This window comes from Dama dama, chromosome 5, assembly GCF_033118175.1.
Source record: "Dama dama isolate Ldn47 chromosome 5, ASM3311817v1, whole genome shotgun sequence".
NCBI lineage: Eukaryota > Metazoa > Chordata > Mammalia > Artiodactyla > Cervidae > Dama > Dama dama.
In genome coordinates, this window is record NC_083685.1 from 110,761,574 (window position 1) to 110,833,098 (window position 71,525).

Genomic DNA, 71,525 nt, shown 5'->3' on the forward strand with positions numbered 1-71,525 from the left:
GATACACTGATTTTGTATAAAATTAAAGACAAGTAATTTTGTCAAATAGCTTTACTATGAAAAGGATTGTCAAAGATTTTCATATTTACTTTCTGGGGAATTTGGGACATATTATAAAATGCATCTTCTATGGAGAGCTTTAAAGAAAAAAAAATACTGGTATAATCTTTCTAGATTTTTAACCTGCACTGAAAATTATTCTCAAACTGGATTTCATTCAAATGGAAACAATGTGGTTTTGCCACTTGGTTTACATGATAGGAGAGCATGGCAACCCATTTCAGTATTCTTGTCTGGACAATCCCACGGACAGAGCAGCCTGGCCGGTTACAGTCTGTAGGGTTGCACAGAGCAGGACATGACTAAAGTGACTTACCTCACATGCATATGACCTAAAGGTGGTGGCTCTTCTGCCCTGTCTCACGTGGACACATATGTTCCCATTGCAACATACCAGAGTGACTCTCAGAGAACTCACCCAGAATGGGCCAGCTTCTGTTGGAAGTGTTGCCTATTTTTCTTGGGGATCTTAGGTTTTCAGTTTAATTCTCACGTATTACTGTAAGATATAGAATATGCAGGTTGTAACAGAGAATTGTATGTAGTTAAGTAAAGCCTAAATATATTTGCTAACTAACATTAACTTCGCAGATAGTGGGGTCACAAACAATCAGACACGACTGAGCGACTGAACTGAACTGAACATTAACCTGACTCAATGAAACTTGAATGCCTAATATATGCTGGGAAAATAAAAATATCATGTTACTATGAACAAACTTACTACAACTAACATAACAAAACTACTATAACAAAAATTACTATGTTAAGTCAACTACTGAAATATTTAAACTTATAATCATTCTATGGTAAACCTTAGACCTTTTTTGTCCTTGGAATTATTTGCGAATAACAGTTGTATCTTTTGATTTTATTTTGAATCAGAGATGTTTTTGTTCATTGGTTAGACAAATTTTATTATGGAATTGAAGGAAATAACCTCTGGTTTTCCAAAGAGCTCCTGTATTACTTGAAAAAAATTTTAATTAAGAGAATTAATTATGTATTTAAATATTAGTAGACATTATGACTTTAAAATATATTTTGAATCCTTAGCTTAGTTTGCTAAATATACAACTGGTTTTTATAATATCAGCAAACAGGTAGCATTTATTATATAACAGATACAGTTCTAAGTGCTTTACAAACATTATGTCACTTAATTCTTACGACAACCCTGGAGGTTGGTATTAAAGCTATCCTCTGTTTTATAGATAAGTAAAACAGACAAAGAGAAGGTTGCTGCTGCTGCTGCTAAGTCACTTCAATTGTGTCCGACTCTGTGCAACCCCATAGACGGCAGCCCACCAGGCTCCTTTGTCCCTGGGATTCTCCAGGCAAGAACACTGGAGTGGGTTGCCATTTCCTTCTCCAATGCATGCATGCATGCTAAGTTGCTTTAGTCGTGTCTGACTGTGCGACCCTATGGACAGCAGCCCTCCAGGCTCCTCTGTCTGAAGGATTCTCCAGGCAAGAATACTGGAGTGGGTTGCCATTTCCTTCTCCCAAGAGAAGGTTCAGTTCAGTTCAGTTCAATCCCTCAGTCGTGTCTGACTCTTTGCGACCCCATGAATCGCAGCACGCCAGGTGTCCCTGTCCATCACAAACTCCCGGAGTTTACTCAAACTCATGCCCATCAAGTCGGTGATGCCATCCAGCCATCTCATCCTCTGTCATCCCCTTCTCCTCCTGCCCCCAATCCCTCCCAGCATCAGGGTCTTTTCCAATGAGTCAACTCTTTGCATGAGGTGGCCAAAGTATTGGAGTTTCAGCTTCAGTATCAAGAGGTTAGTAAGTGGTAAATAGTGGAGTTGGGATCTGAACCAAGGCTGTCTGGCTCCAAAGTCTGTTTCTTAATTGCCGTGCACTAATATACAGTCTCTCTATTATTGATTGTTGTATTTTCAAGATGAAATGAATAATTTCATTTATTTCAACCAGTCATTGTTAAGCACCTGTTATTTGCCTTGCACTGTGCTAGGAGATTTGGGGCATTCAAGGTTGAGCAGGAGATAAGTGTACTCTCAGGTAATTTAGATCATATAGGGGTTCATTGGACTCAGGACTTGAACACGAGGCAGAGCAGTTATTCCATCTGTAGTGAACAGCAGCAGTAAATGCACAGAAATGGAAGAGAAAAAACTGACAAGAAGAAGCAGTGAGTAGTGCAGTGCTTCTAGGAAATAATTATGTGAGATAAAAGCTAAACACAGAGAGTCTTGACTCCTGGGATGAGGAGTTTGAACTTAAGTAGGTAGATTATTGAAAGACGCTGGTATTTGTTTTTCTAAAGCAGGGAAGTAATTGTATTAATCACCTCATATGTAAAATATGGCCATCACATTGATGACTCTTTTAAGAATAAATTAAATAATGCATTAAAATATTTAACAATGTCTGGAACATAGTAAGTGCTCCAATGGTTCTTATAGGTGTGGTACTTATTATTAAGTAAGCTGAGGGAAGCTGGAGCTCTTTTCTCATCATTTTAGGTATTCTTTCCATCCACTAGTGAAGTAATCTGGAGGTAAATCTGGAAATATAGCTTTCTAGTCTCTTATGTCTGAAAAGTCTTCTGCCTGTTCATAGTCTTCACTATGATTTTGTAACAAGTAGCGACTCTACCACCGCAAAGGAAGGACTAGTGGCTTGCTTTTATGGGACCGTGAGAGACTCTTGGGAGGCCGTGTCTGCTTCTCAAGTGCCTTCTGCCATGTTGCCCTTTTGTGGATTCAATCATCCCAAATCCTTGGTAAGATTTACTACTTAGAGTGACCAGTGCAAAATCTCTGTTAGCTTGAGTATCGAATTTGTCCCATTCTCTATTTCTCATTAATATCTGTGATTTTTGTGAAGGGATGATACTCATGTTTAAATCTGGTTAGACACTTTAGCTAGGGAAGAAGATGTGTTGGGATAGCTTGTAATCATAGTTGGTCAGTGATCTTCAGTAGAAATCTGGCTTTTTGATCAGTTGGGAAGAAGTGTTTGAAGACAGAGAAGTACAGTTTTTACTTTAGAACAGATATAGTTCTAAGTGGTTTTTATATATTATATCACTTAATTCTTATTACAATGCAGATGAGTTGGATAAAGAAGGACCAACCAACCAATTGGAGTAAAACATCATCCTATAAAGTCGTCTTTGAGTTTTCTCAGCCTTTTCCCCACACATGAGTATTTGGATATTGATGCTACAGACCATGGGATTGTAAAGAGTCCGATGTGACTGAACTGAACTGAATTGATCCTTCCAATAGTCAATAGGAGTTTTTGTTTCTAAGGATGTACACTGAAATCAAGAGGAGATAGAGAGGAAAAAGAAACCTCATTTCTTGAGCACCTGCCATGTGCCAGGCATATTACTATTGATAAACTTATTTGACACTCATAGGGACACTATGAGATATTAGAACCCTCATCTGGAAGACAAGATAAAACAGTACTTCTGAGAAGCTGCAAGATTTGTCTAAGGTCACAGTCAGTCAGTAAGTGGGTAGATTTGGGATTTTCAATTCAACTCTTCTAATTCCTTTTCTCATCTTGCTCTCTGTCCTTTCCTACAGTTAAAAGTATCTTTAGAGTAATCAATAGGTACAAAATACACTTGAATAGAACAAGTTTTTTGTTTGGCTTAGTTCATGTTAACACATAAAACCATATATTGGTTAATATTACTCCTTGTCTCAGCAGCTGATTCACACCAACTTCTGTTCCCAGCTTTGTATGACTCTCTTTCTCCTTTTTGTCTTTTCTGTTCAATAAAACAGTAAGTGGTAGGGTGAAGTTTCAAAATACTAACCTCATAGTTTCCTCATTTCTCTCTTTAGGTGTCTTATATTGTCTCTCTCCTCTCCCCACTCACCTCTCTGGAGGAGAACAATGAATTCTTCCTACTTTTAGCTCTTTTGTGACTAAACTTCTGTCATCTTTGACTCTTCTCACACTTCTTCATGCTTCCTGACCCCAGTTTCTCTGAAAATCCTGAGTTCTTTCACCTTTTCTTCCCACAGTGTCATAAACATAGGAGCCTTTTTTTTTTTCTTTTTCTAGATTTACAGGTCTCATCTTTTGAACAAATGAGTACTATCTTCATGCATGCTCAGTTGCTCAGTTGTGTCTGACTCTTTGTAACCCCAAGACAGTAGCCCACCGGTATCCTCTGTCCATGGGATTTCCCAGCCAATAATACTGGAGTGGGTTGCCATTTCCTCCTCCAGGGGATCTTCCCCACCCAGGGATCAAACCTGTGTCTCCTACGTCTCCTGCATTGGCAGGCAGGTTCTTAACCACTGAGCCACCTGGGGAGTCCGAGTACTATCTTACAGATGACATAATTGCATTACTTTGCTCTGGCCATATCCAGACCAAGAATCCTCTGATCCTTCTGATAAAAGATCTGATTTGTCTCCTTTACCTAAAATAAACACAATATTAAAAAACCAAGAAACCAAAGGTCTTGAAATGTTATGTATTAAATATTAGTCATTTAAAAGCCAGAAATTTTGATTTTTAGGATCAGGTAGTGTATCAATCCTGTTTCTCAGTCTCATATTTATAGTGCAGAAACAAAGAAGGAAATAAAGGAATGTGCTAGAAATGAAAAGATTCAATATGGACTAATACTTGGGGCTTTGAATGAGTCTCTCTCAACCTCACAAAAACAATTTTACTTAGCACTCAAATCCCCAGTCTTATCCAAATCTCATATGGTTCAGTTGATGTGATGATTCAACATTTTCTCCCTTGCAGCTTCTCAAAATCCCTTTGGGTCCTTGAGCTTTTAAAACCAATTTTGCTCATTGTCACTTAATAGAATAATCATGATGGAAAGCAGATTTCATAGGTCAGAGTTACGGTTTTGGAGATAAGTCTGTAATTAACAAAGGGCAAAGTTTATTTTACATGGAGGATTTAGGTGAAACTTACTTATCTACAGAACTAACTGGCACTAAATAATCTTTCTAGTTCCTCCACCAGATTCTCTCAGGCTTGAAATGTTGTAATTCTCTGGCTCTCACCTCCAAATCTCAGAGACTAATTTTTTCCATAAGTGTCTACTATGATTAAACAGAGGAAGTAAGTGAAAAGTCTGAATAAATGGTTCACTAAATGATCTAAAAATTTAAAGGCATTACGAGTATAACAGGGTCCAGTCTGGAGACAAGAACAAGATTTATTATTTGACTTGAGTGGATTTTGTATGAAAAATTTCATTTTATTTTTAAAACTTTTATTGGAGTTTAGTTGATTTATGATGTGTTAGTTTAAGGTGTACAGCAAAGTGAATCAGATATATGTATATCTATATATCCACTCTTTTAAAGATTCTTTTCCCATATAGGTCCTTATTAGTTATCTATTTTATATATAGTAGTGTGTATATGTTAGTCCTAATCTTCCAATTTATCCCTTCTCCTCTTACCCTCTGGTAACCCTAAGTTTTCTTAAACTAAGTTGTTAGGTAAATAAAAGAATAAAACAGATATATTGAGATACTATAAATGTAGGAAGTTCAGAAATCCGTAGGAATGTTTTCTTTGAAAGGAAAAGGGAAGGAATTAAAACTTAGAAATTTAGAGAGGAGATCATCTTGTAGAGCTGAAACAAGGCATTTTAGGGACCTGACTGACTGGTACTGATGATTCTAAACTGCAAACCAAATTTAGGTGCTGCAGTGGAAAACATCTGTTGATACTGGAGTGAAGAAGAGTTACTGGGGTCATAATCCTCAGAACCACTAGCATAGAGGAAGCCCCAGTTAAGTAGAAGAAAGCAAAAAGAAAGGAATCATCCCTTCTTCCTCCAGCTTTGCAGTTTTCCTCTGTCACCCTCTAGTGGCAAAGCCTGACCCAGAGCCGCTGCTGAGGCCAGAATGAAACGGGCAGAGCACTATCACAGCATGACAAATCTGAGTATTGAAGGGAGGGTGTGAAGCTGAGAGATACAACTTCACAACTGGCACAGAGAAATCCACAGCTCCCAAAACAGCCATCTTTAAATCAGCTGAATCTCCCTACACCAGTTTCTTAGTTTCATTGTCTCTTCATGAGCTTTAGAGTCAGAGTTTAGCTCATATTTCAGATTTTATGTATGAGCTGTGTGACTATAAGCAAGCTATTTAAACCTCATTTATTTATTTGATAAAAAACACTTTATTGAGATACAATTAATATATAAAAGCTACATATATCTAATATACATAACAAAGCTATAAATATATCCATTCCAAAAGTTTCCTTCTATTCTCTTTTTTTGTGATAACAAAACTTAATATCTTTCCTTTCACTGAATCTATTAACAGAGTACAGCATTGTTAACTATAGACCCTGTAGTGTACAGTGGGTCTCTAAGAATAAATGAAATTTCGAATAAAGAAGCTTATTCATTTTGCATAAGTGAAACTTTTACCACGTGACCATCATCTCCCCAGTTCACCCACCACCAACCTCTTGTAACCAGCATTCTACTCTCTGCTTCTTTGAGTTTTAGATTCATCATATATGTGCAATCATCTGGTATTTGCTCTTCTATGTCTGGCTTATTTATCATAATGTCCTACAGGTTCATTCATGTTGTTATAATTCACATGATTTCCTTTTTTTTAAAGGCTGGATAATATTCCATTGTATATAAATACCATGTCCTCTTTCTCCATCTGTTGATGGATGTTTAGGTTATGTCCATGTTATGGATACTGTGGAAAATGCTGCAATGAAAGTGGAAGTACAAATCTCTGAGATACTAAACAACATCTTACTAAAATAACCAGTAGGTCTCTGAAGACATCAAAGAGGATGTAAAATTCACCTGGAGAAAAATGAAAATGGAAACACAGTGATCCAAAATCTAAGTCACACAGCAAAAGCAATACTAAAAGTGAAGTTTATAGTGATATAAACTTACATCAGGAAACAAAAAAATTCAAGTAAATAACCTCTCCATATACTTAAAAGAACTAGAAAAAGAAGAACAAACAAAACCCAAAGTTAATAGAAGGAAAGGAAAAATAACTAGAGTGGAAAGAAATGAAATAGTCACTAAAAGAATAGAGAAGATCAATGAAACTAAGAGCTGGTTCTTTGTAAAGATAAACAAAATGAATAAATATTTAGCTAGATTCATTCAGAAAAAAAGAGGACTCTAATAAATAAAATCAGAAGTGAAAGTTATTTCCTTCGCCCTTCTTAATACCAAAGTTGTAAATACAATAAGACAGAGTAGCTTAAGACTCCAACTATCAACCGGACATCAGAAGACTTAGCTAAGGGCTGGTCCAGGTTCCCCCATGGCTGGCTGTATAGCCAAGGAGCTCTCAGGACTGGTGTCAGCCCTTTGGTAGTTAGGTAAGCCCCTGTAGCTAGTGGGCTAGAGGGAGGATGCCAAAATTGCACTTGGTAGTGATCTTGTGGTAGAACCAGTTCTCCAAAATGCTGCTGTCAGAGTCTATGTTTCTAGGGAGAGTCCCAGTTGCCTCCTGCCTCCCTAGGCGGCTCTCTGAGATCAGCAGGTAGATCTGAACCATTCTTCTTTCAACTTAACTGCTTCTGTTCTGGGACTTGGATCATGTGAAGTTTTGTGTTCACCCTTTCAGAGCAGAGTCTCTTGTTTCTGACTGTCCTCTGGCTCTCCTGTTCTTGAGCTCTGTTGGCCTTCAAAGCCAGACTTTCTAGAGGTTCATCTTCCTAGTAGAGGAGCCCCTGGCTGGGGAGCCCAATTTTGGGCTCAGATCCTTTGCTCCTTGGGGAGAATTTCTGAATTGTGATTGTCCTCCCATTTGTGGGTCACTCACCTGGGGGTTTGGATCTTGACCATACTACATCTCTGCCCCTCCTACCCATCTCATTGTGGTTCCTTTTTAGTCTATTTAGTTGTAGCAAATCTTTTTTAGTCTTCAGGTCTTTCTCACCTGAAAGTTATTCTATAAATAGTAGTAATTTTGGTATGGCTATTTGGAAGAGGTGACTTTGGTTTCACTGGTGGATCAGAATGACATTTTGGGTCCCTAGGATTTCGTGTCATCTCAGTGTCTAGTAATCCCTGTGGTAGGCAGAATTTTGATCCCCATGACCTCTGAGCCATTGTTTTAGGCCCATGAATTTGTTACTTTATAGTACAAAAGGGACTTTGCAGATGTAGTTAAGGTGACTAATCAGTTGACTTTAAAATGTGGATAGCATTCTGGATTATCCAGATGGGCTGAGAGACAATAACTTACCAACTGGCTCAAAGAAGGAACATATTCTGAAGCCCAGAGCTTCCAAAATAGCTATCTTAAAAATCTACTGAGCCTCACCACACTTTTATTTACATCTAATTCCTAATTTTAGTCTCTGTGAATTTTGGAGTCAGGCAGAATTTAGTTCCGATTTCAGTTTTCTCTTTTTCTGTTTTGTTTTTACTTATGTGACTTAAGCAAGCTATTTAGCCTTTTTATATGTACTTTTCTCAGCTACAAGACAGAATAACAATATCTACTTCACAGGATTGTAGTAAGTATTAAATGAAATAAAGCTCACATGAAGTACAGTTAGCATGTGGCACCACATGTGGTACTAAATAAGGTCACGTTGGTTCTCATCTTTCTCCTGCATATGTGTCTTCACCATCATTCTTCCTCATCTTTTTCTTGCCCATTGTCCCTGCATTTGTTATCTACCTACTCATATTATGGTCAATGAACATCAATAAAAACAGTCCACACTATTGCTTTAGCATCTACAATTGATGTCCTTTTGGCATCACTCAACTTATGAATCTCAAGTACTCTTAGGTGTCATATATAGGAAGCTGCCATTTTGAAAGCTTACTGCAGTCTATTGCTTAGTGTAACAGTTAGGAATGTTCTAGGTTTCCAGTTTTGGAAAAGCCAACAAATACTGGCTTAATCAAAGGACCTATTCTCACAGGGAGGCATTGGTTCAGAGGTTCAGCTATGTCAGGATCAGTGCTTCTTCCATTCTCCTGGGATTTTGTAGCTTTAGGAATCATTTAAAGTACAAAGATTCAGGGTGAAGAGGAAGTGGGAGCATTATCAATATGTGTCTCTTTTATCAACGAAGAGAAGCTTTCTCAGAAGCTCACTTCTGGCTTATGTTTGGATTTCATGACCATTCCTGTATCTTTTTATTTCTGTAATTTTATTTTTTTAAATCCACAAGCCTATATTTTGGGCTTCCCAGGTGGCTCAGTGGTAAAGAATCTGCCTGACAATGCAGGAGATGCAGGAGACTTGAGTTTGATCCATGGGTCAGCAAGATCCCCTGGAGAAGGAAATGGCAAGCCACTCTGAGTTTTCTTGCTTGAAGAATCCTGTGGACAGAAGAGCCTGGTGGGCTACAGTCCGGGGGGTCACAAAGAGTCAGATACAACTTAGTGACTGAGCTGGCATGCAAACTTGTATTTCAGTGTTGGACTACAGGCATCTGCAAGGCTTGGTAGGCAGGACACTTTGACAGCTTTTTATCATCTCTATAGTTTTGTCTTTTTCAGAATGTCATTTAGCTGGAATCACATAGTATGTAACCTTTTCAAATTGGCTACTCTCATTTAGCAATTTGCATTTAGGATTCTTCCATGTTGTTTTGTGGCTTGATAAGTCATCTTTTAAAGTAAAGAGGTAGTATTTTATTGTATTCATATCAGACAATTTGTTAATCCATTTCTGTCTTGAAGAACATTTTGACTGCTTGTAATTTTTAGAAATTACAAATAAACCTGCTATAAATGTTTATGTGCTAGTTCTATCATGTGCTCAAGTTTTTAGCTTATTTGAGTAAATATTCAGGAGAGAAATTACTTGATGGTATGTCAAGGATATAGTATTTATCTTTTTACCTTTGATTCATTTCACTAAAGCTTAATATTCCCCGGGTCCATCCACTTTGCTGCAAATGGCAGAATTTTGTTCTTTTTTCTGGCTGAATAATATTCTTATATAAATATGTGTGTATATATACATGTATGTACACACACACACACACACACACACACACACACACACGGGCTTCCCTGGGGACTCAGACAGTAAAGAATCCACCTGCAATGCAGGAGACCTAGGTTAGATCCCTGGGTTAGTGAGATCCCCTGGTGAAGGGAATGGCTACCCACTCCAGTATTCTTGCCTGGAAAATCCCATCGACAGAGGAACCTAGTGGACTACAGTCCATGGGGTTGCAAAAAGTCAGACACAACTGAATGACTAAGAATGTGCACACGCATACACACACATAAGTGTGTGTGTGTGTATGTGTGTGTGTGTGTATACATACATACACCCATCTTCTTTATCCATTCATATGTTGATGGACACTTGGATTATTTCCATTTCTTAGCTAGTATAAATAGTGCTGCTATGAACATTGGGGTTCATATATCTTTTCTTTCCAAATTAGTGTTCTCATTCTTTCCAGCATATACCTAGGAGTGAAATTGCTGGATTGTATGATAGTTCTATTTTTAGATATTTGTGGAAACTCCATGCTATTTTTCATAGTGGTTGCACCAATTTACATTCCTACTAACACTGTACAATGATCCCCTCTTTTCCATATCCTTGCCAACATTTGTAATTGGTAGATTTTTTGATGACAGTCATTATAATAGGTGTGAGTGATCATTGTTGATTTGGTTTTTATTTCATTAATAGTTAGCTATATTGATCATGTTTTCATGTGCTCATTGGCAATCTGTATATTTTCTTTGGAAAAATGTCTATTCAAGTCTTTTGCCCATATTTTGTTTGGGTTGCTTGTGTGTGTGTGTGTGTGTGTGTGTGTTTATATTAAGTTGTATATCTCTATAGTCACTCTTGGTAAAAACTCTCATCAAAAAAAGTTTCCACATTTCTCTGATAATGAGTGATGTTGAGCATCTTTTCATGTGTTTATTAGCCAACTGTATGTCTTCTTTGGAGAAATGTCTGTTTAGTTCTTTGACCCACTTTTTGATTGGGTCGTTTATTAAGGTATGGCAAAACCAATACAATATTGTAAAGTAAATAAATAAATAAATAAAACTGAAAAAAAAGTTTCCACAGAGGGAACATATCTTAATATAGTAAAGGCCATTTATGACAAACCCACACCTAACATGATACTCAACAGTAAAATGTTGACTCTATTTCCTCTAAATTCAGGAATAAGACAAGGATGCCTGCTCTCAACATTTGCTATTTAACATAGTTCTGAAAGTCCTAGCCACAGCAATCAGATGAGAAAAATAAACAAAAGGCATCCAAATTGGAAGAAAAGAAGTAAACCTGTCACTATTTGCAGACGACATAATACCTGATACAGAAGACCTGAAAGTCTCCACTGATAAAGTAATAAAACTAATGAATGAATTCGATAAAGTTGCAGAATACAAGATTAATACACAGAAATCTGTTGTTTTTCTATATGCTAATAACAATCTATCAGAAAGAGAAAGTGAAAAAAAACTGATTTAAAATCATACAAATTTAATGTGATCCTTATCGAAATACCCATGACACTTTTCATAGAACTAGAACAAATAATCCTAAAATTTATATGGAACCGAAAAAGACCCAGAATTGCCAAGGCAATCTTGAGAAAAAAGAATAAAGCTGAAAGTGTCACTCTTCCTGACTTCAGACAATACTACAAAGCTATAGAAATCAAAATAGCATGGCTATGGCACAAAAAAACAGATACATAGATCAAAGAAACAAAATAGAGAGCCCAGAAATAAGCCTATGAACCTATGATCAATTAATCTGTCACAAAGGAGGCAAAAATATGCAGTGGAGAAGTACTGTCTCTTCAATAAGCAGTGCTGGTAAAACTGGACAGGTTGGGTGCACATATTATATCATATCATGTAAAATATCATGTATTTTTTCATATCACATAAAAGAAGGATATGAGAACATTTGCTCACACTATATACAAAAATAAACTCAAAATCACCTAAATGTAAGATCAGAAACTTTAAAAATTCCAGAAGAGAATATTGGCAGAACACTTTGACATAAGCCATAGTAATATTTTTTTTGGATCTGTGTTCTAAGGCAAAAGAAATAAACTCAAATATAAACCAATAAATAACTTAAATTTAAAAGATTTTGCACAGCAAAGGAAAACACTGACAAAATGAAAAGACAACCTACCAAATGGAAAAAAATATTTGCTAGTGATACGACTGACAGTGTTTAACTCTTTTCCTTACACTTAGAATGATTTTCAAGGCCCACTTCAAAGATCACCTCCTTGTGAAACCTTGTCTGATGCTTCCCCCAGGACACTCCCTTCTTGTTCCAAAGTGATCACTTCTTTTTGAAATCCTGTTGCTGGTCCTTCTGTTTTCTCTGAAGTCTACATAACTAAGATGTTACTTTCCACAGTAATGCCTATCAAAATCTCCTCTACAATTTCTGAGAGCTCCTGAGGCATTACTTTCTTGTGGTCCCACTTTTCTGCCTGGCTCCTGGGCTGAACTCCATCTTCCCTTGAATCAATCCAGACAGAAAACTCACTTCTTTCACTGGCTTTCATAGGAAAGATGATCTATACATGAGAATTTTGTAAGTTTGGTAATTTAATGGAAAAGGACAAAAAACATAACTTCCTGCCTAGATCTTTCCTCTCTCTTTTTTTCCTCACTCCCTTTATGGAGTAAAAAAAAGTTCCTCTCTTTGATTTATGTGTAATTATTTTCCATTCTTCTCTGGGTTTTTGGGGTTGCCAACACACTTCTTCCCATGTGGACGTACCTGTTCAAAGTTCACTGTCAAGGCATACTGGCCACAAAAGCATCTGCCCCTGAGACAGAGGGAGTTTTCTTCTATCAACTGCTAAGAGAATACAATTTATCTTGTCATATTATAGTAACTACTTTCACGCATATACTTTTTCTTGTTGGATAGTAAAGTCCTCAAGGATAAGAATCAATTTTTCATCTTTCTGATCTTCATAGTTCCTGCTTTAGACATGGTGGTCAATAAATTTTTACTGAAGAAATGAGTAAATGATTACACTGTATATGACTTCAGTCCCTTTCAGAAAGAACCAAATGTATTTCTTTAAAATAAGCATCCTTGAATCAGAAGAAATTAACCCATTTTATGGGTAAGTGGACACAAAGACCATGATTTCTTTGCCCAGTATGTAACATTTATTAACAAATGACAGAAAACACTGAATCACAGATATAATTGAAATAGCCAACAGGCAAAGGGGAGGATGGAATCAGATGCTGAAATATTGAAAAGTCTAGTCTCCTTCTTAGAAGCTGAACATTGGGTGAAGAGCTTCTAATCTCATTGGTGACATCTGAAGATGTCACTTAGCAATACTCTGGTGCCTTTGATGTTGCAAGAATTTGGGGACAAACAGAAGCTAAAAATAGATCATAAAGCAGGAGAAATAGGCTTCTGGACAGTTCATAAGGATAAATTCCACAATATGTCAGCCATATTCAACCTTGCATGAAAATCAGAAATAGTATAACCAAAGCAATTTGATGATGAGCAGGTGGTATGCAGCATCTGCTGTGGAAAGTCAAGATATTCATTGCAGAATGGAATCAGACAGAACTCATATAGTTGGTAGCGCCCATAATAGAAACCCCCATGGGAGTCTAAGAACTTGTTAGTTGTCCATGGGTGGTTGAGGCGATAAATTGTTCAGAGATACTGTATCCTGGGCAATTTTAAATGAGCAACGTGGCTTTTAGCAGGTGGGCTCACAGCAGGTGGGCTCGCAGATGGGCTCAGTGCAGGTGGGCTGGCAGCAGCAGGCTGGGCGGCAGCAGGACTGCCCACAGTAGGATGGGCGGCAGCAGGAGGCCTGGGCATAGTGCAGCTGGCAGCAGGATGGGGATGTGCAGCTCACCACACAGCAGGGAGGCAGGCTGGTGCCCTCCACGCGGCAGTCAGGGCGGCACCATCTGGTGCGGCTGCTCACAGCCCCACTGCTGCCCACCTGGCCATAGCCAATGCTGCCACCAATGCCATAGCCGGACTCACAGCCACTGGTCTGGATGGAGATTGGCTGGCAGCAGCTGGTCTGGATGGAGATTGGCTGGCAGCAGCTGGTCTGGATGGAAGTTGGCTGGCAGCAGCTGGTCTGGCAGCAGGTTGGCTGGCAGGGGCTGGAGCCACAGGTCCCACCAGTGGAGCAAGTGGGAAACCCACAGAAGCTGGTGGAGCAACAGGCCATGGTGTCAGGAGTTGGGCTGAGAAATGCAATGCTTGGAGGATTTTGGGTGGTGACTTCTGTGTCAGGCCTTTTATATATCTGAGCCAGCTGCTATTTATAAAATTCTTAGCATATCTTCCTTGTTTTTGTATAAATTTGTTTTTCAGTGGTCCTCTGATTGGCTTACATTGAAATACCTATGATACATTATGAGCAGCAGTTTAGAAATTACTTCGTTTTATAGTTTCATTTGGACTCCTCGTATTGGTCCTTTGCTCTTTGGAATGAGTTTGTGGTTTTCCATGTTCAAAGAGCCCTCCCATTTTTGTCCACGTCAACACCCTCATTTTGTAGAGGTAGTTATTCCATGTGATTCTCTGTCCAGGTCTCTAAGGCTAAGAGTAATTGTGCTGCTTTTAGCTATTTTTTTCCCCTCCTGAATATATAGACTGAATTCTCTTGAATTTAGAACATCAAGATATCCACTGAAAGGTACCTTTGGTCACACATAATTAAAAGCTTCCAACTCATTTATTCCAACATCAAATAAATTACCATCATTGTTCCTTTGATTTCAAACAATTTGAAATGTGTAAATTATTACTTGTATTTCAGGCCAGAAATATTTCCTTGTGAACCAAATGATATGGCATATAGAAAGATAACCAACACAGTGCTTTGCTTCTGGTAGAACCTTAATAAATGTTTATTGAATCTGATTTTCAATGGGTGGAGTAAAAGGCATGATTCATGGGTGTCTATACCACTTATAAATGATTAAATAGAACTTTCAAGCTGTAGTGCCTCTCATGAAGCAGTCCTTATTATTGTCAAAAGAGAACAGGAAAAGCTGACATCTTTTTATATTTAATAGTTGAACTAAGTCTTAAGAAAAAGCATCGATAAGCTCTGACATTTTGAAGGGTGCACTGTATCTACTTTCCTCTTCTCTGAAATAAGTAATCTTGTGTGTGACCTATCACTGCCACCAACTGAATGATAGAGGTGAGTGCTGGGAGCTTGTAATTGTCTCAGAAATATTGTTCTCAAAGTGTTCTATGTTTTGTCCTGTTGTATTTTGTATGTTGTGCTCACATACTTAAGAACTGAAAAAATCAAATGGTAAGAGGTATTTTTTGTTCCAGATGTGTGTGCATTTATTGAGAACATTTTCCAGATTGGGTTGCAAAGTATAAAGTACATAGTTGTTTCAGATTTCTAATGAATGTGTCTGACACATCCATTAGAATGGTGATGGGAGAACTCACTGGTTATCTCTTCAGCTGTTTGTTCTATTCTCACTGAGACCATAGATACACCATAAAAATACAGTTAATGGTGGTTAGTGTTGGATTTGAAACTTAGAGAGCAATTTGGGAATCAGTGGGAAGAATATAATAGGCTAAGGTTTAGGAACTGAACATAAATGATCTTGGAAAATAGATAGTATCTGATAGTATCTGGTTGATATTTTGAAATCTAGTTAATAGGTAATATAATTTATTTAGATATGGGGCCTGCATGAAGGAGAACATCTAGTGTATTAAGTAGAAGGAGATGAAAATATGGTAGGATTACATCTATAGCTTTGATCAATCTGAAAATGTTAAGTAAAAATGGCATGGTGGCTCAGAGGGTAAAGAGTCTGCCTGCAATGTGGGAGACTCGGGTTTGATCGCTGGATTGGCAAGATACCCTGGAAAAGGAAATGGCAACCCACTCCAGTATTCTTGCCTGGAGAATCCCCATGGATAGAGGACTCTGGTGGGCTACAGTCCATAGGGCTGCAAAGAGTTGGACATGACTGAGCGACTTCACTTTCTTTCTTTTCACAACAGATTAGATCAGGTAAGTATTTGAGCAACTACGAAGATTACTTGAAGCATGGAGCATTTTGCTAAGCAATAGATTTAAGTATAATGTAATTTGTATTTAATCTCTCTGGCTTAGACTTTAAGTTCATGCCTTAGCATTACTGTCAAATTCACTCTTCTTGAACTCCAGCTAAAGGTGGATAAACTTCAAGGTAGAAGGAAGAAAATGACTCAGTTTGCTTTGCAAGTTTAAGTATTTTATTTGAAATTAACAAGGGACATTGAAGGAGAAAGCAGGTCTGAAAATATGTGGGACTCAAGAAAGGAAAGAGATCAGAGATGTCACTGAAATGAAGAGCTACTCGAGTCTGGTACTCTGCTCAAGCAAGGCAGGAAATTCAGACACCATGGTTGAGGCTTGTTTTCAATGTGCTATTTCAGAACATTCAAAAGTGTCCTAAGACTTTCATTTCTGAGCAGCTTAGAAACTTCACGATACTTAGCATCCAAGGAAAAGCGAACGGTTCTTCAGAGACCAGCACAGGTTTGTTCTGCTTCCCCTTTCATTCTTAAGTAATCAGCACCCTTGCTTTAGCAGGTGGGCTCACAGATGGGCTCAATGCAGGTGGGCTGGCAGCAGCAGGCTGGGCGGCAGCAGGACTGCCCACAGTAGGATGGGCGGCAGCAGGAGGCCTGGGCATAGTGCAGCTGGCAGCAGGATGGGGATGTGCAGCTCACCACACAGCAGGGAGGCAGGCTGGTGCCCTCCACGCGGCAGTCAGGGCGGCACCATCTGGTGCGGCTGCTCACAGCCCCACTGCTGCCCACCTGGCCATAGCCAATGCTGCCACCAATGCCATAGCCAGTCTCACAGCCACTGGTCTGGAGGCAGGTTGGCTGGCAGCAGCTGGTCTGGATGGAGGTTGGCTGGCAGCAGCTGGTCTGGCAGGAGCTGGAGCCACAGGTTCCCCCAGTGGAACAGATGGGAAATCCACAGAAGCTGGTGGAGCAACAGGCCATGGTGTCAGGAGGTGGGTTGAGAGGAGTGCTCTTAAGAGAAGTTTTTGAGTTTTGGCTGCACCGTCTACATCTGCCCTTTTATATATCCTGTAGAGCCATGGTATTTCCCTAACATTTAGCATTTTTCCTGGATACCATTGCAGAGTCAGTCTCTGATTGGCTAATATTTGAGTTGTTAAGAAGGTTATAAATAGCATTTTGAATAGCCTGCTTTTGTCATTGTTCAATTAAATCTCATTATGTTTCTTCTTTGCCCTTTGGGTCAAGCCAAGGCTCATTATGGAAATTGCATGATAGATTAGACTTTGGCTAACTGTTGCCCTGGCTTGTTTTGTCATAAATATCCTTCGATAACCTTTAGGCAAAGTTTGTCTAAACTGAACATTCCCTTCCTAAGTGGTCATTCAATTAAGGATCATGATTTAGTAAACAATTTGTCTAGACTTGGAATGGCTACCACTAGTGTCATCAAAACATGAACTATCACCTGAGTCATCAACATCAAAAGAAGTATGCCCTTCTGTGCTCCATTTGTGTAAGCTACAGGATCCTCAGCACTCTAACTAGTATTTTTATTAATGTACATATTCTCAACTGAAACCCTTAGTGACTTTTCCTGTAGATTGTTTTCTGACTCTGCTAATTTAAACATAATAAGATAGTAATGAATACACATTTTAATAAGTCAAACAGTATGCAGACATATAAAGAAAAGTTAATGTTATTCTCCCTTTTCCCGAAACATACATATCCCTCCCCAAACTAGTACTTCAGAGATAGTCAATATTAACAGTTTTGGGGCATGTTCTGTCACATTTCTCCCTGCTTCTGCAAACATAAACCAGAGTATGCACATATATATCATTTAGCTTAGTAGAGCTGGAATCTCCCATACCTATTTATGCAATGCAAGAGACCTGCTTTTGATCCCTGGGCTGGGAAGATACCCACTCCAGTAATCTTGCCTGGAGAACTCCATGGACAGAGCAGCCTGGCAGGCTACAGTCCATGGGGTTGCAAAGAGTTGACACGACTGAGCAACTAACACACTGTACCTATTTATTATTAAAACATTTTAATAAAATACATATAATGTAAAATTTATCATCTTAACAATTTTTAAGAGTTCATTCTACTAGTGTTAAGCATGCTCAGGTTGTTGTGCAATCAATCTCTAGAACTCTTTTTGTCTTACAAAACTGAAACTCTGTATCCATTAAACACCACTTCCCCATCCTCCCCTCCCCAAACTCTTGACAATCATGATCCAACTCTGTGTCTTGATGAATCTAACCACTCTTTGTACCTCATTTACATTGAATCATACAGTATTTGTCCTTTTGTGGCTAGCTTATTTCACTAAGCATAATGTCCTCAAAATTCATCCACCTTGAAGAGTATGACAGAATTTCCTTCTTTTTTTAAGGCTGAATAAGATTCCATTATATGCATATTCCACAATTTGTTTATCCATTCATCCATCAATGACACTTTGGCTGCTTCCATCTTTTAATTATTATAATTAATCATGCAGGAACATGAGTGTACAAATATCTCTTCAAGACCATGCTCTCAATTTTTTGGGGTGTATACTTAGGAGTACAACTGCTAGATCATATGGTAATTCTATTTTTTATTTTTTGAGTAACTGTCATATTGCTTCCCATAGTGGGTATATCATTTACATTCCCACCAGCAGTGCACAAGGGTTCCAATTTTTCCATGTCCTTGCCAATACTTTTTGAGTGTTTTGAGAATAGCCGTTCAAATGGATGTGAGGTGGTATGTCATTGTGGTTTTGGTTTGCATTTTTCTAATTATCAGTGATACTGAGCATCTTTTCATGTCGTTTTTTTTTTCCACTTGTATATCTTCTTTGGAGATATGTGGATTCATGTCCTTTGCCCAAATTTTGTTGTTGTTGGTTTAGAGTTGGCGTTCCTTTTGTTGAGTTGTAGGGATTCTTTCTTTATTTTGGAATCTATGATTTGCAAATATCTTCTCCCATTCTGTAGACTGCCCTTTCATTTTGTTAATTGCTATTGTTGTTCAGTCAGTTAAGTTGTATCTGACTCTTTGCGTGTCCTTTGATGCAGAGAAGTTTTTAATTTTGATGTAATTCAGTTTATTTTTAACTTCTGTTGCCTATTCTTTTGGGGTTATATGCAAGAAATCATCATCATCAAATCCAGTATCATGAAGATTTTCCTCTATGTTTTCTTTAGATAATTTTATAGTTTTAACTCTATTTAAGTTTTTGATCCATTTTGAGTTAATTTTTGTAGAAGTTTTAAGATAAGGGTCAAACTTCATTCTTTTGCATGTTGACATCCAGTTTTCCCAACACCATTTGTGGAAAAGATTGTCTGTTCCTACTGAATGGTCTTGGGACCTCTCTTGAAAATCTTTTGACAGTAAGGATGAGGGTTATTTCTGGGCTCTCTGTTCTATTTCATGTTTGTCTCTATGCCTGCTTTTGTGTCAGTGCCATGCTATTTTGACTACTCTAGCTTTGTAGTGTAGTTTGAAATCAGGGAGTAAGATGCCTCCAGCTTTGTTCTTCTTTCTCAAGATAGCTTTGGATATTCAGGGCTTTTTGTTTGTTCCACACAAATTTTAGGATAGTTTGTTCTATCTCTGAGAAAAATGCCATTGACATTCTAATAAGGATTGCGTTGATCTATAGATTGCTTTGGGTAGTATGGACATTTAAGCAATATTAATTCTTCCAGCCACGAGCATGGACTACCTTTAATTTATTTGTGTCTTCTTTAGATCCTTTCATTCATGTCTTACACTTTTCAGTGTTCAGACCTATCACCTCCTTGGATAACTTTATTCATAAGTATTTTATTCTTTTTGATGCTATTGTAAATGGGATTGTTTCTTGAATTTTTCTTTCTGACAGAATGTTGTTAGTGTATAGAAGTGCAAGAAACTTTATGTATTGATTTTATATCCAAAAACTTAACTAAATTTATAACAGATTTTTTTGGTAGAATGTAAAATTTTCTGTTTATAATATCACATCATTTGCAAATAGAGACAATTGTAAATCTTATGACTTTTATTTCTTTTTCTTGCCTAATTGCTCTGGCTATGCCTTCTAGTAGTATGATTAAATAGAATAGGTAAAAGTGGACATCCTTCTCTTGTTCCTGGTCTAGAAGAAAGGTTTCAGTTTTTCACTGTTGAGTATGATATTCATGTAGGATTCTCATGTGTGGCTTTTGTTATGCTGATGCAGTTTCCTTCTAGTTCTAGTTTGTTGAGTGTGGTTTTTTTTTTTTTAATTACAAAAGGGTATTGAATTATCTCAAATACTTTTTCTGCATCTATTGAGATAACCAAATGTTCCCTCACTTCATTCTGTTATGTGATGTATTACATTGATTGATTTTCATATATTAAACCATATTTGTATCCTAGGACAAAATCTCATTTGGTCATGGTGCATAGTCTTTTTAAACGTGCTGTTGAATCCTATTTGACAGTATTTCATTGAGGATTTTTGTGTCAGTATTCATCAGGGATATTGGTCTGTAATTTTCCTTTCTTGTATTTTCTTTGTCTGGCTTTGGTATTAGAGTAAAGCTGGCCTTGTAGAATGAATTTAGAAGAGTTCCTTTATCTTCAATTTTTTGGAAGAATCTGAGGACTAGTGCTTAATTTTTCCTTAAATGTTTTATAGAATTCACCAGTGAAGACTTCTAGTACCAGAATTTTCTTTGTTGAGAAGTTTTAGTATTGATTCCATCTCCTTATTAATTATACATCTGTTAAGATTTTCTATTTATTCATGATTCAATTTCAGTGGGTTGTATGTTTCTAGAAATCTATCCATTTCATCTTGATTGTGCATATTATTCTTTCAAGTAGCTATGTAATATTCCAGAGTATGATCATACAACACTTTATTCAATCATCCCCCTATTGATAAACCCTCAATTTTTTTTAGTTTGCGCTTTTTATGGGGATTAACTTCTCCTGGATTTGATCATATTTCCTAACATGATATAAGAAGAATAGCATGGAATATCACAGTCAGATTAGAACCTTTTATGCAACACTCAATGAAGAAAAAGAGATATGTTTGCTGTTATCAAATGTATATATTTTATTAGATCTTGGTATATTATTCCCTTTTCATAAGAAATGCAATTTGCAAAATGGTAGAGTTTAGGAAGTGAATGTATCTGAGAAGGAGAGATGGTTCTTCCTCAGCTTTGGCAGCAATGAGCTGTGAAGAGGAGGCTTGCTGAAGGTCAATCCCGACTCAAACTGGTTTTTCCCATTTATTGGGTCATATTTGTATTTCGGTCAACTTAGTGGAGAAATCAACATTTTGTTAGTATTGAATGGAATCAGATAAGTCTATTAAGTCCAAATATTTGGTAACCCTTCATAAAATTTTGATTAAAGTTCAAGAACTTGTAAATGGTCCAAGGATGGTAGAAGAGATAATTAGTTCATGGACTGAGTTGGAAGTTGAAATTTCAAGTTGAAAATCAGCATCCTGGCTTTTAGCAGGTGGGCTCACAGCAGATGGGCTCAGTGCAGGTGGGCTGGCAGCAGCAGGCTGGGCGGCAGCAGGACTGCCCACAGTAGGATGGGCGGCAGCAGGAGGCCTGGGCATAGTGCAGCTGGCAGCAGGATGGGGATGTGCAGCTCACCACACAGCAGGGAGGCAGGCTGGTGCCCTCCACGCGGCAGTCAGGGCGGCACCATCTGGTGCGGCTGCTCACAGCCCCACTGCTGCCCACCTGGCCATAGCCAATGCTGCCACCAATGCCATAGCCAGTCTCACAGCCACTGGTCTGGAGGCAGGTTGGCTGGCAGCAGCTGGTCTGGATGGAGATTGGCTGGCAGCAGCTGGTCTGGATGGAAGTTGGCTGGCAGCAGCTGGTCTGGCAGCTGGTTGGCTGGCAGGGGCTGGAGCCACAGGTCCCAGCAGAGGAACAGATGGGAAATCCACAGAAACTGGTGGAACAGCAAGCCATGGTGTCAGGGGTTAGGTTGAGAGGAGGGTTGTTAAGACAAGTTGTTGAGTTCTGATGGACACTTCCACAGGGGGTATTTTATAAGCCCTGACTAGCTGCTATTTGCATAATCCTTAAAGTCCCTTCCTTGTTTGTTTTAAAACAACTTGTCTCTGAATGGTAATTGGCCTGTCCCTGAGTTATTTGTTCTTCTCTGAAAGCTTTGAAAGTTAATTTTATTTGGTCTTCAATTAGAATTTTTCACCATGGTCAAGTAGTCATTAGCATTCACTGCGTACATAACCCCTAATTCCACATATTTGTTGAAATATGCTCATTGCCCAAAGAATAACTGAGTGATGCTTCACCTTTAAAGGGAGTGTCAATATTACTCAGTGTTGATCCTTATAATTGAGCTCTTGGGTCTCATGTGACAGTTTAATTCCCAGCCAAGTGGCCTCCAATGTTGACGGATGCCCATTCTCTGCTTTTCTCATCTTCACCTTGACAGTGAAGCTGGTCAGAAAGAAAAAGATTATGTCTTTAAGGCTAGGAAATGTGGATGATTTACCACTGATAATATTTTTGGAGCACTTATTATATGCCCAAGTGGTTCTGAAACTGTGCATGTATCTGTTCATTTATTCTTCACAGCAATTCTATAGGGGAGGTACCATTGCTATTCCCATCATCCATGTGATAAAACCAAGTCACAGATTAAGTAATTTGTCCAAGTTCACACTAACAAGTGCTTAATCTTAGATTTGAATCCACACCATGGGCTTCCAGACTAAACTAATTTTTAAACATATTTTGGCCATACCATGCAGCAAGTAGGATCTTAGTTCCCCAACCCAGGGATCAAACCCATTCTCCCTGTAATGGAAGCACAGTCTTAACCAGTGGACTGCCAGGGAAGTCCCCGAACTAAACTCTTTTAACCACTGTAGTCAATTTGTTCTTTCCTAGGTAAGCCATTGTTCTGGGGAAAATAAAAGAGTGAGTGACAAGATGTGGCAATTTGACCACTCTCTGCGACCTTTTTAGGGTGAAGGGAAGAAAGGTAAACCTTAGGGTAAGTAGTAATGCTCTTCAGTAGAGACTTTTCTGTAGATTTTATTTCTTTTAATTATACAAAAGCACACTCCAAGGAAATAGCAAGTGCTAAAAAATTAACTTACTGGTTTGTGACTTTAATCTTTGATCTTAGGATTTTCTATAGATTTCAATGTTCTCAACTGCATAAAAATACACTCTTTAAAAATTTTTTTTTAAATTTAAATTTTGTATCAGAGTATAGTTGACTTACAATGTTGTATTGGGTTCAGGTGCATCTTTATATGATTGAACATATAAAGATGTATATATATACATATAAAGATTCTTTTCCCATTTAGGTTATTATTGAGTATTGAGCAGAGTTCCCTGTGCTATACAGTAGGTCCTTGGTTTTCTTAAATAAACTTTCTATTTTGTATTGGAGTATAGCTGTTTAACAATGCTGTGATAGTTGCAGATGGACAGCAAAGGGACTCGACCGTATATATACATGTATATGTTCTCCCACAAACTCCTTCCCATCCAGGCTTCTACAAAACGTTGAGCAGTTCTCTCTTCTGTACAGCAGGTCCTTGTTGATCATTTTGTAGTGTGTATATATGTTAATCCCAAACTAATTTATATATCCCCCCCACCTTTCCCCTTTGGTAACCGTAAGAAAAACCACACTCAATGTATTAATCCTAGAGTATGTAGCATACTATAATGCATTAGAGCTTCAGTGTGTAGTTTATTTCAGATGTTAGAGAGTAATCCAGTTAGCTATAAAGTTTGTATAACTGTATCATTTGAATCAGGCAACTAATAAGGTGAAGATAAAGGTTTTGTTTAGGGACAGTGAAAGGTAATCTGGACTGATGAGGCTTCAGTACAGTTCAGTCCAGTCGCTCAGTCGTGTCTGACTCTTTGCGACCCCATGAACCACAGCACGCCAGGCTTCCCTGTCCATCACCAACTCCCGGATTTATCCAAATTCATGTCCATTGAGTTGGTGATGCCATCTAACCATCTCATCCTCTGTCGTCCACTTCTCCTCCTGCCTTCAATCTTTCCCAACATCAGGGTCTTTTCAAATGAGTCAGCTCTTTGCATCAGGTGGCCAAAATATTGGAGTTTCAGCTTCAGCATCAGTCCTTCCAATAAATATTCAGGACTGATTTCCTTTAGGATGGACTGGTTGGATCTCCTTGCAGTCCAAGGGACTCTCAAGAGTCTTCTCCAACACCACAGTTCAAAAGCATCAATTCTTTGGCACTTAGCTTTCTTTACAGTCCAACTCTCACATCCGTACATGACCACTAGAAAAACCATAGCCTTGACTAGACAGAACTTTGTTGGCAATGTAATGTCTCTTTTTTAACATGCTGTCTAAGTTGGTCATAACTTTCCTTCCAAGGAGTAAGCGTCTTTTAATTTCATGGCTGCAATCACCATCTGCAGTGATTTTGGAGCCCAGAAAAAGAAATTCAGCCACTGTTTCCACTGTCTCTCCATCTGTTTGCCATGAAGTGATGGGACCAGACGCCATGATCTTAGTTTTCTGAATGTTGAATTTTAAGCCAACTTTTTCACCCTCCTCGTTCACTTTCATCAAGAGGCTCTTTAGTTATTCACTCTCTGCCATAAGGGTGGTGTCATCTGCATATCTGAGGTTATTGATATTCCTCCCGGCAAACTTGATTCCAGCTTGTGCTTCCTCCAGCCCAGTGTTTTTCATGATGTACTCTGCATATAAGTTAAATAAGCCAGATGACAATATACAGCCTTGATGTACTCTTTTTCCTATTTGGAACCAGTCTGTTGTTCCATGTCCAGTTCTAACTGTTGCTTCCTGACCTGCATACAGGTTTCTCAAGAGGCAGGTCAGGTGGTCTGGTATTCCCATCTCTCTAAGAATTTTCCACAGTTTTTTGTGATCCACACAGTCAAAGGCTTTGGTATAGTCAATAAAACAGAAATAGGTGTTTTTCTGAAACTCTTGATTTTTCCACGATCCAGCAAAGGTTGGCAATTTGATCTCTGGTTCCTCTGCCTTTTCTAAAACCAGCTAGAACATCTGGAAGTTCATGGTTCACGTATTGCTGAAGCCTGGCTTGGAGAATTTTGAGCATTACTTTTACTAGTGTGTGAGATGAGTGCAATTGTGTGGTAGTTTGAGCATTCTTTGGCATTGCCTTTCTTTGGGATTGGAATTAAAACTGACCTTTTCCAGTCCTGTGGCCGCTGCTGAGTCTTCCAAATTTGCTGGCATATTGAGAGCAGCACTTTCACAGCATCATCTTTCAGGATTTGAAATAGCTCAACTGGAATTCCATCACCTCCACTAGCTTTGTTTGTAGTGATACTTCCTAAGGCCCACTTGACTTCACATTCCAGGATGTCTGGCTCTAGGTGAGTGATCACACCATCGTAATTATCTGGGTCATGAAGATCTTTTTTGTATAGTTCTTCTGTGTATTCTTGCCACCTCTTCTTAATATCTTCTGCTTCTGTTAGATCCCTACCATTTCTGTCCTTTATTGAGCCCATCTTTGCATGGAGTGTTCCCTTGGTATCTCTAATTTTCTTGAAGAGATCTCTAGTCTTTCCCATTCTATTGCTTTCCTCTATTTCTTTGCATTGATCGCTGAGGAAGGCTTTCTTACCTCTCCTTGCTATTCTTTGGAACTCTGCATTCAAATGGGTATATCTTTCCTTTTCTCCTTTGCCCTTCACTTCTCTTCTTTTCACAGCTATTTGTAAGGCATCCTCAGATAGCCAATTTGTTGTTTTTTTTTTTTTGCCTTTCTTTTTCTTGGGGATGGCCTTGATCCCTGTCTCCTATACAATGTCATGAACCTCCATCTGGTTTATGAATCTTAATCCAGAACAATAAATGTTTGTTGTGCCTCTCTAAGAATGACAACTTTGAGTTTATGCCGTAACTCTTCCTTAGTCTGAGTTAAGCATTTTCAAATCCCACATTGAATTTGGTATGTTTCTTTGTGACTATTTTGCTTTTTCTACTTAAGCAAATCTATATAACATAGAGTCTTTGATTAGCTATTTTTTTTTACCTTGGTTGTTTGTAATATTCTAACTGTAATAATTGTCATTATTATGATCTCACCAGATATTTAATTCATAGTGAAACTCAGCAGAATCTTTGATACTAAAAGTATTTTTCTTCCCTTGCAAAAAGTTTAGATGTTTGAAGAGCTGAAATGCAGGGCACTAGGGCAGTAGCATTGCATATCAGCCTTCCATTTCTGTACTTTTCTACTGTGGCACTATTTGCAACATCTCTCCCAGTGCAAAATTTAGCTCAATTTTCATGTTTCTGTCTTTAGTTATCCTTATAGAATTAAGAGTAAGATGTATTAGTCTGTGTTTTCTAGAGAAATAGAAGTGTTAAGATAGATATAAATATGTAGAAAGGGATTTATTAGGCAATTTTGGAAGCTGAGCAGTCTTATGATCTGCTGACTACAAGCTGAAGACCCAGGAAAGTCAGTATTATAATTTCAGTTCAAACTTGAAGGCCTGAGAACCAGGGGAGCCAATGGTGTAAGTTCCAGTTCAAGTCCAAAGCCTGCAGAGCCAGGGCACCATGCCCAAGGGCTGAAGAAGATGAATGTGTGCAAGCAAGAGAGAGCTCCCTTCTTGTTCTATTCAGGCCCTCAATGAACGGGACAGTGCCTACTGATATTGGTGATAGGCAATCTTTACTCAGTCCATCAATTCAAATGCCAGTCTCTTCAGAAATACCCCCCACAGACATACCCAGAAATGTTTTACCAGCTATTTAGGGATTCCTTAGCTGTCAAAGTTGCTACATAAGATTAAACATTGCAAGATATGACACTTAAATTTGAGAATTCTACTGTTCTGCTACAGAATGAAAACTAATTTGAACATTTCTTCACCCCCTCTAAATAAATCAAGAAAATAAAGTTTAATCAGAATCTTTCTTCCTACCACTTAAACCTATTTCTTCCTGATTAGTTTCCATAGAAATAGAATAAGAAGTTGTAAGCATTTGTGATGCTTCCCTGTGTAAATTTTCTATCCTGGGTACCCCTATCTGTAGTCTTCTTTGGGGAAAAAAATGCCAGATCCTTTATCATTAACACTTTTTTATTGCTGTGCTTATTCTCTTTGATTCTAATTACTTCACTGAAGCTATGGGGCCCAGACAATACCAGAGTCATAAATGTGTGTTTGCCTGTTATGCATAAAATATGTTTGTTATCCTTCAGTGTTTGCCTTTGTTCACAGAGATTAAAGTTTTGAGTTATTATTCTTTAAGATGTTAGGGTTCCAGTTTTCTAGTTAAAGTTTAAGGGGTTGTTTCCAATTTCTTAAACTCTATTTTACCATTTTTTAAATTCAGTTGCATCTACCTATCTTAGATTCCTCAGACATAAGACATGGTTAAAGTACCAACCAAATGAATAGTCAGTCCTGCCTGGGATTCTGTGTTTCTGGGCTCCCATTCCAGTGACCAAGACTAGATAACACATAAACTTCAAGGACCTCATCTTATCCCCAACTTGTGGCTCAGACAGTAAAGAATCTGCCTGCAATGTGGTAGATCTGGGTTCAACCATGGCATTGGGAAGATCCCCTGGAGAAGGGAATGGCTATCCAAGCCAGTATTCTTCCCTGGAGAATTCCAAGGACAGAGGGTCATGAAGGGCTGTAGTCTATGATGTTGCAAAGAGTAGGACAAGACTGAGTGACTAACACACACAAACAAGACCCTTCTCTTCTCTCCTCAGTGCCCACAAGCTCTTTTTTGTGCTTTGAAGCTGAGGTCCTTCTAAATGAAAGGTGCATCTAACCTAAATCTTACCAACCTGATGGGAGATAAGAGAGTGGTATTTGAGTGGGTAGAGTGATGACCACATTTTGGAGCTACGGTGTTTCAGTTTTTAGGTTGTGTCCCAATGAGGAACTTTGCCTACTCAGAGGAAGTAGATTCTTTCTTTACACAAAGAGCTATGTCTAAACAAGATGTGTATTCCTCATTGTGTCTTCCTCAAGGTGGTGCCTTTTTCTAATCCTTGAAATTTGTGCTAATGGAGACCCCATCCCTTTGATTAATTGAGGTGAAATTCACATAATATACAACGAACTGTTTTAAAGTGTACAATTGACTGGTATTCGGTGCATTCATAATGTTGTGTAACCACCACACCTCTCTCCAGTTTCAAAACTTCTTCATCCCCAAGAAGGACATGTAATAACCCTTAGGTAAACATTCCTAAAGGTTGGTGCTGGGGAAGACTCTTGAGAGTCCCTTGGACTACAAGGATATCAAACCAATCAATCCTAAAGGAAATCAACCCTGAATATTCATTGGAAGGACTGATGCTGAAGCTGAAGCTCCAGTACTTTGGCCGCCTGATGCAAAGAGCTGACTCATTAGAAAAGACCCTGATGCTGGGAAAGTTTGAGGGCAAGAGGAGAAGTGGGCAACAGAGGAGGAAATGTGGGATTGCATCACTGACTCAGTGGACATGAGTTTGAACAAACTCAGGGAGATAGTGAAGGACAGAGAAGCCTGGCCTGCTTCAGTTTATGGGTCACAAAGAGTCAGACATGACTTAGTGACTGACCAACAACAACAACAACAACAAATCATCCCCATTCTCCTCTTCCTCCTGTGATTGACTCACCACTTTGATTTTATGACCAAAGATTTCATCCTTTAGCACAGAAGTTCCATTAAGTGTCTTTTATTTCATCTTTGCTTTATTCTGGAACGCTCCTTGGAGGTTAAAATGAGGACAGTGAATACCAACTTCGTGTTCATATAAACCCAGCCCTTCAATGGATATTTATTTTCCGCTTCACAATACAGGAGGGAATTGTGTAGGTATTAAAAAAATACATCAGTTGTAATTCCCTTTCCTCACTTTCCAAAGAATATTTTGAGGAGTACTAGAATTAATTGCTAACAGGATGTTCAGAGTCAGTCAGTTTAGTCGCTCAGTTGTGTCCGACTCTTCTCGACCCTATGGATGGCAGCACACCAGGTTTTCCTGTCCATCATCAACTCCTGGAGCTTGCCTAAACTCATGTCTATCAAGTTGGAGATTCCATCCAACCATCTCATGCTCTATTGTCCCCTTCTTCTCCTGCCTTCAATCTTTTCCAGCATCAGGGTCTTTTCCAGTGAGTCAGTTCTTTGCATCAGGTGGCCCAAGTATTGGAGCTTTAGCTTCAATAGTTGGTAATAAATGACTCAAGTATTCTCTGGGAACCACTGAGTGATGGTTTAGAGATTCCTCTATTATAGGACATCTCAGTCCTTTTAATTTTCTAAGGTGCTGTATATACCTTCCATATGTTGATAACACATGCAACACTATTTGACCATTGAATATTTTTTCCCCTTTGGGCATCTGAAGGGACTCATTATTAATGTGTCACCTATTTAGGAAATGATCTAATATCCTATGCCTGTAAGGGACATTGCAAGAAATAAAACTCAATTATATCATTCTCCAGGTTAGAAACAGGGTCCCAGGCAAGCAAAGGGACTTGTTCAAGAACTCATGGATTGTGGGTTACAAAGTGGGGACTGGAGTTCAGGATGCCTTACACCTTATGATGTGCTGTGCTGTGCTAGGTCACTCAGTCATGTCCAACTCTTTGCAACCCCATGGACTGTAGCACACCAGGCTCCTCTGTCCATGGGGATTCTCCAGGTAAGAATACTGGAGTGGGTTGCCATTCTCTTTTCCAGGGGATCTTCCCAACCCAGGGATCAAACCCAGGTCTTCCACAGTGCAGGCAGATTCGTTATCATCTGAGCCATCCGGGAAGCTTAATAATACCGGAGTGGATAACCTGTCCCTTCTCCAGGGGATCTTCCTGACCCAGGAATCAGACCCAGGGGTCTTCTGCATTGCAAGCAGATTCTTTAGCAGCTGAGCTACCAGGGAAGCCCACACCTTATGCTAATAACTGTCTATCCAATTATGTATTACTTTTGTATCCTTGATGATTTAAAAAATTGTCCACAGAATCATATGTGAATGAACTGAATATATTTGGCGACACCTCAAGAAGCCAAATGACATAAAATTGGTATTCTGGGACACCTAAACCATTAATTTGCATGCTTGAGGACTTCAGGGAATAGTGTCTAAATACTGATGTATTCTTTTAATCATATATTTTGACTGCAGATAGACAAGGAAAACCACCTTTTTATATATATATATATATTTTTTTTTTTCCATTTATTTTTATTAGTTGGAGGCTAATTACTTTACAATATTGTAGTGGTTTTTGTCATACGTTGACATGAATCAGCCATGGATTTACATGTATTCCGCATCCAGATCCCCCCTCCCACCTCTCTCTCCACCCGATCCCTCTGGGTCTTCCCAGTGCACCAGGCCCGAGCACTTGTCTCATGCATCCAGCCTGGGCTGGTGATCTGTTTCACCCTAGATAATATACATGTTTTGATGCTGTTCTCTCGAAACATCCCACCCTCGCCTTCTCCCACAGAGTTCAAAATTCTGTTCTGTACATCTGTGTCTCTTTTTCTGTTTTGCATGTAGGGTTATCATTACCATCTTTCTAAATTCCATATATATGCGTTAGTATACTGTAATGGTCTTTATCTTTCTGGCTTACTTCACTCTGTATGATGGGCTCCAGTTTCATCCATCTCATTAGAACTGATTCAAATGAATTCTTTTTAATGGCTGAGTAATATTCCATTGTGTATATGTACCACAGCTTCCTTATCCATTCATCTGCTGATGGGCATCTAGGTTGCTTCCATGTCCTGGCAATTATAAACAGTGCTGCGATGAACATTGGGGTGCACGTGTCTCTTTCAGATCTGGGAAAACCACCTTTTAAAGGCCACTGCTAAAAGCACAATAATAAAGAAAAACTGCAGCACTATGCCACATTTATTGACATTTTGAAAAATCCCAGTACCCCAATATCAATAACAGATACCAAAGAAAAGAAAGCTCCAACAATGACTTCATCACTGAAGAATGAAAATTTTTATTAAATCCAAAAGCCGATGAGTTGTTGAAACATTTCAGAAGATATTTATAGCAAAGTATTACACATTTCTTTTCACACTGTAGGACTTCTATTGATATCCAGATTTATGAAATATTTTTGGTTTTTTATTATAAATCAATTTCCATGTTAGGGAAATTATGTAGCCCTTGTGGCATGAGGTGGGCTGGGTTATGGGTATTAGTGCTTAGAAGTTTGTTGGGACTCTACATTTGCTAATTTTGAAGTGCCATGGTCTTAGGATTTCTATCAGAAGGTTTTTAACAGATGGGTTGGCAGCAGGTGGGCTCGCAGATGGGCTCAGTGCAGGTGGGCTGGCAGCAGCAGGCTGGGCGGCAGCAGGACTGCCCACAGTAGGATGGGCGGCAGCAGGAGGCCTGGGCATAGTGCAGCTGGCAGCAGGATGGGGATGTGCAGCTCACCACACAGCAGGGAGGCAGGCTGGTGCCCTCCACGCGGCAGTCAGGGCGGCACCATCTGGTGCGGCTGCTCACAGCCCCACTGCTGCCCACCTGGCCATAGCCAACGCTGCCACCAATGCCATAGCTGGTCCCACAGCTACTGGTCTGGAGGCAGGTTGGCTGGCAGCAGCTGGTCTGGATGGAGGTTGGCTGGCAGCAGCTGGTCTGACTGCAGGTTGATTGGCAGCGGCTGGAGCCACAGGTCCCAGCAGTGGAACAGATGGGAAATCCACAGAAGCTGGTAGAACAGCAGGCCATGGTGTCAGGGGTTAGGCTGAGAGCTGGGATGCTTGGAGAAGTTTCTGAGTTAGGTCTGCTTGTTCCACTCAGGCCTTTTATAGACTTAGGCCACTTCCTGTTTTTGTGATGGACAGCATTTTTCTCTTATTACTCTTTTAAACAATCTTTTCCAGAGCCCTCTGATTGTTGAAACAATGAGTTATTTTAAATATACCTCCAAATTGGATTTTCCTTATTGCTCAGCTACTACTCACCAAATGTGTTTGTCTTTGGTAGAAATACTGATGTTTTGTTTTCACATAATGCTGTAATTTCTCTTCAAGTCTCAGCCTTTGTTTTGCACTTATGATCACATCACTGTCACTCATAAGACAATGTGACTATGGGATCATATTCTCCAAACCTTCAGTCTCCAGAATAAAATTATTAGCCATTGATTGTCCTTCATCTAGGCCTTCCTACTTTTTTTAGGTAATTGAAATTACAGTTTCTACAAGCAGTCAGATAGAAACTGATAAACTCCACATTCATAGGAATTCATAGATCTTTCCAGGATCTCTCCAATTTCTATGATTTCTCTTGAACTTCACACATTCAGACATGATGAAACACTTATCACTGAGGAGAGTATGAAATCTCCATCCTAATTTACTGTATTTTGTTATTAATATTAATAGCACAAATTTAAAAGAAGGACTAAAATTCATACCCAGTAATTAGGAAAAAAGTCACAAAAATTTTATGTGTAATTGACATTTCTCTCTGAAGGATAAGAATCACTTCTCTATGGATTATCTGAACAGTATTTATTTCTCAAAGGTGGGATTCATTTTCAATTTATGTCATTTTTTATGTAACTACAACTTGTTTCCTATGAAAGGATGATATTAGACCAAAGAACATGACAATTGAATTTATGAAAGAGAACCAATAAAAGAAGAAGCAGAAGCTAGGAAACATTTTTTTTGGATCACAGTCTTATAATGCAGATTAGAGTTGGACACTACTTAATGACTGAACAACAACAGTGAAGGTAATGGATGATCAAATGTCATTCAGTAGATACAAGTGAAAAGAGATTAAGATAAATTTCAGCAAAACATAGGTCAAAACAATTCTTGGTGGTTTCCAAATGTATGCAATTTTCCATCACAAGTTTGGAGTTATACAGGAGGAAATGAAAAAAGTGGTGGCCAAAAGCATACATTATTGCTACTTGTGGTAGGTTTGTTCTTGCCTTCCAACCCTGAGTAGAAGCACATAGTTAGCTTTTATGAGGTGGAGGTTTGGTTTGTACAGTGATAGAATTACAGTAAAGAGTGATTCATGGCAGTGTCAATAAAGATGTCCATGTCATGGTAACCATGACTGCAGGTATGAAGTTAAAGGACGGTTAGGGGAATCACTGAATGTTAGAGATCAAAAACTTAATATATCATTTTGTCCAACCATTTAATTTTATAGGTTTGGAAACTGACATCATTCTTTTTATAAATAGCACATGTTTATTGAATACTATTATGCCTGGGGCACTGAAGGATTATGTAGAAGGGAAGACCCAATCTGCTGCCTCATATCTTACTCTAGCGCACAAATTGGCATAGTACCAATAAGCCAGAGTTGAACATAGAAACAGGATGTTCCTATGGAGATGCAGACCAGAGAACAGACCTGTGGACCCAGTGGGCAAAGGAGAGGTTTGGATAGACAGAGAGAGTAGCATTGAAACGTATATATTACCATATGTAAAATAGATAGCCAGTGGGAATATGCTGTATGTCACAGGGAGCTCAAACTGGGTGCTCTGGGAGTGCCTAGAGAGGAGGGATGGGGTGGGAAGTGAGAAGGAGGTTAAAGAGGGGAGACATCCATGTACCTGTGGCTGATTCATGTTGATGTATGCCAGAAACCAACACAATATTGTAAAGAAATTATCCTCCAATTAAAAATAAATAAATTTGAAAAAAGATTGATGTGTGAAACAGAAAAAAAGAAGGGAACATTCAGCCTCAAAGTTCTAAATTGGAATATTGACATTGTGGTGTGAACCATTTCTAATTTCCTCTCAGCATCAGTTGATATTAGAATGCTGTGGAGTTTAGGGTTGACTGCACTTTGGAGAGGCTAGTAACTTGCTCCGTTCACACAGCCAGTACACAGCCAGAAGATCTGGGTATGAAACTTCTATTCCTCATTCCTAGGTCAGTTCATTTCATTTTACACTGTGTTGCTTTCCAGGATCAATTAAAGTTAGTAAAACTCACTGTCTTCTCTGTTTTCTTCTAACATTTCTGTGTGGTTTTAAACACACAGAAAATCAGTATAAATATTTAAAAATTGTTTTAAGTGTCTTCTGACCAAAAGAGTTTCCCATAGATCTGCAATTTCTAATTATTTTATTCTTAGTTGTTTCTTGTTTCTTACATTCAGATTGGTTAATTCTCCACCTGGGTTTCTATGTCTGCCATATTCTTTGTGTCTTTTTTATTCCATGGTAATATCTCAGTTAACACTGTGTATCATGTAGACCATGGCAATGGTCTATTGATTGCTTCTGAACAGTCATTATTATGTCTAGCCTTTGGCCCTTTGTTTTTATAAACATCTACCACAGAAATCATCCTTATGCCCAACTCCTGTCATGCCATTCCCCTGCCCTAAGGCTTTCAACAGTTCTTTGTGTTTGTTGAATAAATGGCATATTCCTTTGGCTAGTTCTAAAAGCACACCAGCTTTCCAAAATGATCTTCCATTATTACTCTACCTATAACCCACTCTAATCATCTCTGAACAACTTCTTTATACCTTTGTCAATACTGTTTCCATTATGGAAAATACCATCGTCCCTGAGATCTGGACTCCTAAATCTTAACTCATATGAAATGTTAGCTTCTTTTTCAGTCTTCCTTGTTCTCCCCAATTGATAGTAACTTCTCTGTTGACAGTGTGTTGTACATTTTCATATTCTAATTGTTGATTAATTACTGTGAGTTTGTTTCATCTCCTGGAAATTTCTTGAACAGGGTGACATTAACCTGACTTTAATACAGTCTATGGTTTGTAGACGGTAGGCTATCAGTCTATTTTTGTTAGGCTTACATTTAATACAAAAAAATAGAATGAATAAGTAAGACCAAAGTTGTGTTTGCTAGGCCAAAAAAGAGAAGTTTATTAGAAAACAAACATGCTGCAAGACTTAAGACCTAAGAAGGGAAGAAGGAAGTTGTTACTATTACTTGAGAATAGCCCAAGCCTCAATAGATGAGCCTGGATCTCCAGCTCCCAGCTGATGTGAGGTCTTAAGGGCTCAGGGCAGGAGGTTTGTTAGGTAGAGAAATGGGGGTAGAACTTTTTCAGACGGTCGGTTGCGTGCACCGCTCAGCAGCAGGGGGAGGTCCTGCAGGTGCGGCAGGTGGTGCGGCAGGGGGCGGGCCGGCAGCAGGTGGGCCGGCAGCACGGGGACCGCACAGAGATGGGCTGGCAGCTCGTGGTGGCCCAGCAGCAGGGGCGGCAGACCACGGCCTGGCAGGACGTGGGGCAGCAGGTGATGGGCCGGCAGCAGCCCTCCTGCAGGCCGCAGGGGTCGCAGCAGACTGGGCGGCGGCAGGGCTCGCAGATGGGGCGCGTGCAGCGGGGCACGCAGGTCACGGGCCGGCTCACGGTGGTCTGGCAGGACACGGGGCGGCAGCAGCAGGGGTCGCGGTAGAAACAGGGCTGGAGGCAGCCTCCGCCGCAGCTCAGGGAGGAGACGATGGGGCCGCAGCAGGAGCCGGTCATGGCGGTGTGTGGGGCTGAGTGGGGTTGAGGTGGTGAGAGGAGTTGAGTGTTCTCAGGTGTGAGTGTCTTCCTCCTTCTCTGGGCCCTTTATATACCCTGGTTAGGAGCTGATGACGACTTTTGTTTATTGTTTGCTCAATTAAATAGAAATTTGTTTTGACTAATGGTTGTATTTTTGGTGACATACTCATAATTCATTAAAGAACATCTGTTGCATTCCTAAATATGGATGTATTCATGCTGTTCATCATCAAAATCTAAATACTCTGGAACTTTGGAACAGCTCTTGATGCTTATTTTGAGTAGATGGCATCTGACAAATCCTGGGCAAAATGGTCCTGAAGGGGCTACAATTTTTAAAGACATTAAAGGTATAAGAGTGTCTGGAGCACTGCCTAGATTCTACCATTGACCCCCAAGAGATTCCCTGAAAAAGCCTGCATGTGAATCAGACAGGTGTTAGACAGTCTTCGGTGTGGATTCCTTGGGAAAACATTTGTGTTTCACTTGATATAGAGTTGGACTGCTGAGCACAGGAGAACTGATGCTTTTGAACTGTGGTGTTGGATGGCATTACCGAGTCAACAGACATGAGTTTGAGCAAGCTCCAGGAGATGGTGAAGGACAGGGAAACCTGGCATGCTGCAGTCCATGGGGTCACAGAGAATTGGACACAACTGAGTGACTGAACAGCATAGTGAAATGTACATGCCTTGAATAATACTGCAGCTCATATATTTGTATTGAAAAGGTGAAAGTTGATTTTCATACACTGAGTATTAGAATAAAACACCCAAGACTGACATCTACTTTTTTCTTTTTTCCAGCTCACTTAGAGGCAACTCTGATTTTTCTGGTTTTTCTTAATATTGGTTTTCCCTGAGGCGTGATATTTTTTATACTTGTCTTTCTTGTGTATGATATGGAAGAAAAAATAACTTTTTTCTTACTATACCTTGACATGGTTGCTACAACTATGAAGTAATAAGGCAGAGGTTTTTTTTCCTACATAAGAGATGTAGAAAACAAACTTATTTGCCAGGGGGAAGTGGAAGAGGAATAAATTAAAAGACTGGGATTGACATAAACATACCTATATAAAATATAGACAACTCTATATAAAATAGATAACTCTATATAAAATAGATAACTAATAAGGACCTACTGTATAGCACAGGGAATTCTTCTCAATACTTTGTAATGACCTATATGAAAAAAGAATCTAAAAAAGAGCGGATAGTGCTTGCTTTGGCAGTACCTATTCTAAAAAGCAAAGACTTCACTTTGTCGACCAAGGTCCATATAGTCAAAGCAATGATCTTTCCAGTAGTCATGTACAAATGTGAGAGCTGGACAATAAAGAAGGCAGAGCTCCAAAGAATTGATGCTTTCAAACTTTGGTGCTGGAGAAGACTCTTGAGAGTCCCTTGGAAAGCAAAGAGATCAAACCAGTCAGTCTTAAAGGTTATCAACCCTGAATACTCTTTGGAAAGACTGATGCTGAAGCTTCAATATTTTAGCTACCCAATGTGAACACCTGGCTCATTGGAAAAGACCCTGATGTTGGGAATGATTGAAGGCAGAAGGAGAAGAGGGTGACAGAAGATGAGATGGTTGGATGGTATAACCAATTCTATGGACATGAACCTCAGCAAACTCTGGGAGATGGTGAGGGACAGGAAAGCTTGGCTTGCTACAGTCCCTGGGGTCACAAAGAGTCAGACATGACTTGGTGACTGAACAAAAATATTCCATTGTATAATATGTACTACAGCTTCTTTATCCATCCACCTGTCAATGGACATCTAGGTTGCTTCCATGTCCTAGCTATTGTAAATAGTGCCTCAGTGAACACTGTGGTACATGTGTCTTTTTCAGATATGGTTTCCTCAGGGTATTTGCCCAGTAGTGAGATTGTTGGGTCATATGGTAGTTTTATTCCTACTTTTTAAAGGAATCTTCATACTGTCTTCTGTAGTGGCTGTATCAATTTACATTCCCACCAACGGTGTGAGAGGGTTCCCTTTTCTCCAAACCCTCTTCAGCATTTATGTTTGTAGATTTTTTGATGGTGGCCATTCTGACTGGTATGCACTCTCACCTCTTTTATTCAACATAGTTTTAGAAGTCCTAGCCATGGCAAACAGAGAGAAAAAAAAAAAAGAAATAAAAGAAATCCAAACTGGAAAAGAAGTAAAACTGTCGCTGTTTGTTGATGACATGATACTATACATAAAAAATCCTAAAGATGCCACCAGAAAACTACTAGAGCTAATCAAGCAGCTTGGTAAAGTTGCATGATACAAAATGAATACACAGAAATTTCTTCCATCCCCACACACTAACAATGAAAGATCAAAAGAGAAATTAAGGAAACAATCTCATTTACCATTGCAACTAAAAGAATAAAACCCTAGGAATTAACCTACCCCAGGAGGCAAAAGACCTGTACTCAGAAAACAATAAGAGACGGAGGAGCCTGGTAGGCTGCAGTCCATGGGGTCGCGAAGAGTCGGAAAAAAAAAAAAAAAAAGAAAACAATAAGACTCCAATGAATGAAAGTAAAGATGATACAAACAGGTGGAGAGATACACCATGTTCTTGGCTTGGAAGAAGTCATTGTGAAAATGACTGTACTACCCAAAGCAATCTACAAATTCATTACAATCCCTATCAAATTACCAAGGGCATTTTTCACAGAATTAGAATACCCCAAATAGGCAAAGCAATCTTGAGAAAGAAAAACAGAGGTGGAAGAACCAAGCTCCCTGACTTCAGACTATACTACGAACCTACAATCATCATGACAGTATGGTGCAATGGCACAAAAACAGAAATATGGATCAGTGAAACTGGATAGAAAGCCCAGAGATAAACCCACACATCTTGGTCACCTAATCTTTGACAAAGGAGGCAAGAATAAATAATAGAGAAATGCAGTGTCTTCAATAAGTAGTGGTGGGAAAACTGGACAGCTACATGTAAAATAAGGAAATTAGAACACTCCCTAACACTATATACAAAACTAAACTTAAAATGGATTAAAGTCCTAAAGGTAAGGCCAGACACTATGAAACTCTTAGAGGAAAACATAGGCAGAATACTGTTGGACATAAATCACAACAAAGACCTTTTTTGATTCATTTCCTTGAGTAATGGAAATAAAACCAAAAATAAACAAATGGGACATAGCGAAACTTAAAAGCTTTTGTGCAGTGAAGAAAATCATAAACAAGATGAGAAGACAGCCCTCAGAATGGGAGAAAACATTTGCAATGAAGCAACTGACAACAGATTAATCTCCAAAATACACAATACCAATATCGCTTACTATCAAAATCAAATCAGTATCAAAAAACAAACAATGCAATAAAAAAATGGGTGGAAGATCTAAATAGACATTTATCCAGAGAAGACATACAGATGGCCAGCAAACCCATGAAAAGATGCTCACCATCACACATTATTAGAGAAATGCAGATCAAAGCTACTGTGAGGAATCACAGTCAGAGTGGCCATCATCAAAAAGTTTACAAACAATAAATCCTGGAGAGAGTATGGAAAAAAGGGAGTCCTCTTACATTGTTGGTGGGAATATAAGCTGATACAGCCAATATAGAGAACAGTGTGAAGATTCCTTAAAAAACTAAAAATAGAACTACTGTATGACCCAGCAACCCCACTCCTGAAAGGATACCTGGAGAAAACTATAATTAAAAAAATACATGCATTCCAATGATTATTGCAGCACTATTTACAATAGGCAGGGCATTGAGGCAACATGAATGTCCATCAATAGAAGGATGGATAAAGAAGATGTGATACATGTGTACAATGGAACATTACTCAGTCCTAAAAAGGAATGAAATTGTGAAGTTTGCAGAGACATTGGCAACCTAGAGACTGTCATACAGAGTGAAGTAAGTCAGAAAGAGAAAAACAAACATTGTTTAATATTGCTTATATGTAGAATCTAGAAAAATGATACAGATGAACTTATTTGCAAAGCAGAAATAGAGACACATGTAGATAGTGGCCTTATGGATACAAGGGTGGGAAGTGGGTAGTGGGATGAATTGGAAAATTGGGATTGACATATATATATACTACTATATATAAAATAGATAACTAATAAAAACCTCCTGTATAGCACAGGGAACTCTGCTTAATGCTCTGTGATAACATATGGGAAGAAAATCCAATAAAGAGGGAATATATGTATACATATGGTTGATTCGCTTTGCTGTACAACAGAAATTAACACAACATTGTAAAGCAGCTGCACTCCAATAAAAATTATTTTTTTTTAAATTTTTATTATTATTATTTTTTTTTCCAGTGGGTTTTGTCATACATTGATATGAATCAGCCATGGATTTACATGTATTCCCAATCCCGATCCCCCCTCCCACCTCCCTCTCCACCCGATTCCTCTGGGTCTTCCCAGTGCACCAGGCCGGAGCACTTGTCTCGTGCATCCCACCTGGGCTGGTGATCTGTTTCACCATAGATAGTATACATGCTGTTCTTTTGAAATATCCCACCCTCACATTCTCCCACAAAGTTCAAAAGTCTGTTCTGTATTTCTGTGTCTCTTTTTCTGTTCTGCATATAGGGTTATCGTTATCACCTTTCTAAATTCCATATACATGTGTCAGTATGCTGTAATGTTCTTTATCTTTCTGGCTTACTTCACTCTGTATAATGGGCTCCAGCTTCATCCATCTCATTAGGACTGGTTCAAATGAATTCTTTTTCATGGCTGAGTAATACAATGGAAAAAAGACAACCTCTTTAACAAGTGGTGCTGGGAAAACTGGTCAACCACTTGTAAAAGAATGAAACTATAACACTTTCTAACACCATACACAATAAAAATTAATTTAAAAGAAGAGTTTTTTTTTCAATAAACATTGTACGCATATTGATACACTGTTCAGAGGTGGTGGGTTGGGAGACTATGCAGCTGTTCTGTGATGGCACAGTCTGAAATGTGATTAATGGGCATGCTTCTTCAGGAATCATTGCCATGGGCAGTTGAGGAATTGCATGGGGGAAACATTCTCATTATTTTTCAGCTTTACTCCTCCTATGAGTCACCAGACAAGGTATTGGATCACTTTAGTATCATTTCCATCATTCAAAAGAAAGTGACTCAGGCCTCAAGAGCTAAGGCTCCCAAAATGGAATTTCAAACATAATTTCAAAACTTTAAAAGGAATGTAAATTGACTGAACATACAGTCACAGTTGGGAGAAAATCAAGCACAATCTCATCGAAGTAGATCCTCAACTCTCTTGCTTACGTTTGGTTGTCCATGTACACTCAGGATTTCTTCAAAGCCATAACCAGAGTCTAGAAAGAAACTTGTTATTCTGCTCTTTTTTCCCTTCCTCCCACTCCAACTTTACTGAGATACTAAAAAAGGATGTCCTTTTCATCATAGGGGACTGGAATGCAATAGTAGGAGGTCAAGAGATACCTGGAGTAACAGGCAACTTTGGCCTTGGAGCACAAAATGAAGCAGGGCAAAGACTAACGGAGTTTTGCTGAGAGAACGCACTGGTCATAGCAAACACCCTCTTCCAACAACACAAGAGATGGCTCTATCCATGGACATCACCAGATAATCAATACCAAAATCAGATTAACTATATTCTTTGCAGCTGAAGATGGAGAAGCTCTATACAGTCAGCAAAAACAAGACTGGGAGCTGACTGTGGCTCAGATCATTAACTCCTTATTGCAAAATTCAGACTGAAATTAAAGAAAGTAGGGGAAACCGCTAGACCATTCAGGTATGACCTAAATCAAATCCCTTACGAATATACAGTGGAAGTGACAAATAGATTCAAGGGATTAGATCTGATAGACAGAGTGCCTGAAGAACTCTGGATGGAGGTTCATAACATTGTACAGGAGGCTGTGATCAAAAGCATCCCCAGGAAAAAGAAATCAGTAGTTCAATTCAGTCAGTCATGTCCGGTTCTTTGCAACCCCATGGACAGCAGCACACCAGGCTTCCTTGTCTATCACCAACTCCTGAGCTTGCTCAAACTCATGTCCATCAAGTTGGTGATTCCATCCAACCATCTCACCCTCTGTCATCCCCATCTCCTCCTGCCTTCAATCTTTCCCAACATCAGGATCTTTTCCAAAGAGTTGGTTCTTCACATCAGGTAGCCAAAGTATTGGAGCTTCAGCTTCAACATCAGTCCTTCCAATGAATATTCAGGATTGATTTTCTTTAGGATTGAGTGGTTTGATATCCCTGCAGTCCAAGGAACTCTCAAGAGCCTTCCCCAATACCACAGTTCAAAAGCATCAATTCTTTGGCACTCAGCATTTTTTATGGTCCAACTCGCACATCCAGACATGACTACTGGAAAAACCATAGCTTTGATTAGACAGACCTTTATTGGCAAAGTAAAGTCTCTGCATTTTAATATGCTGTCTGGGTTTGTCGTAGCTTTTCTTCCAAGGAGCAAGCATCTTTTAATTTCATGGCTGCAGTCACCATCAGCAGTGATTTTGGTGCCCATGAAAATAAAGCCTGTCACTGTTTCCATTGTTTCCCTATCTACTGCCATAAGCAAAATGGTTGTTGGAGGAGGCCTTACAAATAGATGAGAAGTGAAAGGCAAAGGAGAAAAAGAAAAAATATATCCAACTGAATACAGAGTTCCAAAGAAGAGCAAGGAGAGATAAGAAAGCCAAGAAAGACTTCCTAAGTGATCAATGCAAAGAAACAGAAGAAAACAATAGAGTGGGAAAGACTAGAGATCTCTTCAAGAAAATTAGAGATACCAAGGGAACATTTCATGCAAAGATGGGCATAATAATGGACAGAAACAGAAGCAGAAGATATTAAAAAGAGGTGACAAGAATACACAGAAGGACTATACAAAAAAGATCTTAATGACCCAGATAACCATGATGGTGTAAACACTCACCTAGAGCCAGACATCCTGGAATGTGAAGTCAAGTGGGCCTTAGGAAGCATCACTATGAACAAAGCTAGAGGAGGTGGTAGAATTTCAGCTGAGTTATTTCAAGTCCCAAAAGTGCTGCACTCAATATGTCTGCAAATTTGGAAAACTCAGCAGTGTTCACAGGACTGGAAAAGTTCAGTTTTCATTTCAATCCCAAAGAAGGGCAATGCCAAAGAACATTCAAATTACAGCAGAATTGCACTCATCTCACATGCTAGCAAAGTAATGCTGAAAATCCTCCAAGCTATGCTTCAATAGTAGATGAACTGAGATCTTCCAGATGTTCAAGCTGGATTAAGAAAAGGCTTAGGAACTGGAGATCAAATTGTCGACATCCATTGGATCATAGAAAAAACAAGAGAACTCCAGAAAAACATTTACTTCTGCTTCATTGACTGTCTAGGTTTGACTTTGACTGTGTGGATCACCACAAACTGTGGAAAATTCTTAAAGAGATGGGAATACCAGACCTTCTACCTGACTCCTGAGAAATCTTTATGCAGGTCAAAAACCTAGAGGGGTGGGATGGGTAGGGAGATGGGAGGGAGTTTCAAAAAAGGGAGGGGTATATGTATCCCTATGGCTAATTCATGTTGAGGTTTGACAGAAAACAGCAAAATTCTGTAAAGCAATTACCCATCAAAAAGAGAAAAAGAATCAGAACCAGGCATGGAACAATGGACTGGTTCAAAATTGGAAAAGATGTACATCAACACAATATATTGTCACCCTGCCTATTTAACTTATATGCAGAGTACATTGTGCAAAATGTTGGACTGGATGAAGCACAAGCTGGAATCAAGATTGCTGGGAGAAATATCAATAACCTCAGATATGCAGATGAGACCGCCCTTATGGAAGAAAGCAAAGAGGAATTAAAGAACCTCTTGATGAAAGTAAAAGAGGAGTGAAAAACCTGGCTTAAAACTCAACATTCAATAAACAAAGATAACAGCATCGGGTCCCATCAATTCATGGTAAATAGATGGGGAAACAATGAAAAAGTGTGAAACTTCATTTTCTTGGGCTCTAAAATCACTGCAGGCGGTGACTGCAGCCATGAAATTAAAAGACACTTGCTTCTTGGAAGAAAAGCTATGATCAACCTAGAGAGCAGAAACATTACTTTGCCGACAAAGGTCCATCTAGTCAAAGCCATGGTTTTTCCAGTAGTCATGTATGGACCATAAAGAAAGCTGAGCACCGAAGAATTGATGCTTTTGAACTGTGGTGTTGGAGAAGACTCTTGAGAGTCCTTTGGACTGCAGGGAGATCAAACCACTCAATCCTAAAGGAAATCAGTTCTGAATATTCATTGGAAGGACTGTTGCTGAAGCTGAAGCTCCAATACTTTGGCTACCTGATGCGAAGAACCAACTCTTTGGAAAAGACCCTGATGCTGGGAAAGATTGAAGGCAGGAGGAGATGGGGATGACAGAGGGTGAGATGGTTGGATGGAATCACCAACTTGATGGACATGAGTTTCAGTAAGCTCTGGGAGTTGGTGATGGACAGGGAAGCCTGGTGTGCTACAGTCCATGGGGTCACAAAGAGTCAGACATGACTGAGCGACAGAACTTAACTGACATATAGCTATATAATTTTAAGGTGCATGTTGTGATGATTTGATATATGTCTATATTGCAAAATGTTTACCACAGTAAGGCTAGTTAACACATTCTTTCCCTTACCTAATTGTCATTTTGTTGTTGTTGTTATGATGAGGGTATCAAAGCTCTACTCTCAGAGTACCTTTCAAGTATACAGTATACAGTTGACTCTTGAACAACACAGGTTTGGACTGCATGTGTCTACTTATGTGGAAATCTTTTTCATTCATAAATGCTACAGTGCCACATGACCTGTGGTTGGTTTCATCATGGATATGGAGGAACTGCAAGTACAGAGGGACCATAGATATGAAGTCTCGGATATGGAGGGCAGAATATAAGTTGTACTTGGATTTTGACTGTGCAGAGTGTCAGTGCCCCTAACCTCAGAGTAGTTCAATCATCAGTCATAGTATTGTTAACTATAGACACCATGCTGTACATTAATTAGATCCTTGGAATTTATTCATCTCATAACTGAAAGTTTGTGCCTTTTGACCCAAATCTCCTCATTTCTCCTACCCCTCAGCCCTTGGTAATTACTTTTCTACTCTATGTTTCTTTGAGTTTGATGGTTTTAATTCCATGTATAAGTGAAATCATTACAATATATGCTTTTCTCATGTCTAACTTATTTCATTCAGCATTATGCCTTCAAGTTTCACCCCTGTTATCACAAAAGGCAGGATTTCCTTCTTTTTGTGGCTATATTATATATATACATATATAATTTAGCCAAATTAATGACTAATTTTATTTAGTCATTCATCTGTTGGTCTTAGCTATTGTAAATTACTGTCTTGAACATGAGAATGTGGAAATCTCTTTGAGATAGTGATTTCATTTTCTTTGGATGTATACCAAGAAGTGGAATTGCTGGATCATAGAGTAGTTCTATTTTCAGTTTTTTGAAGAACCTCCATACTGTTTTCCATAGTAGCTGTAGCAATTTATACCCCCCGCCCCCACCAATAACAGGGTACCAAGGTTCTCTTTTCTCCACATCAGCACACTAGCATTTATTATCTCTTGTCTTTTTGATAATATCCATTCTAACAGGTGTGAGGTGATATCACATTGTGGTTTTGATTTGCATTTCCCTGGTGATTAGCAATGTTGAACATCTTTTCAACATGTACTTGTTGACCGTCTATGTGCCTTCTTTGAAAAAGTGTTTACAAACCCTCTGCTTATTTTTTAAGTGAATTGGTTTTCTGCTGTCTTTTGTTTGTTTTGGTTTGTTGCTTTTTAGTTGTAGGGGCTCCTTGTGTTTTGTGGATATTAACTGCTTATCAGATACACAGTTTGCAAATAGTTTCTCCCATTTGGTAGGTTGCTTTTTCATTTGTAGATTGTTTCTTTTGCTCCATAGAAACTTTTTAGTTTGATGTAGTCCCATCTGCTAATTTTTGCTTTTATTGCCTGTGCTTTATTATTCTCAAGGCACATTGTCTAAAAATCAATTTTCCTGTTGCTGGGGGTGAGATGTCTTCATAATGATCATATTTTGGGCAAGGAGAACCTCTTCAGAGGACAATCTCAGGTAAGAAGGACTCATTTCTCTACTCTAAACACTTGTGATCCAAAACTGTTCTAAGATGACTTTTTTCTTCCTTTTATAAAGATATACAAAGAATGAGAGGCCATGAGCCCTTCAGTAAGTAATTCCAGTGTTTTCAGTTGAGGATACTCATCCTACCCCACACCCAAGTTTCATTTCCTGGCAGAGAAAATATAGGTCATGTGTGAATAATTCATGCCACTGAGCTCTGTGATTTGACACTGGTGGCAAGTTATGTGCTATTTTCTGATGCCACTTATTCTAAAACCAGACAACACTCATTGAAAACTTTGCAACTTACTGACTATGTGTCTTTGGGCCATATGGGATAATAATAGATGTGTGATCAAGGTTATTTTGAAGGTTAAATGAGCTAATAATTTTTTCAAGCACTAAGAACAGTGCCTGGCACTTAGTGTCTTATGTTTGTTGAGTTAATAAATATATTTTAATAGGTATTGTTTCAGTGGTGCTGTATAAGCTCTACATTTTGAATTTAGAACAAAGTTGAATGGTGTTTGATATGGTAAGTAGCCAGTTCTCTGCTCCGTCACCAGAAAATACATATTAAATAGGATTATTCAGTGGGGGATTTCATTAATCATGTAAAATAAAAATATCTTGAAGGATGATATTAGAATTCCCTCTATTTGAGCACAAATCTCTGTAAGGGGGAGTCAGGCTACTGTAGAACTAACGAGAAGAACATGTGTGAGAACTGTGGATACTGACACCAACCCTACTGGGAGTCCCACAGCCCATGCAACAGAGGGAGGTCTTAAAAACAACCATAAAAGAAAAGGCTTAAAATTTAGGCAGGTTCTTAGTGATGATGGATAATATATTTTGCATAATGAATGCTAGGGCTTTATTTAACAGTATCATCCAACAACCACATTATGAGCAAATTTTAACATGAAAATACTGTCTTGTGTTCTTAGTTCTCAGTTGCTATACAAAAGGAGAAAAGCAATTGCACGTGTAATTGGAAACAGCCAGCAATTTTTAACAATAAAAATTGTTAAAAACAATAAAATTGGTACATATTGAAAGTACACCTTACTTTAGGCCATTGAGATGATCCTAAAAAGTTAAAATATGATTTTGATGTTTAATAATTTGATCACATTTTAAAGACCTCAGAGAAGTCCATTATTTACAACATAATGGCATACTCTTCTATATATAATAAAAGACTTCTTTAGGAGTACAAACAGATGCTCTCTAACTTATCTGCTTTAAATTCATTTAGACTTTGGATAAATATGTTTTTAAAAAGCATAGCATAATCATAAGAAAGTTTTAAATAATTTCCCCCAGAATAGATATGAGTTTTAATAGTCCATTTCATTAAAAATAAAATGTGTGTTCATTTTTAAAAATAATTAAGAAACATATGAAGAAGAAAATATTTTTCCCAGTGACTGTTAGATTTTTGTTGCATAATGTTCCAGGTATATTTTTAGGTATAAAAACACACAGACACAGACATACAGAACATACTTTTTCTTCATAAGATAATTTAATATTTTACAGCTTACTTATTTTTTACTTAAAAGTGACAGGACAATTGTATGGGGTTTCCTAATAGGTTTACAGTCTTCAACTATTTTCAACTATTTTTGGTAATGCTGATATTACGTATTATTTGACTTTTTTCTTATTTATATCTCATCTCCCTAAGTAGATTATAACCTCTTTGAAGCAGGAACTCTGTTTTATTCCTTTATCTTCCCTCAGGGCAAATCAACTCAGTGCCCTATTCATAGTAGATATTCAATAAATACGTGTGGATAGGCAGTGATTTATTTGCTTGGAAGATGCCATAAATGGCCAATTCTTGAGCATCGAGACAAGCAGCTCTCAAGAGCCAGTGTGGATTTAATATCCACACTAGTTGACATTGTGAATAACAGTCTAAATAACAATCAGACCTGTAATATATAGAAGGGAGTATATTACATGAAGAAGCAATCATACTTGGTCACAAAATACAGAACAGTTCCCCTGGGCAGAGGAACGTGTCTGTGATCATACTAAGGTGAAATGTTTGGCTTAAAAGCCTAATATCAGGGGCCGTGCATTCTCTTGGGTCTTTTCTGAACATCAGTGGTTATAAATACATTAAGAAACATAGGGAGCTTCCCTGGTGGTCCAGAGGTTCAGAATCTGCCTTGCAATGCAGGGAACATAGGTTCAATCTCTGGCAGGGAACTAAGATCCATGTACAGCGGAGCATCTAAGCCTGTGTGCCCCAACTACTGAGCCCTCACGTTACAGCTAGAGAGTCTGTGGGCCACAAAGAAAGATCCTGCATGCGGCAACTAAGACCCATGCAGCCAAATAAATAAATGTTAAAAAAGAAAGAAACTTATTTGATCTTTTATTATTCATTGCTCTTTAAATTCAGAGATAGACAATTGGCCAGATGCCTCTTACTATGCTGAGCTAATAGGTGTCATTTCCCTGAATGAATACTCAGACTGGGAAGGTAAGTGGTAACCCGATGCAGACTCCTTACTGGTCACTGCTGAAGACATTTCTCAGGTGTTTAGTACCTGTCCGAACTGTGGGCATTTGTGACTTGGAGACGTAGCTGTTTCTGTCTTCCGTAGTCAGCTACTGTGTCCTATAAATGCCATTTACAACGATCATGAGGAAACTACCCAGATTTTGTTTATTTTAGAGAACAACTTAAGAAGATTATTTCCTATCTTGCTTTGGATATCTCTGGAAAATAGAGACAGAATCTAATGAAAGGAAATATCACAGAGACCATGATTTCTATGCAGAAAGTGTGAAGTTTATTAGAAAACCAACAACACGATATAGGAGTGAGCAGGGGTCATGGGAGGACAGGATATTTTCCATCAGTAATTAGTTTGAAAAGGGTGCCGCCAGAGTTTGAAGAGAGGAGGAATGGGTTTCTCAAGAAAACAGGTGGTTCTGCTGTGAAGCTGTGGGACAGCAGGATAGACCCCGCCATCTACTTAAGGATGATGCGCGCCTAGGAAGCACCGCTCAGCAGCAGGGGGAGGTCCTGCAGGTGCGGCAGGTGGTGCGGCAGGGGGCGGGCCGGCAGCAGGTGGGCCGGCAGCACGGGGACCGCACAGAGATGGGCTGGCAGCTCGTGGTGGCCCAGCAGCAGGGGCGGCAGACCACGGCCTGGCAGGACGTGGGGCAGCAGGTGATGGGCCGGCAGCAGCCCTCCTGCAGGCCGCAGGGGTCGCAGCAGACTGGGCGGCGGCAGGGCTCGCAGATGGGGCGCGTGCAGCGGGGCACGCAGGTCACGGGCCGGCTCACGGTGGTCTGGCAGGACACGGGGCGGCAGCAGCAGGGGTCGCGGTAGAAACAGGGCTGGCGGCAGCCTCCGCCGCAGCTCAGGGAGGAGACGATGGGGCCGCAGCAGGAGCCGGTCATGGCGGTGTGTGGGGCTGAGTGGGGTTGAGGTGGTGAGAGGAGTTGAGTGTTCTCAGGTGTGAGTGTCTTTCCCCTGCTCGGGGCCCTTTATATACCCAGGCCAGGAGCTGATGATCCGGACGACACATCGTCATTTCCTTGTATTTGTTTATTCCTTTTGAAATGGCCCTGGCAAGTTTAGTTAAGTTCCCTAGACATTTTTTTCGGATGCTCAAGTACTCATAAAAGACTGTTTTCCTTACTTAATGAAGACTCATTATATTTTTCTATTTACGGTTCAAATATGAATTTAATGGCCCTGACTTCAAAGTGTCCAATTATCTTCATAATTCAGTGATGCTTTTGCCAGTTGATGTTTTGATAACATAAGACTGGTTGTCATGCTCTTACTAATAGTGGAAGTGAATTCCCCAACTTATGAGTATCCTTTAATACTGTTAAGCTTCCTGGGCAAAGCAAGTTCAGGAAAATACTATAGAGATATTTTAAAAGTCACAGTTTGTCAGTAGAAGAAGAAATTTTCTGTCTACTTTTTGGAGCTACAGGAATGCATCTTAGTAAAATTCTATCATCAGTAGTTCCCCCCCCCCATTTTTTTTAGTGCTAAAATACACATAACATAAAATTTAATGTTTTAATCATTTTTGTGTGTACAGTTCAGTGGCATTAAGTACATCCACATTTGTTGTGCCACCATCAGCACTATTCATCACCAGAACTCTTTCATCTTGCAAAACTGAAATCCTGTACCCATTAAATAATGACTCCCCATGACCCTCTCTCCCCAGCTCCTGGAAATCTTCAATGTAACTTTTAAAAAATCTCCCCTTCCCCCCCCCATCCCATAAATATTATTTCCAACACAAATACTGGTCCTAGCTAAAGGACCTTAGTCAAGTCAATTATCTGGTATCTGATGTGTAAAATGTGGAATATAAACCCAGCTTCTGGAAAGCACCATTCTACTGTTACTATGTGTTTAGCTGTTTTTGGTCTTAGGTACATGTTTATTAATTTGCGTTAGTTATATCTCTCCAAATCATGGTGAATTTTGTGTAATTTTTGTGATAGCCAGAATCATTGAGTTCTAACCACATTCTAAGCATTATGCTAAAAGAAATAAATGGATTAATTTATTCTTCAAAAAATCTTATGATACTAGAGACCAAACGTATGGTTTTCAAAGGGGATAGCAGGTGCTGGGCTGTACTGTGCTAAATTGCTTCAGCTGTGTCTGACTTTTTGCGACCCTATGATGGGCTCTTCTGTCCATGGGATTTCCCAGGCAAGAATACTGGAGTAGGTTACCATGCCCTCCTTGGAGATCTTCCCGGACCCAGGGATTGAACCTGCTGCCTCTCTTATGTCCCCTGCATTGGCAGGCGGGTTCTTTACCATTAGCGCCATCTGGGGAAGCCTGGATAGCAGGCAGAGGACAAATTAGGAGTTTGGGATTGACATATACACAATACTCTATATAAAATAGGTAAATAGCAGCGACCTACTATATAGCACAGGGAACTATGCTTAATATCTTGTAATAACTTATAAAGGAAAATAATCTGAAAAAGAATATATATACATATATATATATGTAAATGTATAATTGGACTGCTTTGCTGTACACTTGAAAATGATACAACATTGTGAATTAACTATACTTCAATAAAAAGAAATCCTGTGAGGTAGTTATTGTTATATCTCTTATTTTACGCATAAAGCCAGATAAGTGACTTGCCTAAGGTCATCTGCTAGTGTTGGAGCCAGTAGTTATTCCAATAGTTATTAGTTATTCCAATCTATGGCAACATTGTAAGCCTAAGGAGTTCAAGAATGAAACTGTTAAAACCTCACTCCCTGTCAATAAGGAATGTCTGCTTTATTTAGGAATTTCAATGACACATTATTTTAAAAATTGTTGTTGTGTGTGAAATGGCTAATTTTGAGAGTCATCTGGAAGAACTCTACATCTTAATTAGTATCCTCAGGAATCTGAGGAATTATCTCCCACAGAGCCTTCTTAGAATTCCAAAACACACTCTAAGGAAAAAGTATTAAAGTTGGACATAGTTGAGTGGTCCTGAGGCACTACAAACAGAACCACCATCTAGATGAAGGCTGCAGCCTGCCAGCACGATGAATCCCCCCAGGTATAGGTCCCACAGCCCGAGGTGGTCTCAAGCCTGCCCTGCCTTCACCCCACCGTCTGTTGCTTCAGTGTCCCCCATGTACTAGGCTTCCTTCTGCTTACAGGCCCCTTGTGATTTTCAATTATTTCAAATTGTCAGGGTCTGCAGGAAAATCATGTCACTCAGCAGTTTTTTTTTTTTTTTTCCTCTCTGCCTCTGGATTTGCTTGGTTCGGACCTGTGCTTTACATCCAAGTCTGTTCTAGATCTGTGGCTGAAGGCTGCAATTTAAGCCTTCTTTTCAAGTATTCTGCCCACACAATCCCTTGCAGGCTTATCCAGACCTGCACCAGCCACTGTGGCTGACCAGGGTATGGTGTATGGTGCAACAAACATGATCCAATAGTAATGATGAGCTTGGGATCAAACAGAACATTCTACATCTGAGAAAACACGACAAGATGAGCAAGTCTCTAGAAGGTTGAGGAGGAAAATTCTGAGAAAAGGAAAACAAAGTGTAGTGAGAGAATTGAAGAAAATAATTTTAAAAATTATTAATAAAAAACAAAGATCAAGAATATAAAGATAGAAATTGGACTTTTGAACTGTCAACCAGTAAACTGTCAAATACTTTGGCCACATGATGTGAACAGCTGACTCATTGGAAAAGACCCTGATGCTAGGGAAAGATTGGAGGCAAAAGAAGAAGAGGGAGAAGAGGGTGGCAGATGATGAGACAGTTAAGTAGCATCACCAACTCAATGGACATGAATTTGAGCAAACTCTGGGAGCTAGTGAAGGACAGGGAAGTCTAGTGTGCTGTAGTCCACGGGGTCACAAAGAGTCAGACACGACTTTGCGACTGAACAACAACAAAAGTGTCAAACTTAATTAAGAGGAAATTCCATTGTATATACCAACAATGTAAAGGTTTTAAAAATAATGAGCTACTTCTTGAGAAAACTTTATTCCAGGAAGGAACTTTATTAAGGAAGTTGTGGTACAGATACACTATGGAATATTACTCAGCCATTAAAAAGAATTCATTTGAATCAGTTCTAATGAGATGGATGAAACAGGAGCCCATTACACAGAGTGAAGTAAGCCAGAAAGATAAAGACCAATACAGTATACTAACGCATATATATGGAATTTAAAAAGATGGTAACAATAACCCTATATGCAAAACAGAAAAAGAGACACAGATGTACAGAACAGACTTTTAGACTCTGTGGGAGAAGGCGAGGGTGGGATGTTCTGAGAGAACAGCATTGAAACAAGTATACTATCAAGGTTGAAAGAGATAACCAGCCCAGGCTGGATGCATGAGACAAGTGCTCAGGGCTGGTGCACTGGGAAGACCCAGAGGGATAGGGTGGAGAGGGAGGTGGGAGAGGGGATGGGGATGGGGAATACATGTAAATCCATGGCTGATTCATGTCAATGTATGACAAAAACCACTACAATATTGTAAAGTAAAAAATAAATAAATAAATAAACAGGAAAAAAATAAATAAAATAATCATTGAAGAAGGGGAGAATGTGAGGGTGGGATATTTCAAAAGAACAGCATGTATACTATCTATGGTGAAACAGATCACCAGCCCAGGAGGGATGCACGAGACAAGTGCTCCGGCCTCGTGCACTGGGAAGACCCAGAGGAATCGGGTGGAGAGGGAGGTGGGAGGGGGGATTGGGATTGGGAATACATGTAAATCCATGGCTGATTCATATCAATGTATGACAAAACCCACTGGAAAATAATAATAATAATAATAATAATAAATTTAAAAAAAATAAAAATAAAAAAAAAATAAAAGACACTTGCTCCTTGGAAGAAAAGCAAAAAAAAAAAAAAAAAGAAAAAGTCAGGCACAGAGATTATAAAAAAAAAAAGAAAACTACTTCTCTTCAAGAGGTGGCTTATTGTTTTACTGTAAGAATGCACATGTCCAGCCTGAGAAGAGAACTGGGGTGTAATGAAATCTTTCTGTCTCCCAACTCCTTAGAATTATTCATTCAATTATGTAGTAAATAATTTCTGATCATATACTATGTATCAAGTATTGTGCTGGTCAATGGGAATCCAGCAGTGAACAAAGTCAGTCAAGATCTGGGTCTTCACAAAGATTTCCTTGCCTGATTCCTGTAGCTGGGCAGGTAGATGAGACCAGGTGTATAAGTAGCCCAGTCCCAAAACTCTTTAAGATCAGATGTCAGGAAGTCAATACATTATTTCTCAGGATAACAATAGTGGCTAGTTTCCTGACCAGCCTACAAGTATTTAAAAGCCACAAAAACATATCCAGTGTGGATTAATGTTATTATTTCAAATACATTGGCATGGTTTTGATAGTAAAATTGTTTAGAGTTCTAAATTAGAAATGGTTCTAGCCAAGCTACATTTCTCCTTCCTTGGCTGGAGGGATTCTGGAAAATATGGCATATTGGTTCTTCTGGGACAGGCATTTCAGTGGTTAGGAATTCCAGGTACCAATTGATATTAATCACTGCTCAGTTCTCTAAGTCAGGGAACAAATGGGATTCTGACTTAGGCTGTTGTTGTTCAGCCGCCAAGTTGTGTCTGACTCTTTGTGACCCCATGGACTGCAGCATGCCAGGCTACTCCGTCCTTTGCTATTTCCCAGAGTTTGCTCACATTCATGCCCATTGAGTCCGTGATGCTGTCTAACCGCTCATCCTCTGCTGCCCTTTTCTCCTTTTGCCTTCAGTCTCTATCAGCATCAGGATCTTTTCCAGTGAATCGGCTCTTCGCATTAGGTGGTCAAAACATTGGCGCTCCAGTTTCAGCATCAGTCCTTCCAATGAATATTTAGGACTTAGGTTTTCTCCCCCTTACCACAGATGTGAGAATGATTCATTAGTCAAGTTTGGGATCAGAGAGACTTCCTATCAACTCTCCACTTCCTCAGTATGAATGAAAACTTTGACTTGAAATATGAAGTGCTTCATGTAAGAGGTTCTAAATTATTTGGATTGCTATTAAAATTAGAGAACTTGTGCCTGAATTGTTCCTAAAATTAAAAAATGGCCCTTGGAAAATCTTTCTTCACTTGTTTCTTCTGACCCCACGTATCATAACACAAGCTTAAAAATGAACTTTTGAAGATTAATAAACAATAAAGAAACACATTTGCTTTTGAGAAACAAAAATTTATTATTTTACCATTGCAAAGCCCCAGGATAAATGTAATATTATCCTAGAAAAATATCTCATCTTGAAATAGTAGAGAAGTGATGATGAGTCAGTGGACTAGGGCTCTATTCATGAGCAACTTTGATCTTTGTTTATTCATTTTTTTTTTCAAGCTGAGAATTCAAATCCTGAAAGTTGGAATTTTTTTAAAGATGGTCAAAGAAGGCCAGGATTAGCTACGGATTTCTGTGGGAAAAGGGATAAACAGTTAATGCTGTTAGTTGTTGCAAGCAGGTAGGTTCCAAAAGTGGTATCTCTCATCTGATCCATCAGGGGTGGGAAGGGCTGGCACATGTTTCTGAATTCCTGGGGCGATTTCCTGCAGGGTTACTCAGCAGCAGGGGGAGGTCCTGCAGGTGCGGCAGGTGGTGCGGCAGGGGGCGGGCCGGCAGCAGGTGGGCCGGCAGCACGGGGACCGCACAGAGATGGGCTGGCAGCTCGTGGTGGCCCAGCAGCAGGGGCGGCAGACCACGGCCTGGCAGGACGTGGGGCAGCAGGTGATGGGCCGGCAGCAGCCCTCCTGCAGGCCGCAGGGGTCGCAGCAGACTGGGCGGCGGCAGGGCTCGCAGATGGGGCGCGTGCAGCGGGGCACGCAGGTCACGGGCCGGCTCACGGTGGTCTGGCAGGACACGGGGCGGCAGCAGCAGGGGTCGCGGTAGAAACAGGGCTGGAGGCAGCCTCCGCCGCAGCTCAGGGAGGAGACGATGGGGCCGCAGCAGGAGCCGGTCATGGTGGTGTGCGGGGCTGAGTGGGGTTGAGGTGGTGAGAGGAGTTGAGTGTTCTCAGGTGTGAGTGTCTTCCTCCTGCTCGGGGCCCTTTATATACCCTGGCCAGGAGCTGATGACCCCCATGACAAGCTGTTGTTTCCTGGAGTTGTGGTTGCCCATTGAAATGAGAACCCCAGATTGGTGGATTCAGCTGCTGAGGCAGCAATACCAGCATCGCTGATAGGTGCTTTTCTTTCTTCCTGTCTGCTTTTCCCCTTGAAATGAATACTTGATGATTTACATCATCTGAAAAATTACTCATTGAATAGCTAATCCTTCCAGACCATGTCATGTGACAGGCGAGTTGAAAGTTTGAGGCATCCAGTGTTGCCACCATCACACTTTCCTCTGTTCATCATCCATGACTAAGCATGGGACTATAAGGTTCATGAGGTCTTAAGCCTGGTTTCTGATTGACTCTGAAATGAAGGATGAGTTTCTGGAAAACCAAAATGGCTTGTAAAAGGTGATGTGTACTGCTTCTGCTATTGAACAAATGGCCCAGTGCTTCTGTAAAATAATGTGTTGTTTCACCTTGTTTATAAGGAAATAACCACCTAAGTCACTCGAGTAATGCTGTTTAGTGGCCTGAATTGGCCTATCACTTCATAGCAACATATGGGACCCTTACTAAGTAAATAGTGCTGGGCTGTAGTTTCTCATCACAGAGTAATTACAAATTTTAGGAAGGCAAGACAGAGGCAGGGAAACCAATTAAAGGAGACAAACTTTTCATGCGATAGTAAGGCCAAACAAAGTAAGGATTTTATTTGTATTATGCCTTTCTGAGTATTCCTTCTTGAGTCTTAGAAATAACATAGAAATTGGAATATTTCTTGCTTCCTAGGTGTGACACAAGCACTTGTACTGAGTTCTTCAAAGCACATTAAAATATTCATAAAAGGACTAATTATCCGTTGTAGATGATTTGGTTTGTAGACTGAGGATTTTGCTTGCTTATGTATCAAGTGTGAAGATGGGCTTCTAAGAAAGACAAGGGGAGGGACTTCCCTGGTGGTCCAGTGGTTAAGACTCTGTGTTTCCCCTGCAGGGGGCATGGGTCCCACCCCTGGTTGGTGAAAGAAGATCCCAGATGACACATGGTACAGTAAAAAAAAATAATAAAAATTTAAAAAATGACAAAGGGAAGTAAGTGAGCTGATGATTGATAAAATTGTTTTGTCTGTTTCAGTCTCAGCTAAGACAAATGGGGGTACAGAAAATAAATGTAAATTGGAAAAAAGTTAAAAATAACACTGTATTCTTTTCTATTGGCATAACATTGTAAACCAACTATACTTCAAAAACTGTAACAATAAATAAATAAGCACTAAAAAAAGATAACATTGTACAAAGGTTGCTGAGGCAGTTGGCACACTTTGGTCCACCATAATTCTGGTCCTTAAAGGCTTTTGAGTTTCTGATCCATGATAGTCTATCCCAGTTTGTGGAAGGCCAAACTGGTGAAATGATTTCTCCAGAGACATACATGTAAAAGAGTGGCAAAGCTTCAGCAACACTGCACACCATCTTTTGAGTACAAACACTGATGCATAACTCCTGGTCTTTTTCCAACTCTGAGTCACTTTAAAAGAGTGAACAGGTAATAGTAGTAAACAAAAATTCTGTCTCATATAGGGAAATAAAACAAGAACTCACTTAATTTATGGTTTATTTTAGCATATTGTTATTCGGCTTAGAATATATTGTTGTTTGTTTAGTCACTAAGTCATGTCCAACTCTTTTGCGATGCTATGAACTGTAGCCCAGCAGGCTTTTCTGTCCATGGGATTTCCCAGGGAAGAATAGTGGAATGGGTTGCCATTTCCTCCTTCAGGGGATCTTCCCCGCCCAAGAATCAAACCCGAGTCTCCTGCACCTCCTGCATTGGCAGGCAGATTCTTTACCTAAAGGAGTCCAGGGAATCCATTAGAATATATTCAGAGATTCAAACATTAGGAATAGGAATACGTCTGTAAACTCACTGCTTATTTTAACTAACAAACAGACATAGTCCTAAGAAATTTTGTGTTCTGTGGTCATAGACTGTCAGAAACTTTGCAATTTGAAGTAACAATAGTAATAAGGGCTGTGCTATGCTTAGTCATGTCTGACTCTTTGCAGCCCCATGGACTGCAGCCTGTCAGGTTCCTCTGTCCATGGAGTTTTACAGGCAAGAATGCTGGAGTGGGTTGCCATTCCCTACTCCAGGAGATCTTCCCGACTCACGACTGGAACCTGTGTCTCTTGCATCTCCTGCATTGGCAGGTGAATTCTTTACCACTGAGCCACCAGGGAAGCCCAAGGAATAAGGGGACATCCCACTATTGCTTGGACAGGACTTTAATCACCTTAACACAAAAGCAGTCTCAATATCCAATGCAGGGGGCAGAGAGTCAAATAGGGGATTTTTCAGACACCACATTCTGCAGTTATCTTAACTGTGTGGTTTCCAGAGAAAGAAGATATTAAGTCCATTTCACTGCCTAGCACTGATGTTAATTCTTTTACACAAAGCCCCATTTTGCTTTGAACCTACCATTTCATGTAATTTTACCTAAACTGTCCCATTTCTCAAAATCCTATAAAAACCTTTAACTTCACTTGGTGGGATGTCATGTGTTCCTAATGCCATGTGGTCTCCCTTGCTATGGCACACTAATGGACCTAAGTTTGTTAGACAAGGGATGTGTCCCTGGCCTTTATCTCATGGGCTTTTTTAGTTACATTGTTCAAATTCCAGATGTTCTGCAAGAGCATAATCATTAGAATGGAAGCAAATAAACATTATCTAAGGTGGTAAATTATGGGATTTTTTAGCTGGATTGAAAAAGCATGTAATGACGATGACTTTTCTGATGGCAGAAAAAGCCATGCCCTCATCTCAATTGTTTCATGAGTTGTGTTTTGTTGTGAGTGTCATGAGTTGTGTTTTTTTAGAAACTAGTTTGGGGGACCTGGAGGTTAGGACATTTTTCAAATTCTGAAAATAGAAAATGCATTCTGTGTTCTCCAAAATGATCTTTAAAATAGCCTCCAGTCATAAGGGTCAGAGATGGGAATGGGGAAGATTGAGGGAGAAAGGGCAAGAGGAGGATGGGGAAGACAAATAAGTCAGACAGAGAAAGAGAAATATCAGAACCTAAAAAGAAATAATACAAGTAAACTTATTTACAAAACTGAAACAGACTCACAAATTTAGAGAATGGAATACTTATGGTTACCAGGAGGGAAGGATAGCAGGGAGAGATAGGGAGTATGGGATCGAAATGTACACTGCTTTATTTAAAAGGGATAACCAACAAGGACCTATTGTATACCAAAGGGCACTCTGCTCAGTGTTATATGGCAGTCTTGTTGGGAGGGGAGTTTGGGAGAGAAAGGATACATATATATGTATGGCTGAGTCCCTTTGCCATCCACCTGAAACCATCATCACATTATTAATTGGCTATACTCCAATATAAAATGAAAAGTTAAAAAATAAATTCTTCCTCCACCACCTGGCAATTTTATAATTTAGAGAAAATACTTTAACACTAGCAGCCCCAGTTTCCTCATCTGTAAAGAGTCTCTGCTGTTCTTCATAATCCAAGTTTATTATAAAATCCATAAAAATATAGAAGACAGAAGATATGGGTATTATTAATTGAAAAGAGAAAATATTTTAGTTGGAAAAAACAAAAGGTCTGTGTGATCAGGGAACTAGTGGGATTTATTTCTGGAATTAAAAAAAATAAATATCTCTTCTAAGTGGTTTAAGTATTTATCTCCTTAAATCTAAGGAAGACTAAACAAGTAATCTTTTGGAGTCTCCTACAGCTTTGTGTTTAATTCCTTTGGGTTAGGGTGAAAGGGAAAGTGCAACTATCAAATGCATATATATCCCCAGTTCTTATTACCCCTGATGATAAATCCCTATTCATATTCATAAATTCTGCCATCAAAGACTCTCTCCTACGTACTGTAAATCAGCCTTTAAAGAGCCCTTTCACCCTGAAACAGCCCTGACCTAATGATGAATATTTTTGTGCTGTCTTTATTATATTTATTAGTAAATTAGTCTCTGGCAGTGGTTATGGATTATCCTGAAAAAAAGTCTTCCCCTGAATGCCTTCCAACTTAAAATAACATGATATGTAATAAGTAGCACATCTTTTGAGCCTGTTTGTTATAGTGATGATCAAATGTTCAACAAATGTGGATGGTATTGAAACAGGCCAGGATGCTGTGGGGCCTTCCCAGGAACAAATTTCCCCATGTCCCCTGCCTGCTTTTTGTCTGCAGAAAACCTTTAGCTTCCTAAGCCTCCCCCAAGTTCCAAAGAGCAAATTTAATCGAAGAAATGAGAAAACACAGAAACAAAGAAAGACAGTCAAGCAAGACAAAATCATGATAGTTCAGCCATAAAACAGTCAAGGACTTTCAGTTCCTTGTCAAGGATACTGTTCTGAGCCATATCCTTCAGTTGTTTTACAGACACTAAACCCCCCCGTCAGGTGGAAGAAATTAATTGCATGCTGATCACAAGCACAGAGACCCCAGACCAATTGGAATCAGAAGGTTGAAGGCAGATTCCTGAAACATCACCCTGTTAACCTCACCATCAACCAATCAGAAAATTGAGTGTGAGCTGATCCTGGACCCTAAGACACTCCTCTTCACCTTGCCTTTAAAAACACTTTCCTGAGAGTCGTTGGGGAGTTCAGGTATTTTGAGCCCAAGCTGCCCATTGTCCTTGCTTGGTTCCATGTTGGTTGCCTTGCAATCAACTCTGTACTTTTCTTCACCATGATGCAGTGTCAAAAGATTTGTTTTACTGTGCATGAATGAGCAGATCCAAATTTGGTTTAGTAACAGTAGGGGTGCTTCCTATGTGCCAGGCACTTTATATACATTAAGTTGCTTAACTTACCCAGAAATCTACATTGATAAATATTAATTTTCTCATTTTGTAGATAGGGAAACCTGGAGGTCAGAAAATTTAAGTTAAACTGATGAATTTTTTGCTTTAAGTAAATATATAGCTTTTAGAATTCTCTTCATAAAGACAATTCCCTTCTAATATATTTTGATTCAATAAATAGAAATTGACTACCAGCTGTATCCTAAACATTGACCTCAGTAACGGGAACCAGGCAAATTATGGCCCCTTTATAGGAGGTAGAGAAATAGATAATCTCAATACTATTCCTTGTGAAGAGGGAAGGAAGTATAGGATGTTATTGGCACAACTGAGGGGCACATAACCTAGCTTGTGGGTGTGTGCATGTGCGTTCATGCATGTTATACATGTGTGTTTGTGTGATGGAGGGCTTAGGACAGAACAATTGGAGAGGACTGAGCTGAATCTTGGAAATGACTCAGAGTTAGGTAGGTGGAGAGGATGGAGGGAAGGGGTAGATGAAAGGATGTTCCAGATTAAATGAAGAACATGACAAAAGCAAAGACATGGAACTTCGTGACTTGTGCCAGTTACTGTGAGAAGTTCAGAGTTGTTTAAAGTGAAATATAGTTGGGGAGTGTTGAGACATGAACCTGGAGATGTGGGCAAAGGACAAGCCACGGAGGACCTAGTGTGCCCAGATTTCCTATGCACGTGGGCAGTCTGAGGACTAGTCTCACAGTCCTGTACCACCGGTTAAGACTCATATGTGGATCCCTAGTACCTCTTCTTTCCCTCTCCTGTCTCCTTCATCCTCTCCATCTGTCTTCCTTTTCATTGTTTGTTCATCTGTGTACACTAATAAACATGCACTAATGAATGAATCAGGTAGCGGGGAGATTACAGGAAAAAATTAGTTTATTGAAAAATAAGCAGGCAAACACATTACAAAAGATGGAGAGGAGAGTTTGAGCAGCCTCTGGAATTCAGAATGGGTTTGCAACACCCACTCTGGGGACTTTTAAAGATGGATTTAGCATCTATAGTGACTTCTGCTGATGGAGACACCTGGAAATTTGATCGGACATCTGCTTATATATCCAGATGGTGAAATATAAAAATGACTATTGTCACCTTATGAAAAAATGTCTATTTTTCTTTCAATGTGATTAAAATGCAGAGTGGATGCTTAGGCTCCAGGATGTTGCTTTATGGGAAAGTGGGGTCTCAGCAGCAGGGGGAGGTCCTGCAGGTGCGGCAGGTGGTGCGGCAGGGGGCGGGCCGGCAGCAGGTGGGCCGGCAGCACGGGGACCGCACAGAGATGGGCTGGCAGCTCGTGGTGGCCCAGCAGCAGGGGCGGCAGACCACGGCCTGGCAGGACGTGGGGCAGCAGGTGATGGGCCGGCAGCAGCCCTCCTGCAGGCCGCAGGGGTCGCAGCAGACTGGGCGGCGGCAGGGCTCGCAGATGGGGCGCGTGCAGCGGGGCACGCAGGTCACGGGCCGGCTCACGGTGGTCTGGCAGGACACGGGGCGGCAGCAGCAGGGGTCGCGGTAGAAACAGGGCTGGCGGCAGCCTCCGCCGCAGCTCAGGGAGGAGACGATGGGGCCGCAGCAGGAGCCGGTCATGGCGGTGTGTGGGGCTGAGTGGGGTTGAGGTGGTGAGTGGAGTTGAGTGTTCTCAGGTGTGAGTGTCTTTCCCCTGCTCGGGGCCCTTTATATACCCTGGTCAGGAGCTGATGATCCCCAAAGACTCATGCCATTCCTTGTTAATATTCTAGCCAATTAAGTGAGGATTTAGCATTGACTAATATCAATTTAGGTAACCCTCTACCCCTATATCCATGCACACACCCCACAGATATTTTCTATTTTCTTGTTTTGTTTATATTCACCAAATCTAGCCACATGATTTGAAGCTAATGAAATTTCCTTTGAAATATTCTAATCCATATAAAAAAGAATGTGTTTCCCAAATTATACTAGTATCTAATTACTTTACCCTCTGGCCCTATAGTTAGCATTTTATTTCTGGACTTCAAAGACTCCCATAATTGCCACCCAAACAGTGACCTGGTATTAACAACCATGCACATGAAGGTAACAGGCTCGTGGTAGCACTGTGGTGCAGCCCAGTTGGCCCCTGTTTCCCAGGTGTCTCCTTCCATGACTCACCGAAAGGCAGGTTTGTGGTTTTCCATGTGAGGAGGGACCACATGGCGCCAGGATGGCTGCCACAGGGTTTAATCACTCCTCCCCAGGAGGGCCTGGGTAGTCCTGCCTTGGTTGTTGGTGCCTTCCCATTCACCTCCGGGTGGATTCTGCACCCTATTCACCTTCCAAACCAAACTCAACCTCTATCTTAATGATAAAACCCTCATCAAGGATCCATTGCAATTTTTATCTGTGTAATTTATTTGGGGTTGTCATTGCCATGACAATGGGGTTGGGGTGCCATGTGTAGATTCTGCAAAGAGATGGCAGAGAACTTATACACACATCTCCTCATTTTACAAAAAGGGTCATGGGGTTTCACTATGGTCACCTAATGGGGTCCCCAGTCTCCTCATTCCTCCTCCTTCTACTGTGACTTTTCTGTTTATCAGGCTCTGCAGATGATACAGTTGTCAGACAGGAGAGAGAATATCTTAAGTATTTTTTCCTTCCCCAGTTTTACTGGGATATAATTGACCATCTTAAGTAGGGATTACTAGAGTGATGCTGTTGTTTAGTTGCTGAGTTGTGTCCAACTCTTCATGACCCCATGGACTGGGGTCCTCACCAGGCTCCTTTGTCTATGGGATTCTGGAGTGGATTGCTATTTCCTTCCCCAGGGCATCTTCTTGACCCAGATTCTTCACCCCTGAACCACTGGGGAAGTCCCCAACTAGAAATGAATGAGGAAACAACTTACCCCAATGACAGATAATCTGAAAGGGCCTCAGGGCTTGTATGCTAGCTCAGATCTGTGCACCAGCACAGAGGATCAATAGAGCTTGACTTATTAGAGCTGGGATGGGGTTGGGGGAACTGCTTTTTCCCAGGTCTTACAGTATCGTCTGGTTTCCCTTGGTAGCACATTGTGGCTCTGTGAGAGATGCACTTGTCTAATTCCTTTTACTGTTTTTCAGTTGTACCTTCACCCTATACTTTACCCTTTCTGATGAGTTCTATAAATTTTTATCTTATATATGAAGTAAATTTACACTTTTCCTTTGAATTTGAAAAAAAAGAAGAATCCTGTCCTGTCAGCCATGTACTAAATGGAAAAAGAAGGACCAAGAGCTTGCAAATCACTAATCAAATGCTTTTAAAATGTCATTTGTCCTAAAATTACCCCCTTGAGCTATAAGGAGGAGGCTTTTTGTTGTCATGAGGGTATCAGTTTTATTTTTGCTTCAATGATATCATGAAAGATATCACGAATGTGAATTATATCAAGTTCATTCTCTATATTCCTCATGCCAAGATACTCTCTTGGCTCCTTTTATAATATTAGTTGAGTTTTACTGTATGGACTAAATGTTCTCTGACATAATGTGGCTAGAATTACATGAAATATTGTGGGCAATGTCACATTTTAATTTGATCTAAGGATAATATATTCTGATTTGCTTACAAATAACATTTTTATTTATGACTAACATTCTGTGGACATTTTTGGCATCAATAGTCCTTTGAACTAATGTATCACAGTTTTACAAGGAATTTATTAACCAGGCCCTTACTGGAAGCTTATACCCATTTTCCCCTAAGAACAGTTTATAATAGTTCCCTCTGGATGAATTGTTTTGTTTGCTGATGCTCTCAGCACTCATTTTTCTTCTCAGTATGTAAGAGCTTTAAGTTACTATATATATCGAGTACTAGGAGACACAGAAGAGGTGTGTTTGATCCCTGGTTCAGGAAAATCCCCTGGAGTGGGAAATGGCAACCCACTCCAGTATTCTTGCATGGAAAACTCCTTGGACAGCAGAACCTGGTGGACTAAGTCTATGGGTTTTCAAAGAGTCAGATATGACTGAGCATGTGCATGCACACACACATGCACACACATGTACATTCCAGGGACTATAATAGGTATCTTTACCTATCTTATTAGTCATCATAGCAATCAGATGAGTTATGTATTATTACCTCTGTAGAAAAAGATTGAACCTCAGCATGTTTAACTAGTTTGCCCAAGGTTATACAGTTCTTAAATAATTGGAATAACACAGCTCTCAAGAGTCTGGGTTCATCCCAAGTATGTCTGACCCTTAAACTTATGTTTTAACAAACATGCTTACAAAATCCAATGGGATTTTTCTTTAATTTAAGATGAATAATTTCACTTTTTACTATTCTTAAGAGCTTTTAAAAATATTTTCACTTATTTTTAAATAAACTATTGAGATATTTTGCATGTCCTTCAACTTCAGTCTCATGAACAAAGTGGTCTGTGATGGTCCTGTTCCTGAAAGCACTGTGTCTATCAGGGACTAGTGGGGGTTACCATGACCTGGGGAGATGGTCCAAATCATAAGAACTTAATTTTATCTATAAACCTAGAGATTATTATTAACCTAGTCTTCCAGAAAGTTTGAGATAAAATCAAGTCCAGCAAAACACTTGGGCACTCCCCTATTGTTATTTTATTTATGGAAAACTATGTGGTTAATCTTTTCATATCAATTGATATATTTACTAGTTTCTCATTGCCACCACAGTTGAATTAGTCAGCTCTTGCTGCATAACAAATAACCACGAACTCTTATAACATACAGTAGCAAGTATTTATTTCTTGGCCACTTGTCTGCAGTTCAGTTGAGTTTGGCTGATTTTTAAGACTGGTTTTGGCTTCTGGCCATGGGTTAGTTTTGGACTTCCTTCTGAATTCATGTTTCCAGAGTCAGCAAATAAAAATACACATCCCTCAGTTAAATTTGAATTTCAAATAAGCAACAAATAATATTTTAGTGTAAGTATATTTTAATGTATGTATGTGCAAGTATGCACAGGGCCTCCTTACATAAAAAATTATTTGTTGTTTATCTGAAATTCCAGTTTAATGAGGCATCCTGCATTTTACCTGGTAACCCTATTCCTGACAGCACAAGGAAGTAATTCCCATCATGCAAACACATTCCGAATCTTGGCTAGGGTTGTGTCTTCTAATACCCCATTGGCCAAAGCAAATCACATGGTGAAGTCCAAATCATGGATGGGAAATAGGGAGAAGACACTTCTCCCAGAGAGGTAGGAGAGGCAGACAGTAAATATTAGTGAAGAGTGATCTAATCTGCCAGAGTGCAAATTAGCTACTTTATAACCTTTGTTATGAAGCTTAGATAAAGACTTTTAGAAAGTCCAGTTGGATTTCATCCTCTGGATCTCCATTCATGTGTGTAACTTTCGTTTTACTTACTCTTTTCATCCTGAGCAACCAAGAAATGTCATTGATTAAACAGGGGCTTCCTTGTTTCTCCAAAAGAAATTCATGTTATCTGTCTCCTAATAGTTTGTCTTTGATCAGGTGTTCAACAGGGAAAAGTCTAGGAATGGCACTGACTTTGTGAAAGCAGCTATTGATTTAATGAAATATTTCATTAGAAATCATATTTCATTGTATACTCTACCAATTATTTCAATGACTAGCAGACAAAATTTTCTGTTAGAAAAGTTAATTGAAGGACTTCAGCAACATGGATACCAAACTGAAATGAAATCTCCCCTCTGACTATATATATGTATATATATGGATTCTGGATATAATTTTTTTGTTTTATTTATTTATTTGTTGACCATACTGCGTGGCTTGCAGGATCTAATCTAAGTCCATGGCAGTGAAAGCATTGAGTCCTAATCATTGGACTGCGAAAGAATTCCCATTCTCCATATCACTTTTATTTTTTGGCTGTGCCATGGCATGCAGGATCTTAGTTTCCCAACCAGGGATTGAACTTGTGTCCCCTGCAGTGGAAGCTCAGGGTCTTAAACTGAACCACCAAGGAAGTCCCTGGATATAATTTTTAAAATGAAAAGTTTCTTGCATTGTTTTGGGAATGTAAACTGATACAGCCACTATGGAGAACAGTATGGATATTCCTTAAAAAACTAGAAATAAAACTACCATATGACCCAACAATCCCACCATTAGGCATATACTCTGAGGAAATTATAATTCAAAAAGACACATGTACTCCAATGTTCACTGCAGCACTATTTACAAAAGCTAGGACATGGAATCAACCTAGATACCCATTGATAGAAGAATGGATAAAGAAGTTGTGGTCCATATATACAATGGAATATTACTCAATCATAAAAAGAACACATTTGAATCAGTTTTAATGAGGTGGATGAACCTATAGCTTATTACACAGAGTGAAGTGAGTCAAAGAGAAAAACAAATATCATATATTAACACATATATATGGAAAGATGGTATTCATGAACCTATTTGCAGGGTAGCGGTTGAAATGCAGACATAGATAACAGACTTATGGACTCAGTGGGGGGAGGAAAGGGTGGGATGAATAGAGAGAAGAGCACTGAAACATATACACTGCCATATATAAAAGAGATAGTTGAAAATTTGCTGTATGATGCAGGGAGCTCAAACCCAGTGCTCTGTGACTACCTAGAGGGGTGGGATGGGGTGGGAAGTGAGAGAGGCTTTCAAGAGGGAGGGGACATTTGTATGCCTATGGCTGACTTATGCTGATATATGGCAGAAACCAACACAATAAATTATAAAGAAATTTTGAAAATGTTAGTTGTTCAGTCGTAAAAAGTCTGTAAAGTTTACAGAAGTAAAGTAAGTCCAACTTTTTACAGTAAAGAAATTATCCTCCAATTAAAAATATAGAAATTAATAAAAATTAAAAAAGAAAGAAAACAAAAATTTCCAGAATGAAGCAGGAAGTTAAGACCAAATTTTTTAATCTGTGAACTTATGCTGAAGCTTCTTCTGGATATGAACCAATGACCCTGGGCTAGGGTTTTAACTCCCTTACTGGGCCCAAAAGATTACAAAAGAGTCTGGAAGGATCTCTCATCTGAGATAGCCAGAACTGGAAATTCTTAGCAAGAGAAGCCCAGTGAATCTTCTTTTTTTTCTTTTTTCAGTGGGTTTTGTCATACATTGATATGAATCAGCCATGGATTTACACGTATTCCCCATCCCGATCCCCGCTCCCACCTCCCTCTCCACCCGATTCCTCTGGGTCTTCCCAGTGCACCAGGCCGGAGCACTTGTCTCATGCATCCCACCTGGGCTGGTGATCTGTTTCACCATAGATAGTATACATGCTGTTCTTTTGAAATATCCCACCCTCACATTCTCCCACAGAGTTCAAAAGTCTGTTCTGTATTTCTGTGTCTCTTTTTCTGTTTTGCATATAGGGTTATCGTTACCATCTTTCTAAATTCCATATATATGTGTTAGTATGCTGTAATGTTCTTTATCTTTCTGGCTTACTTCACTCTGTATAAGCGGCTCCAGCTTCATCCATCTCATTAGGACTGGTTAAAATGAATTCTTTTTAACGGCTGAGTAATATTCCATGGTGTATATGTACCACAGCTTCCTTATCCATTCATCTGCTGATGGGCATCTAGGTTGCTTCCATGTCCTGGCTATTATAAACAGTGCTGCGATGAACATTGGGGTGCACGTGTCTCTTTCAGATCTGGATTCCTCAGTGTGTATGCCCAGAAGTGGGATTGCTGGGTCATATGGCAGTTCTATTTCCAGTTTTTTAAGAAATCTCCACACTGTTTTCCATAGCGGCTGTACTAGTTTGCATTCCCACCAACAGTGTAAGAGGGTTCCCTTTTCTCCACACCCTCTCCAGCATTTATTGCTTGTAGACTTTTGGATAGCAGCCATCCTGACTGGCGTGTAATGGTACCTCATTGTGGTTTTGATTTGCATTTCTCTAATAATGAGTGAGGTTGAGCATCTTTTCATGTGTTTGTTAGCCATCTGTATGTCTTCTTTAGAGAAATGTCTGTTTAGTTCTTTGGCCCATTTTTTGATTGGGTCATTTATTTTTCTGGAATTGAGCTTCAGGAGTTGCTTGTATATTTTTGAGATTAATCCTTTGTCTGTTGATTCATTTGCTATTATTTTCTCCCAATCTGAGGGCTGTCTTTTCACCTTACTTATAGTTTCCTTTGTAGTGCAAAAGCTTTTAAGTTTCATTAGGTCCCATTTGTTTATTTTTGCTTTTATTTCCAATATTCTGGGAGGTGGGTCATAGAGGATCTTGCTGTGATTTATGTCGGAGAGTGTTTTGCCTATGTTCTCCTCTAGGAGTTTTATAGTTTCTGGTCTTACATTTAGATCTTTAATCCATTTTGAGTTTATTTTTGTGTATGGTGTTAGAAAGTGTTCTAGTTTCATTCTTTTCCAAGTGGTTGACCAGTTTTCCCAGCACCACTTGTTAAAGAGGTTGTCTTTTTTCCATTGTATATCCTTGCCTCCTTTGTCAAAGATAAGGTGTCCATAGGTTCGTAGATTTATCTCTGGGCTTTCTATTCTGTTCCATTGATCTATATTTCTGTCTTTGTGCCAGTACCATACTGTCTTGATGACTGTGGCTTTGTAGTAGAGTCTGAAGTCAGGCAGCTTGATTCCTCCAGTTCCATTCTTCTTTCTCAAGATTACTTTGGCTATTCGAGGTTTTTTGTATTTCCATACAAATTGTGAAATTATTTGGTCTAGTTCTGTGAAAAATACCGTTGGTAGCTTGATAGGGATTGCATTGAATCTATAGATTGCTTTGGGTAGAATAGCCATTTTGACAATATTGATTCTTCCAATCCATGAACACGGTATGTTTCTCCATCTGTTTGTGTCCTCTTTGATTTCTTTCATCAGTGTTTTATAGTTTTCTATGTATAGGTCTTTTGTTTCTTTAGGTAGATATACTCCTAAGTATTTTATTCTTTTTGTTGCAATGGTGAATGGTATTGTTTCCTTAATTTCTCTTTCTGTTTTTTCATTGATAGTATATAGGAATGCAAGGGATTTCTGTGTGTTAATTTTATATCCTGCAACTTTACTATATTCATTGATTAGCTCTAGTAATTTTCTGGTAGAGTCTTTAGGGTTTTCTATGTAGAGGATCATGTCATCTGTAAACAGTAAGAGTTTCACTTCTTCTTTTCCTATCTGGATTCCTTTTACTTCTTTTTCTGCTCTGATTGCTGTGGCCAAAACTTCCAACACTATGTTGAATAGTAGTGGTGAGAGTGGGCACCCTTGTCTTGTTCCTGATTTCAGGGGAAATGCTTTCAATTTTTCACCATTGAGGGTGATGCTTGCTGTGGGTTTGTCATATATAGCTTTTATTATGTTGAGGTATGTTCCTTCTATGCCTGCTTTTTGGAGAGTTTTAATCATAAATGAGTGTTGAATTTTGTCAAAGGCTTTCTCTGCATCTATTGAGATAATCATATGGTTTTTATCTTTCAATTTGTTAATGTGGTGTATTACATTGATTGATTTGTGGATATTAAAGAATCCTTGCATTCCTGGGGTAAAGCCCACTTGGTCATGGTGTATGATTTTTTTAATATGTTGTTGGATTCTGTTTGCTAGATTTTTGTTAAGGATTTTTGCATCTATGTTCATCAGTGATATTGGCCTGTAGTTTTCTTTTTTGTGGCATCTTTGTCTGGTTTTGGAATTAGGGTGATGGTGGCCTCATAGAATGAGTTTGGAAGCTTACCTTCATCTGCAATTTTCTGGAAGAGTTTGAGTAAGATTGGTGTTAGCTCTTCTCTAAATTTTTGGTAGAATTCAGCTGTGAAGCCATCTGGTCCTGGGCTTTTGTTTGCTGGAAGATTTTTGATTACAGTTTCGATTTCCTTGCCTGTGATGGGTCTGTTAAGATCTTCTATTTCTTCCTGGTTCAGTTTTGGAAGGTTATACTTTTCTAAGAATTTGTCCATTTCATCCAAGTTGTCCATTTTATTGGCATAGAGCTGCTGGTAGTAGTCTCTTATGATCCTTTGTATTTCAGTGTTGTCTGTTGTGATCTCTCCATTTTCATTTCTAATTTTGTTAATTTGGTTCTTCTCTCTTTGTTTCTTAATGAGTCTTGCTAATGGTTTGTCAATTTTGTTTATTTTTTCAAAAAACCAGCTTTTAGCTTTGTTGATTTTTGCTATGGTCTCTTTAGTTTCTTTTGCATTTATTTCTGCCCTGATTTTTAAAATTTCTTTCCTTCTGCTAACCCTGGGGTTCTTCATTTCTTCCTTCTCTAATTGCTTTAGGTGTAGAGTTAGGTTATTTATCTGGTTTTTTTCTTGTTTCTTGATGTAAGCCTGAATGCTATGAACCTTCCCCTTAGCAGTGCTTTTACAGTGTCCCATAGGTTTTGGGTTGTTGTGTTTTCATTTTCATTCATTTCTATACATATTATGATTTCTTTTTTGATTTCTTCTATGATTTGTTGGTTATTCAGAAGCGTGTTATTTAGCCTCCATATTTTTGAAGTTTTAACAATTTTTTTCCTGTAATTGAGATCTAATCTTACTGCACTGTGGTCAGAAAAGATGACTGGAATGATTTCAATTTTTTTGAATTTTCCAAGACCAGATTTATGGCCCAGGATGTGATCTATTCTGGAGAAGGTTCCATGTGCACTTGAGAAAAAGGTGAAGTTGATTGTTTTGGGGTGAAATGTCCTATAGATATCAATTAGGTCTAGCTGGTCCATTGTGTCATTTAAGGTTTGTGTTTCCTTGTTAATTTTCTGTTTAGTTGATCTATCCATAGTTGTGAGTGGGGTATTAAAGTCTCCCACTATTATTGTGTTACTATTAATTTCCTCTTTCATACTCGTTAGTGTTTGCTGCACATATTGCGGTGCTCCTATGTTGGGTGCATATATATTTATAATTGTTATATCTTCTTCATCGAATGATCCTTTGATCATTATGTAGTGTCCTTCTTTGTCTCTTTTCACATCCTTTATTTGAAAGTCTATTTTATCTGATATGAGTATTGCGACTCCTGCTTTCTTTTGGTCTCCGTTTGCATGAAATATTTTTTTCCAGCCCTTCACTTTTAGTCTGTATGTGTCTCTTGTTTTGAGGTGGGTCTCTTGTAGACAGCATATATAGGGGTCTTGTTTTTGTATCCATTCAGCCAATCTTTGTCTTTTGGTTGGGGCATTCAACCCATTTACATTTAGGGTAATTATTGATAGGTGTGGTCCCGTTGCCATTTACTTTGTTGTTTTGGGTTCACGTTTATACAACCTTTCTGCATTTCCTGTCTAGAGAAGATCCTTTAGCATTTGTTGAAGAGCTGGTTTGGTGGTGCTGAATTCTCTCAGCTTTTG

The 71,525-nt window shown here is 39.3% G+C and overlaps 8 protein-coding genes across 8 annotated transcripts; all 8 read right to left on the minus strand.

Moving 5' to 3' along the window:
* Nucleotides 1-13,751: 13,751 nt before the first annotated feature.
* LOC133056058 (keratin, high-sulfur matrix protein, B2A) lies at nucleotides 13,752-14,240 on the minus strand. The gene has a single exon (XM_061141141.1). It carries the CDS (start codon nucleotides 14,238-14,240, stop codon nucleotides 13,752-13,754), a length of 489 nt encoding a protein of 162 aa, XP_060997124.1.
* A 2,384-nt stretch (nucleotides 14,241-16,624) lies between these two features.
* LOC133056059 (keratin, high-sulfur matrix protein, B2C-like) lies at nucleotides 16,625-17,053 on the minus strand. Its single transcript, XM_061141142.1, has one exon. It carries the CDS (start codon nucleotides 17,051-17,053, stop codon nucleotides 16,625-16,627), a length of 429 nt encoding a protein of 142 aa, XP_060997125.1.
* A 4,523-nt stretch (nucleotides 17,054-21,576) lies between these two features.
* LOC133056060 (keratin, high-sulfur matrix protein, B2A-like) lies at nucleotides 21,577-22,053 on the minus strand. Its single transcript, XM_061141143.1, has one exon. The coding sequence runs from the start codon at nucleotides 22,051-22,053 to the stop codon at nucleotides 21,577-21,579; it is 477 nt and encodes a 158-aa protein (XP_060997126.1).
* Nucleotides 22,054-31,391: 9,338 nt separating this feature from the next.
* Nucleotides 31,392-31,850, minus strand: LOC133056061 (keratin, high-sulfur matrix protein, B2C). Its single transcript, XM_061141144.1, has one exon. It carries the CDS (start codon nucleotides 31,848-31,850, stop codon nucleotides 31,392-31,394), a length of 459 nt encoding a protein of 152 aa, XP_060997127.1.
* Nucleotides 31,851-35,210: 3,360 nt separating this feature from the next.
* On the minus strand, nucleotides 35,211-35,609 carry LOC133056062 (keratin, high-sulfur matrix protein, IIIA3). The gene has a single exon (XM_061141145.1). The coding sequence runs from the start codon at nucleotides 35,607-35,609 to the stop codon at nucleotides 35,211-35,213; it is 399 nt and encodes a 132-aa protein (XP_060997128.1).
* Nucleotides 35,610-48,793: 13,184 nt separating this feature from the next.
* LOC133056063 (keratin, high-sulfur matrix protein, IIIA3-like) lies at nucleotides 48,794-49,192 on the minus strand. Its single transcript, XM_061141146.1, has one exon. The coding sequence runs from the start codon at nucleotides 49,190-49,192 to the stop codon at nucleotides 48,794-48,796; it is 399 nt and encodes a 132-aa protein (XP_060997129.1).
* Nucleotides 49,193-54,868: 5,676 nt separating this feature from the next.
* Nucleotides 54,869-55,267, minus strand: LOC133056065 (keratin, high-sulfur matrix protein, IIIA3). Its single transcript, XM_061141147.1, has one exon. It carries the CDS (start codon nucleotides 55,265-55,267, stop codon nucleotides 54,869-54,871), a length of 399 nt encoding a protein of 132 aa, XP_060997130.1.
* A 6,149-nt stretch (nucleotides 55,268-61,416) lies between these two features.
* LOC133056066 (keratin, high-sulfur matrix protein, IIIA3-like) lies at nucleotides 61,417-61,815 on the minus strand. The gene has a single exon (XM_061141148.1). The coding sequence runs from the start codon at nucleotides 61,813-61,815 to the stop codon at nucleotides 61,417-61,419; it is 399 nt and encodes a 132-aa protein (XP_060997131.1).
* Between the last annotated feature and the right edge of the window lie 9,710 nt (nucleotides 61,816-71,525).

What these genes read in the sequence shown, in the direction of transcription:
- LOC133056058 (XM_061141141.1), bottom strand. Translation starts at nt 14,240, where the DNA reads ATGGCCTGTTGCTCCACCAGCTTCTGTGGGTTTCCCACTTGCTCCACT.
- LOC133056059 (XM_061141142.1), bottom strand. Translation starts at nt 17,053, where the DNA reads ATGGCCTGTTGCTCCACCAGCTTCTGTGGATTTCCCATCTGTTCCACT.
- LOC133056060 (XM_061141143.1), bottom strand. Translation starts at nt 22,053, where the DNA reads ATGGCTTGCTGTTCCACCAGTTTCTGTGGATTTCCCATCTGTTCCTCT.
- LOC133056061 (XM_061141144.1), bottom strand. Translation starts at nt 31,850, where the DNA reads ATGGCCTGCTGTTCTACCAGCTTCTGTGGATTTCCCATCTGTTCCACT.
- LOC133056062 (XM_061141145.1), bottom strand. Translation starts at nt 35,609, where the DNA reads ATGACCGGCTCCTGCTGCGGCCCCATCGTCTCCTCCCTGAGCTGCGGC.
- LOC133056063 (XM_061141146.1), bottom strand. Translation starts at nt 49,192, where the DNA reads ATGACCGGCTCCTGCTGCGGCCCCATCGTCTCCTCCCTGAGCTGCGGC.
- LOC133056065 (XM_061141147.1), bottom strand. Translation starts at nt 55,267, where the DNA reads ATGACCGGCTCCTGCTGCGGCCCCATCGTCTCCTCCCTGAGCTGCGGC.
- LOC133056066 (XM_061141148.1), bottom strand. Translation starts at nt 61,815, where the DNA reads ATGACCGGCTCCTGCTGCGGCCCCATCGTCTCCTCCCTGAGCTGCGGC.